At 43.0% G+C, this 72089-nt stretch overlaps 1 protein-coding gene and 2 gene segments (V, D, J or C); all 3 read right to left on the reverse strand.

The window, feature by feature from the left end:
- Positions 1-16485: 16485 nt before the first annotated feature.
- On the reverse strand, positions 16486-17115 carry LOC134372896 (Ig heavy chain V region 1B43-like). The segment is given in 2 exon segments: positions 16486-16985; positions 17070-17115. Coding segments are annotated over 2 exon segments (546 nt in total).
- Positions 17116-30742: 13627 nt separating this feature from the next.
- Positions 30743-31206, reverse strand: LOC134372897 (immunoglobulin heavy variable 4-4-like). The segment is given in 2 exon segments: positions 30743-31074; positions 31161-31206. Coding segments are annotated over 2 exon segments (378 nt in total).
- Positions 31207-50841: 19635 nt separating this feature from the next.
- Positions 50842-56043, reverse strand: LOC134372899 (disintegrin and metalloproteinase domain-containing protein 21-like). The gene is made up of 2 exons (XM_063090200.1): positions 53844-56043; positions 50842-50981 (listed from the first exon to the last, which is right to left on the reverse strand). The coding sequence occupies exons 1-2, from the start codon at positions 56041-56043 to the stop codon at positions 50842-50844; spliced, it is 2340 nt and encodes a 779-aa protein (XP_062946270.1).
- Positions 56044-72089: the final 16046 nt, after the last annotated feature.

A 72089-nucleotide genomic window follows, 5' to 3' on the forward strand; every position in this document is an offset into this window, starting at 1 on the left:
GTTCCAAGCCTTAAAATAAATAAATAATTCAAAAAAAGGGAGGGGGAAAGAAGACATAAAAATTAAAATTATTTGAAGTTGACACGATGAGCAAACAGAAAGGACATTGTTGGGAAGGAGGGGGGAGAGGGAGGGAGGTTTTGGTAACTGGCCACAATAATCACCACATTGTATATCGACAAAGCAAAATAAAATAAAATATTTTAAAAAATAATGAAAATCTAAGTGAGCTAGCAGACAAATTTATATACACAAACATCCAAATTATGTGTGTTCCTGAAAGGTAAGGGAAAAGGAAAATGTATTGAATACAAAATCAATGAAGTGTGTGTGCATATGTATGTTTATATGACCAGCCTAGTATATTATACCCAACAAGGCTATCCTTCAGAAATGAGGAAAAAATAGTGTATTCCTAAGTAAAACAAAACCTGGGAGATCACCACCACAAGACCAGCCATGCAAGAACATCTCAAGGGACTCCTGAATCTGGAATCTGAAAAATGATAATCATGACCGTGAATATACAAGAAAGAACAACAAAATCCAATTTTGAAATAAAATTGCAAACAAAAAAATATAAAACAGAACTGAATCTCACCACCCCATAAAAACAACAAACTTTGAAGTCGAATAATAAAAGGGAGAGAAATAGACAAAACCCAGTTCAAACATCTAAACAAAAATTAATGAAATTACAGGAATAAAAGAACACCTTTCAAAACAACCATAAATGTAAATGGATTAACTTTCCACTCAAAAGACACCCACCACCTGATTGGATTGAAAAGTTAGACCAAACTATATGCTGTCTCTAAGAGACCCACCTCACCTGTGATGACACACACAGACCAATAGTGAAGGGATGGGGAAACATATACTACACCAATGGAAATCAAAAGTGAGCAGAAATAGTTATTCATGTATTAGATATAGACTTGAAACCAAAAACTATGAAAAGAGGCAAAGAAGTCCAATACGGAATAATATGAAGGTATCTATCCATCAAGAAGAAAAAACATTATAAATATATATGCAACCAATACTGAAGAACCCAGATCTATGAAGCAAATACAATTAGACCTAAAGGTAGAGATGGACCCAATACAATAATACTGGGAAACCAGAACATGCCCAGCATTGAACAGAAAATCTAGGCAACAACTCAACATAGATACTCAGGATTTCAACTACACTTTAGAAAACTTGGACCTGGCACATATCTAGAGAACATTTTATCAGACAACTACACAATATGCATTATTCTCATCAGCACATGGAACAGTCTCCAGGATAGATCACACATTAGGTCACAAATCAAGTATCAACATTTTTTTTTTGAAATAGAAATTATTTCAACTATATTTTCAGACAGATGGATTAAACCATAAATCAATAATAAGCACGAAAACTATACAACTACATGGAAATTAAACAACATTCTCCAGATCAACTATGGTTCCAAGAAGAAGCTCAGCAGGAAATCAATAAATTTCTTGAAACTAATGAAAATACATGCACATCCTTAAAAACATTTGGGATACTACAAAAGCAGTACTAACGTCAAAGTTTATTTCACTAACCACTTACATCAAAAGTATAGGATTATTTCAAATAAGCAACCTAATGTTACATCTCAAAGAAATAGCAGAACAAGAATAGTTAAATACCAAAAATTTTAGATGGAAAGAAATAATTAAGATCTGAGCAGAACTAAATGAAGTAGAAATGATACAAAAGATCAATGAACAGAAAGTGGTTTTTGAGAAGATAAACAAAATAGACAAAGCATTATCTAGGTTAATAAACAAACAAACAAACAACAGTTAGAAAGTCCCAATAACAAAAATCAGAAATGAAAAAGGAGACATTAAAACTAATACCATATAAATACAAACTATCATTAGAGTGAATTATAAACAAATACATACCAACAAATTTGAAAACCTGGAGGAAGTGGATTAGTTTCTAGACATATACAAACTACCAAGACCGAACCAAGAAAAATGCAAAAGTTGAACAGACTGATAACAAGTAACGAGATTGAATCTGTAATAGTGATCTTCCAATAAATAAAAGCCCAGGACCAAATGGCTTTACTCCTGAATTGTATCAGACCTTAATAGAGAAATTAATTTCAATTCTCTTCAAAATGTTACAAAAAAGAAAATGAAACTGATTTCACTCTCAAACTAATTCTGTGAGGCCAGCATCACCCTTATACCAAAATGAGACAAAGTATCAACAAAAAATCTAAACTACCAGACGATCTCTCTGATGAACAAAGATGGAAAAATACTCAACAAAATACTAACAATCAGAATACAGCAACACATCAGAAAATTACACACCATGATCAAGTGGGATTTATCCTAATTAGGCGAGGATGGTTTAACATACACCAATCAGTAAACCTGAGAAATCACATCCAAAAAAATCATGGCCAAAAATCAAGTGATTATATCAATAGATTCAGAAAAAGTGTTTGACAAAATTCAACATCCTTTCCTGACAAAGACACTCAGCAAATTAGGTACAGAAGGAAGTATCTCAGCACAATAAAAACCATCTACTTCAAGCCCTCCACCAATATCATCCTAATGAGGAAAAGTTGAAAGCATTTCCTTTAAGAACAGAAACAAGACAAGAATGCTGACCCCACTGCTGGACTCCACCAGCAGGTTTTCCCTCCCTTTCCTAACCTCTCCCACGCCAAATCCAAGAGCCAGCTGCCCTAATGCTTCACCCCTCAGCCCTAGAGACAGCCAGAGGATCTCCCTGGGGGGACTGAGTGATCTGCCGGCCAACCCAGCACCATAAAAAGGACACTCAGACGCGGCAGGGGTTCCATCAAGCAGTTCCGTTTATTGTTTTTTAAGCAAGCGTATTTAAGCTTTGCCAGTGGGGAGTTCACTCAGCCCCGCCAATCAGGGTAAAGATCACGTGGTCATGCTTGGGGGTTCCTTAAGCTATAGTAAGCAATCATGCCTTGATCACAATCATGGAAAACCAGGGCTGCCAATGGAATTAAACAAAAACAAAATGCAGAACCCAGTTGTCCCCTTCCACCTTGCTTCCTCTCGGCGCCATCTTTAGGTGGCCGCATGAAGAGGGCCTTGCCTATATCGCCATTTTGGTGTTACTGAATCACACATGAGCCCAACATTTCCCCTTTTTGTTTTTTATGAGGGTAGCCGAAGTCGCCTAGCCACTTGGCCTCATCGTCTTCCATGCGGTTGTGTCTGTCTTAGGTTGTCCCCACTGATAGGGGATCTTACCCGTCATTGACTATCCAACTGAGTGCTGGGGGGTGGGGGGGAAGCAGTACTCTTATACCTGAGCATGAAGCTTTTGCATAGCCATGTTGACCCACGGGTTTCAGGGGTTGTGGTCTTGTGCGACTTGCTCAACCACCTGAGTGAGCATGGTGATGGATCCAATATTTCTTTTTATTAAGGCCACTATTTTTCCTAATATTCAATGCCCAAAGGAAACTAAAGGGAGTAAAATAACAAGAGGACCTGCCACAGCAAAAAGCAAGGTGGTAAACCAAGGGGAGGCGGTGAACCAATTTTCAAACCAACTAGAGGTGGCGCTTTTCTCCTGCTTGCGTTTTTCAATCCCCTCTTTAATTTTAGCTAGAGAATCTGTAACCACCCCTGAATGGTCAGTGTAAAATCAGCACTCTTTGCTGAGGGCCACACAGAGGCCCCCTTGCTGGAGGAACAGTAGGTCCAGTCCTCGGCGATTCGGTAAAACAACCTCAGACAAAGACGTTAGAGATGTTTGCAAGTACCCAACTGCCTTTTGCACCCTGTCCAGGTCTAGGTCAATCTCTTCTCTGACCCAGATGAGCACAGTTATGGTGGTCCTGTGAAGAGGGGGAAGAGACTGCACTCCTCCAAACTGTTGGAGACGTTATCTTTGTGGACGTGGGGGGAAAACTTGAGGTTTCAAGCTGGCATCCATATGGGGCTGGGTGCATTGATGGGGAAGAGACATCCAAACCCTCAGCTCATGGTTAATAATGGGTCAGGGCCTCCCCACTGGCCCGTGAGGGGATCTTTCCATCTTACTTGAGCCTCGAGCCGAGCTGGCTGAGTTACCCAGTGCCTTTGAAACACTGACAGGGGGTTTTGTTGGGAAAAATTTAAAATGTTTAAGGTAGATAAAGCTGTGCCTAGTTGCACGAGGGGGCTGGTGGTCCCCCCTTTTTGTTTGAAAAGTTGGGTTTTTAATACCTGATTTTGTCTTTCTATGATGGCTTGGCCTTGTGGTTTGTGGGTGATGCCAGTGGTATGCTGGATGCCCCACGTGTTTAAAAATGTTGTAAAGGTAGAGCTGATAAAGCAGGGGCCATTGGCAGTTTTTAGCTGACGGGGGAGGCCCAAAACAGCAAAGCACTGTAATAAATGGCTTTGTGCATGCTTACTTTTCCCCCCGAGTGGGCTGTTGCCCAACAGGCATGAGAATAAGTGTCAATGGACCTAAATATGTGTTTTAACTTTCTGAAGCTAGGAAAATGAATTACATCAGTTTGCCATAATACGTTGGGCTTCAATCTCCGGGGATTAACACCCGGGGCTTGCAGCAGTGGGACCTGCAAATAGAGTGAGCATAACTTACAGGTATGGACAATTTTCTTTGAGCTGGGAGATGGGGACCTGTGGATAACGGGTGTGAAGGCCCCTCCAATTGACATGCGTTAGCTCATGCAGTTGGATGGCCTGTTGAGCGGTGTTGACCTCGGGCCCGCTGGATGCTAGCCGGTCAGCAATATTGTTGCCTGATGAGAACATCCCAGGTAAGTTCTGGTGCCCTCTGAGATGTGTGAGGAAAATGAGGGACTCCCATTGCTGCAGCAACGTTCGGATTTGTATCATAAGGGGAGTAATGGGGTTGTTGTCTAAGCATATGTGGGAGCGGGGCAGTCCCAGCAACAGGTTAACCATGTACAGGCTATCTGAGAACAAATTCATGGGGTTGTGGCCTTTTTTAGGGCGAGTGCAACTGCCAGCAACTCTTTAAATTGTGCTGATCCCTCGGCTGGCCGGAAAAGGGTTTGCTTGGGGGCCCCAGGGGACTGGCCCATGGGTGCAAACACTACTACTGCTGCCCCAGCTTGTCCTCCATCTGTGAAGACATTGTACCCATTTAACAGGGGACTGAGAGAGAATAGCTGGGGGGCCACCCAGGGCAGGTGGCTGATTGCTGCTAGCCACTTGCAAGGGCCATAGTGACAGTCAATAACTTCCATGAACCCCTCTAAAGCTATGGCAATTCTGTTGTTATTTCTTGCTAACCAGGTAAAATCTGTTAATTTATACATGAGGACAATTTTTTTCAGATTCCTTAGCATAACAGCGCAGAGCAGTAGTCCTTCCTTTTTGAAGCAAATTGGCAGTTTGGTTGACTAAGGTATACACCCTGGGGCCCCTCCCAAAGGATACATGGACCCATTGGATGGCCATGTTGTCTTGGACCAGCACGGCCATCATAGATTGCTGGCTGTCAATAAGCCACAACTACAATGGTTTGGTAATACTGAACCTTCCGAGTTGAGCCTGATTTAGCCGGTCTTGGATGGTGCAGAAGCAGTCCTGATGTTTTCTCTGCAACACGATTTTTTGAGTGTCACTGTGGGTTCGCAGCAACTCAAACAGGGGACTGAGATCCCCTGTTGACAAGGGTAGCCAGGGCCGAAGCCAATTAATTTCTCCCAATACCTTCTGTAGCTCTATCGGGGTGTATTCAGTTTTAACAGATAATTGCGGTTTAAAGGGGCTGACCCCCTCCAGCGTTAACAGTGAACCCAATATTTTAAAAGGAGACACCATTTGGGTTTTATCAGCAGAAATACACAGATTTCCTTGTGTTAAGCATTTTAGCAACACTTGGTAAGCCGATGACAGCCCCTCCAAAGAGGGGCTGCCCAAAATATTGTCATCCATATAAACATATAGCGTGACATGTGGGGAGTTGCAAGACAGGTTGAAGCAGCTGGTACATATAATTTTGACAAAAGGCAGGACCCTTGGCCATGCCCTGGGGCAAAACTACCCACTTGTAATGCTGGTCTGGTCCATGGTAATTGACAGATGGGACGGAAAAGGCAAATTTCTCACAACCCCGGGGGTGTAAAGGGATAGAAAAGAAGGAGTCCTTGAGGTCGACCAATGCCAAGTAGAAGTGGCTGGGAATGGCAGGAACCCAGGGCATTCCCCGAAGGCATGTTCCCTGGATTACCATGCGCTTGTTAACTTCCCAAAGGTCTTGGAGCATTCTCCACTTGCCTGATGACTTGCGGATTACAAACACAGGGGTGTTCCAGGGACTAGAGGAAGGGCGTATGTGGCCCAACTGCAGCTGTTCGATAATGATATCTTTTAAAGCCATTAACTTGGAGGATGGGAGGGGCCACTGCTCCACCCATACTGGTGGGCCCTCCTTCCACCTGATGGGGGGGTCAGGGCAGTGGCACTTAGGACTGGGGGTTCACTATGATTCTGGAGCGGGGTTGATGGGATCTTGCTCTCTCGAATTCAAGATCCCTTCGATAATTGGGAATGCTACTGAATCGTGGGGCAGGATCGTGAAACTGCTGCTGGTATTCCTCCTCATCCAGAAGGTCGTCATAAAACCCCTTGTGGTAGGTGGTAATATATGCATCAGTCTGCCCTAGGAAATCCTGCCCTAGAAGATTGGCATTAAGCCCCGATGCAATAAGTGGCTTGAATTGACCCACCAAGCCATCAGCGTCCTTCCACTGGATGTATGTTTTGGTTTCATATGAAGGTGTTTGGCCCCCTACCCCAAGGATTTTAGGCCGGGGGACAAGCTCCCAGTTGGGCGGGTCTCCTCCCTTCGGAGGACGGTGCAGTCCACTCCTGTATCTATAAGGCAGCAGAACCACTTTCCCCCGATAGTGATGTCCATCTTAGGTCTAACCCCCTCAATGATGGGGACAGTCCTGTTGGTCCCAGGGGCCTTTCTTGTGTTTGGACACGATAGCTCCGCTTCTGGCGGACTTGAACTACTCCTTTGGGATAATGGGGCTGGGAGGTTCCCCCCACCTAGTTTAAAGGGTTGCTATGCTTGTCATACTTGGATCGGCACTCCCTCTTCCAGTGGAATCCCCACTGGCACCAGGGGCAGGGGGTAGAGGGCTGCCCGGCTTACCCCTCCTGGGGGGTGCCCCGGGGGTGAATCCTGTCCCTTGGGGCACTGTTTCTTAAAGTGCCCAATTTCCCCACAGCTGAAGCACTATCTTTCTTGGGGCCCAGTTTTACTGGGGAGGGCCAAAGAGGCCATAGCTTGGGGCATGGCCTCTGGTAAGGCTTCTGTTTGGGCCCTCAGGGTGGAAGAAAGGGATTGCGACTGGGACTGGTGATGTTGTGTCCCCACATCCGTGGCAGCTAGGACCCACCATTCCAGGGCTCTTTCTTTAAGACCAGTGCAGGCCAGTTTGTGGTTGGCGGTCATTCTTTCCCACACCAGCATTTTAATAAATTGATCCCTTAAGGGACCGGGGGGGGGAACTTCCTCTTGATACTTTCCTCAACCCAGGCAATAAAGGATGGGAGGTCGTCAGTAGGCCTTTGGGTAATACCCGATATCGGGGGTTCTGAAGGGCCCTCTGCGAGTTTCCTCCATGCAGATAGCGTGGCTGCCCTGACCTGATCCTGGTAAGGAGGGGGAATTGCTGCTTGCTGTATCCCTGTACTGTACTGGTCTGTTGTCCCTGAGAGCATCCCGAATGTGATGGGGATTGGGGGGTTGGCGGCTCAGTTTCTTTCAGCTTGCTGATGACATTCCTCCTCGTAGAAGGCACAAAACTTAATGTAAAGGTTGCTGGCAGCACTGCCCGGCACAGCATTTTCCAATTCTGGGTAGTACAGGGCTGGTGGGCCAGCCCTTGGAGAATGGTTTCAGACCATGGGGAGTTAGGGCCGTCCTCAGCTACTGCCTTCTTTAGCTCTTTTAGGTCTCCCACCTCCCATGGGTACCAAAGGGACGGTCTATTGCCCCCCGGGTTAACATTTATGGGGTAGGCTTGGGGCTGATTAGTACCTGCTGGCTGACACTCCCAGGGGTCCCTGAACACCTTAAGTGGTGCAGTAAAGGGTGGGGGAGGCCCCCAGGCAGCCATCAGGGCACCTGTTTGCCCCTTGAGCCATAGGGTCACTGGGGCTCCTCTGCATAGGGGCTAGGTACTTGCCCTCCAGAGGTGGGAGGGGAGGATAAAGACTGTGTTGAATCCCCTCTTGTGAGGCGGTCAGGAGGAAGTGAATTCGCATCTTCCACCTTTTTGGCTGAGCCCGCCATTTGGGCTCACTCTTGGGTGAATTGTGCCCAATGGCATTCCACTTCCACACTCTCTGACCCACCCATGGAGGGGGCTGGGAAGCAGAGCTTAAGGGCTGACAAGCTGGCGTAAAACCCCAAGGGTGGCTCGACCCCCTGGTGAACCTCCCTCTGCCAGACCAGAGTTTGCACTCGGTCCCAGGTTTCAAGTGAGAAGAAGTTCACTGAGGGGACCCAGGGGGCTGCCATTAAGATGGTCTCCCATGTTCTGTGGCCTGTGGTGTCAGAGAGGTTGATCCCGTGACTTTTAAGCAGATACCACAGGGCCTTAAGGGCCAGATCGTCTCCTTTACTAGACACACCACCCATCCTTATACTTAGATTACGAGGACAAAAAACACTCAAAAGTGAAATTAAACTGGCCACAGCAGACGTTGGCCCCCGACAGATTTGGACACCCAACAAACATACACTTACATGGAACAGAAATAAAGGGGGGACTGATGGCCCACGTCACTCACCCGATTCCTTTTTGTGCTTGATCCCACAGGGTGTTGACCCCTCTCACACTCAGAGGTTCCCAGACAAAGGCTTAGCTTCACCGTCAGTTGCCAACCATCCCGCGGCTGGCCAGGCTCCCCTGAGTGGGAGGAGACATGGAGAGTAAAGTAGTTTTCTTCACACAGGGCATCAACTGCTGGGTTCAACCAGCAGGTTTTTCCTCCCTTTCCTAACCTCTCCCATGCCGAACCCAAGAGTGAGGTGCCCTAATGCTTCACCCCTCAGCCCTAGAGACGGCCAGGGGATCTCCCTGGGGGGAGTGAGTGATCTGCCCACCAACCCAGCCCCGAAGAAAGGACACTCAGACGCAGCAGGGGTTCCATTAATCAGTTCCATTTATTGTTTGCTAAGCAAGCGTATTTATGCTTTGCCAGCGGGAGAGTTTCCTCCACCCAGCCAATCAGGGTGAAAATCACATGGTCATGCATGGGGGTTCCTTAAACAGTCATGCCTTGATAACGATCATGGAAAATCAGGGCTGCCAATGGAATTAAACAAAAACAAAATGCAGAACCCAGCTGTCCCCTCCCACCTTGCTTCCTCTCAGCGCCATCTTTAGGTGGCCGCATGGAGAGGGCCTTGCCTAAATCGCCATTTTGGCGTTACTGAATTGCATATGAGCCCAACACCCCACCACTTCTATTTAATATTTAGAATTACCAGCCAGAGCAATCAGGCAATATAAAGAAATAAAGAACCTACAGATTGGAAAAGAGAAGTGAAAATGTCAGTCTTTTCAGAAGACATGTAAACCTACTTGGTACTTTTAGGCATGGTGAAAGAACATAAAGAATGGCCAGGAAAGCATTCTTTGTAAGTGTGTGTACTAAGAGTTGCAGCCTTGTGTGTGTGATCCAGCTGTGTATCACTCTCTCAGCCCTTCTTCACATCTGCTCCACACCATTGGCAGTCACAGTCATTTGAGTGCATATATGGGGTGTGGCCATTGATGACATTGGCCATATACATTTTGGGTGTTCAATAATACATTTTGCTATATGTATACATTGTGAAATGATTAATGAAAGTGATGATTATACGTATCACTTCACATAGCTATCATATGTATGTGTGTGTTGAGAACACTTAAGATGTACCCTCAGAATTTATGAAGTACAAAATGCATCATTACTAGGCAGTGTCACAAGGGTGTACATCAGATCTCCAGAAATTACTCATCCTGTTTCATAGAAGCTTTGTAAGCTTTAAACAGTGTCCCTTGATTTGCACAACTCCAGTTCTCTGAAAACCACCATTTGGCTCTCTGTATTTGACTGCATATATGGGGTCTGGGTTCCATTAAGGGTTAACAGCCAGCACACCCCGTTCTCTGACCACTGTGTGACCCTAGCATCCCATGGTCTTGTTCACTAAGGTGTTCTGAGGCTGGCGGAGCCATCTGGACTCACTCTGACATAGGTGTGTGACTTACTATAGGTGAACTGGCATCAGCAGCAACTTGTGCCCCTCAAGAGATGCAGGACTGTCCTGCACTAGTGCCTGAGTTGCCTAGTTATACGTGCAAAAGACACATGGGCATAGGTAAGGAAGCTTCAGGGAGCCAACCTGTCACCTGTTGGTGGTTCCACAGATGGATGAATACATGAGATGGGCATTAACAGATTGAGCGAGGTCGATAGCATTGACGGACAAATCTTTATTCAAAATCACAATGGACAGGGGTGTGTCTATGTGAGAAAAGTGGTTCCTATACAAACAAAACGTGTTTGACACAGGACGTAGAGTACAAGGTTACGACACACAGAAAATAGGCTTTGTTTCTTTTTCAGTTAAATTATTTCCAGTCAATGATGTTCAGAATCTTCTGGAAGATCTGTTTATCGTGAATGAAATATGAGTCTCAGTGAAACAATGGCCCTAAAGACAGTTCACATCTCATCTGAAAAAAAAGACATGTCAGTTTCTCCCTCACTAACAGAGTGAGGATGAGAGAAATTAAAAACATAAAGAAAAAGGCATGAAGTGTCCCAGAGGACATCTGAGAAGTTGGAGAGGACAGGAAATCCCTAATTTCTACAGGAAACACTTCACTGTCCTCTGCACCTGCCACTGGCACGAGGCCCCTGAGTTCAGTGTGTCCTGCGCGCCCCCTGGTGGTCAGCGCTCCCTGCAGTAGGTTCGTGTCTGGGTTCCCACTGACGTCCCCTCACAGGATTTTTCACACAGTAATACACAGCCATGTCCTCAGCTCTCACATTTTTCATTTGCAGATGCAGCGTGCTCTTGGCATTTTCTCTGGAGATGGTGAATCGGCCCTTCACGGAGTCCGCATAGTTTGTGCTTCAACCATACCAATCAGTGGGTGAGACCCACTCCAGCCCCTTCCCTGGAGCCTGGCAGGCACAGTGCATGTCGTAGTCAACAAAGGTCAATCCAGAGGCTGCACTGGAGGGTCTCAGGGATGCACCCAGGCTCTACTCAGCCTTCCCCAGACTCCACCAGCTGAACCTCACACTGGAAATCTGCAAACACAGAGACATTCTCTTCAAGAAAAGTCTCACGCACATCTACTGTTTCACCTACATACACTCACATTTTCAATGTCTGTCTTTCTCCATTATATGACCTTTTAATACAGAAATAAGGGAAAGCCAGCTCAGTCCAAACTCCGTGATGAGTCATCTATGTTCAGTCCTGCTCACTGTACTGGAGCACCTGGGAATCTGAGGCTGGGGCTGCTCTCCTAGAGCTGCAGGGTCGGGTCTGAGCTGCTTTTCTTCAGCAGAGGGAGGCCCTATCTGCATGTCCTCCTGCTATACAGCAAGCTCTGTGGTGGGAGCCTAGGAAGAGGGCAGAGTCCAGAGCAGATGTGAGCGTCTTGGTGGAGATGGGGACAAAAATTACATTTGTGAAAATATGATTTTTATTATATGCTTGTAACTTGGTAAAAATTTTTAATTCATCTTATGTTATATTTGCTCATAAACACAAAATATTTGATGCAATTCAGAACGCTAATTCTTTATACAGGTGTACAGTTATAAACTGAATCATCAAAGGATTATGCAGTGTATCCAAGTGCTCATGTATGGTCAGAGGGAGCCTCAGTGTCTGGGTCTGTGCTCCACACCACGGATCCAACACCAGGACAGAGCTGGGCCTGCCTACTGACATTTGCCTGGTTAGATTCTCCTTCCTGTAATCACACTTTGTGAATTTGCTGTGTTCTGTCTTTTATTTCCATCGTATATAGAGAACCAGAGTTCATGCAAATGCACCTTAAAGAGTCTCTACCATTATATGTTTTAGGATCGTTCTATCTCTCCTCTACTGTAACATACTTTTATCTGTAACAACCTTATGGAATTATAATAGATATAATGCACAGCACATATTTAAAGTGTTTCCTGTGGTTCTTCTGTGATTTCCTCTTCCCATTCCTTCCTTCCTCACTGCCCACGCCCAGGCAACTCATGACCTTCTTTATGTTACTTCTTAGTAGTTTCTCTCTCCTAGAATTTAAGTAAATGGAACTTGGAGTAAGGACTTTCATTGTTTATCATATTTCTCTGAGATCATTATGGGAAATGCAGTCTTGTTCTTGTGTGAATCAGGCACTCATGAGTTTTAACACTGAGTGGGATCACAATGTGTGAAAGCCCCCCCTTTTTTCAGTTTACCAGTTGATGGGAATTTGGATTGTGTCATTTCTGGATATCATTACTTAAGCCGCTACAAATGCAAATGTAGAGATAAAGTACTTTTTCTTATTCTTTCAACAAACACAACAAAAACAGGAAGTCCATGATATAAGTGGCAAATTAGCACATTTTCTTAAACAAATCAAATAGTAAAGTTAACAAGACAAACAGCAAACCTGAAATCTGGAGAGAGTAGTTTTCAGGCAAAACAGGACCAAAACTTAGCTCACCTGGGTCAGAGATCACTAGACGGCAGACACACTGAAATTAGAAATATTTCATGAATTTCCAAATGTCCAGTGTGCTAAAGCATCAGAGTGTGAATCTGGCAGGATGCACATACCTGCAGGGTCCTAACTTCTTTCTGGCTTCTCCAGGGTTGGGGAGAATCACTCAGCTCCGGCCTCCTGGGCTGGTGCTCAAGGGAGAGAGGAGCAGCCCCCCTGCCTAGTGCTCCAGCAGCTCCCCCAGATCCTCCACACGACAAGTTATCAATGTGCACGGGAGGCAGCAAAGCCAATATTTATGCTTTATATTTTGAGAAACTGCTGAACCATTTTTTGAAATGGATATAAAATTGTACGTTCTCACCAGCATTTGATGAACAAACCAATTTGTCCACATCCTCATCAATATCTCTTATTACTCTTCACTTTTATCATGTTCATACAACGTGGCACAAAACAGAAACTTAAAACATAAAAGAACCTAAATACTGAACACTGCATGTTACTAATTCCACTTATGAAAATTATCCAGAATAGGCCTGCATGGAGACAGAAATTAGGTTAGTGGTCCTGGACCTGGATAAGGAGGAGGAAGGGAGGACTGGAAAGTGACACTGAAGAGACATGTTCCTTTTTGGTTATTCAAATAATCTAAACTTAAATTCTGTTGGTGGTTGCAGAAATTTTGTTAATTATTTTGTGAGTACCGTATACTGAAGTCTTCTAAACTGCACACTTTCATAGGTAGCTTTTATCATAAGTAAAATATATTTCAATAAGTTTAAAAATCTATCCATCATTTTCAAATATTAATACAGTTATACAATTTTATACAGTTTATAACCCCCATGAAATGTACTTTTCTGAAATAAACAGCAAACATATTGTGATGTCAGTAATTTAAAGGATATGAGAGCATGAGAAACTGTGTGGTATTTTGATATAGTCCAGTTTGTTTATTTTCTCTTTTGCTGTTTGCGTTTTCTGGCTCATGTTCATAGTCTGTGCACACACCTAGTTCCTGAATTGTTTCACCTACATTTTGTCTTAGTGTTATTTAAGTTTCAGGTCATATAATTGTCTTTAATTCACTTTGAGTTGATTTTAGTATACAGTGTGAGGTAAATACCTAGTGTCATCCTTCTGCTTATGGACATCCAGTTTTCCCTGCATCACTTGCTGAGAGGAAGTCTTGTCCGCAATGTAGATTTTTGTTGCCTTTGTCCAATATCAGATGGCTGTGAGCCTGAGGGGTGATTTCTGTGTTCTCAATTCTGCTCCACTGGTCTGACTGTCTATAGTCAGTACTAATAGTGTCTACAGTCAGTAACAATACATTTCAAAATAGCAAGGAGAGTAAGTTTCAACTGTCTTCCCTCAAAAATTATAATGTGATGTGATGGATATATTGACCTTCTTCCAGTTGTCGAGAAGACAAAACATCACTAAAGCCAAAATGTCTCATTAGATTAGTTCTACTATGTTTCCATTTGTATTGTCAGGGCTAGTGCTCAGACCCTTCAAACCCATTGTACAAACTGGGTGACAAACCCCTCACATGCCAGGCTGGGTCACCAGACACTTCACACACAGGTCCACGCTACATAATTGGAAAAGATCCTGGTACCATTGGCAGATGACATGAGCTCCATCTTCAGCGACAGCAGCAGCATCTTACATGTTTGGCAGATTTCAGGTCGAGGAGGTGGTGGTGGCAGTGGCCTTGCGGAGGGTCCCGGTGGCACTGGTAGCAACAGCTTGGTCAACACCCTCCAGAAGCAGGAGAGGCTTCCCATAGCCCCTGTGGACCTCCCAGGGGTGGGGAGAGCACCGTGGGTCAGAGCCACTCATCCTTTATACTTCAGTCCATAACCCAGGTCACCTGGGTGCACATGCGCAATTACATTAGACAGTAACCAAGGAACACCTGGGCGCACGTGCATATTTACATCAAATGCTCCGCAATATTTTGAACATCTGAGGGGTCGTGACCATTTTCCTGTATTTTCCCAACAGATCTAATTATTCCACATTATATACATTTATCAAAACATCATTATGTTCCTCATAAATGAATACAATTATGATTTATCACATAAGATGATATTAATAAATAGAGAAGGAGATATAGCCTCTCTCAGACCACACAGTGGTAAAGGATCAAGACGTCCCTCAGAAATCACGAATAAGCTGAGGACAGCCACCAGCACAGCTCCTATTCGACACCTTCAATGTGACAAGTGGAAGTAAACAAGCAGCAACCAGAAGGAAACATCAACACAGCCCTTTTCTCCAGGTGTGACACGAGGAGTTCTGGGTTCAGGTCTCACAATAAGAAGCTTGGGTGTCATCACTCCCATCCAGACAAAAGTAAAAACTCTGAACGAAATTAAAATTGGTGACAATTCTTGAATCTGTAAAAGAATGAAGTCACAGGGTGAACAGCTGTCCTCAAAATGGAAGATGCAGCCAGGAAGACACAGAGGGTCATAACCTGTCAGATTAGAAACTCATGAGCAGAAACCTCCGTGGGACCCAGGACTGGGGGAGAAAAACCAGAGCTGCAGCTGAAGAATTGCTGAAGACTCAGAGCTGGGAAGTCTGAGAGTTGGGTGCAGCCCAGTGCAATGGTCTCAGGGATCCCCAAACTTTAAACTCTACCTCAGGGGCCCAACCGTGTTCTCGTAGAAAATATCAGAGGAGAATCCTGATGTTCAGAGCAGAGAAAGGGAGGAAGGAGCCGTTCTGAAGTACCCCAGAGCATGACCTTCTCTATAAGAAGCCTTGACCTCAGGAGAAGCGAGTTTAGCTCATCCTAATGGATTGCAGATTCATCAGAGCATCATTGACCTGAGAGAAGAGAAAAAATGAATCCCCTCCCCCTCCCACAAGAGACTTGCAGTGTCCCCTAAAGGAGGGTAAAGGGAGAAGCACTTGGGAATGTCACACCCAGGACACGGCTCACTACAGGACAGAACTCATCCTAGGACTGTGCACTGCTTCCCCAGTCCCACAGTTTACCCACATCCACAGGGCTTCTGTATCATGACAGAGAAAAACTAAAACATAACATGCACCTTAGACACGATTTAAGAAGTGTCCATGAAAATGTAGTCCACAAAGGAGACAAAAACAAAGACATCAGGGGACATTTTATTGGGTCTGTTGCTCATCTTGTCATCTTATCCTGTCTTGTCTTTGAGAGACCCAGCCCAAAATTCAGCCCAGCGGGACTCTGTTGGTTTTTAGCTTTGTGCTTGTCACCATGAATCCTCCACATGGACATAGAAGAGCTGTGTGTGGCCCTCAGGCATCTGCTTCTCCATCCAGGACACTGAGGAATGGACAGAGAGTGGGACAAATCCTCAACATCAATGTCCATGGTGTGGATGAGGATCCAGAGGCTAAACTGCCCCATTGAGGATAGAGACGCCGTGGGCAGGGGTCCTGTAGGATGATAGTAACCACGTGGGTGTAGCTGCACTTTATTTAGGGAAAAATGCTGATTTAGGGACAGGGTGCTCCTGGACAGATGTAATGTTTGGGGAAAATTATAATAGATCATAATGATTTGTGTGTCAGGAAGAAGACAGGTCAAGAAAAACTCAAGGAGGAAAAGCCCTCAGTGAAAAGAACCTTCTCATCTGCACATGAGGAAAGTTCCTTCACTCTGTGTTGCCTGTAGTGAGAATGTGAGAAATTAGAGTCACAAAGAATAAAGGACATGATCCTCAGGGGCATCTGGGAGTCAGCAGAGCAGAGGAAACCTCAGATCCCAAGAGGAACCCCCATGCCCTCTCTGCACCTGCTCCATGGGGCACAGGAGCTGGGTGGGCCTTGAGTGCCCCCTGCAGCCCAGACCCCTCCTGTATCCTGCAGGGAGGTTTGTGTCTGGGCTCACGCTGACTTCCTGTCACTGTGTCTCTCGCACAGTAATACACGCCTGTGTCCTCGGTGGTCACAGAGCTCAGCTGCAGGAAGAACTGGTTCTTGGACGTGTCTCTGGTGATGGAGGTGCGGCTCTTGACGGACGGGTTATAAGCTGTACCACCACTATAACCAATGTATCCCATCCACTCAATGCCCTTCCCTGAGAGCTGGCAGATCCAGCTCCAGTAGGAATTACTGGTTGTGATGGAGTAACCAGAGACGGTGCAGGTGAGGGAGAGGGTCTGCGAGGGCTTCACCAGTCCTGGGCCCAACTCCTGCAGCTGCACCTCAGAAAAGACACCTGGGGACAAGGAGAATCAGATCCTGTCAGCCACATTCACTCACAAATATACCATAACCCATGTGTGACATCTGAGTCACTCACCGCTGGGAGCTGTCACAAGGCAAAGGAGAAGACCCCACAGTTTCATCTTCAATTTGATCTCAACTCTGCTTTCCCCAGAGACCTGAGCCCTGTTTGAGGAGAGACCTGTGAGCTTCCACCACCCATGAGTCTACATTTACCCTGGAGCATGAAGGAAAATTTGCATGTGGGGCAGCTCTGTCCTTATAAGTGCTGAGGAACTGAGGTGGGAACCATAGTATTTTTTGAAATGTCCATAAGTTTTTTTTTCTTGCAATTATTTGACATGTATTTATGGTATGGGAGGGAACTTGGTGAGCTACATGGCATAATGTGGCCCCAGCTTCTGAGCCCAGATCTGCCTTCCTTCAACCCCTGTGTTCTGTGCTGACTGGGACCCAGCCCAACTCTCCCACATAAACTCAGGCTCTGGGTCTTGCTTCTGCAGTTCTGATCCCAGCACAACCCTTTGTTTCTTTCCCTGGACCCTCTCCTGGGCTGTGGTTCTCATCACACCTGAGAGCTTGTTACTTGTTGTATTGTTGTTGTTCCATGAGTTCCAGGCCTGCCTTGTGTTTTCCATCCTGCCATACAAGACACAGCACATCAGAACCCACAGAGACTGTGCAGAAGGTGGTGCCCAGGAGATTACTGAGGAAACTGACCCTCAATGTCTGAGAAAGAGCAAAATCTCAAATGCCTCCATTCCATGCTCATTCCTGTCCATCTAAAGTGTAGGAATTTTCAACTTATATTCATTTCTCACCAATATTTTATGGATGTGAATCCTTCATTTAATCCACCCATTCTCATCAGATATCAAAAAATAAAATCGATTACAATGGTTAACATGAAAGCAGTAATAACATCCCTATTACTAAACTTTCAGAAGCACACTTTCCCTTGATGTCCCCCTGTCTGTGGGCATGAGAGCCAGTCCATGTCTGTGGCATCACTCTCTGGATGACTGCCCACCACAGAGAGGGAGGCCAGGGGCCGGGCTGGATGCTGTGATTTGTCTGCCCCTGTGAGCTCCAGTTCAGTCCCAAGGACAGCTCCATGTCAAGGAGGGACAGACCTTCAATAGTCCTGAATGAATGACAAGACAGGAGCTGCTGATGGGCCATTTGGGGATGAGACTTCAGGTCCTGTTGACTCATACATTGTGTTGGAGTTTTATCAAAATGTTAAAAGACCTGGGAAAACGTGATGCAAAACTAACACTCTGAAATGATAACGCAAGTATTAGAACCAGAATAAGATATGACACAGATTCTAGAATTATCAGAGTGGAGAGTTCAAATAACTCTGTGTATGTGCATCTATGTTTCATTTTTCTTTCAAACCTTCAGCTGACTCTCCAGAGTCCTTGTCGCCCAGCTCTATGTGTCCAGGAGAACTTGTCAGGAAGCTCCGCCTCATGGAGAAGAAGCGCAGCCTCTCAGTGGAGTAAGGGACAAGGACAAAGACCTGCATCTTGCTCGTTTCTGTTCTAACGTGCTCAGGAGGGAAGTTGCAGTGAGAAGAGGTGACTGATTCATAACGTCACTCAGGAACCCAGACTCCACTGGTGTAAGAGCCCAGATCTACAGCTTGTGGACAGACGTTTACAGAAATCAGAAGGTGAGGAAATGGTGAATTTCAGGTGGAATGTTTTTTAGCTGCTGTGAAGACACTAAACATGAGGTCTCCCTAGTAACACAATTCAAGTGCATGACACAGGATGTGAACCACGAATGCAGTGTTGTAGAGCAGATCTCTAGACCTTGTTCATCCTGCATAACTGGAACTTTCCTCCTGTAGAACAGTACGTTAATTAGCCAGGCTGTGAGGCTGTATGTTATAACTGTGTACACTTCCTTTTGCATAATTATTCATATGGCCCTGACTTACATCAAAAGATAAAAAGTGTGTGTTATCTGCTATTTCAGGATAAAGAACAATTAGTGTGTGTGTGGATTGGAGCCTGACACACTGAGCCTGTGTCACCTCTGTCTCTCTGTCTCTGTCTCTCTCTCTATCTCTCTCTCTACACACACACACACATAGCATTGGTCTTTTTTGAAAATCTACCTTGTACTCTCCATTTGATTGATGGTGAACAACTCATTATAATAGAAAAAAAAATGTGAAACTTCACAGTCCTGTTCTGGAATAAGTCACAGTGTGTAGGAAGAATCTCCCATAGTGCAAAGTGACAGGATGGCCCTGTGTGTTTGAGAGTCAGTGCATCACAGCCTATTTCTTTGTATCATAATTGTCCTGCAGGCCTCATGCACATGCTGGTTTCTAACTTGGAATGAGTGTTGTGTTTTATGGATAGACATACTGTAAAAAAATATTTTAAGATAATTATAGTATTGAAAATTCATTAAGTAAGAGCCTCACACCACTGAAAAGAGAAAATATGTTCATGAAAAAGTGGTCTTAAATGTAATGTCAGGAAACTGGGAAAAGTACTAGCTGAGAAAATTTTAAATGTCATTTAAATAAATTAAAAAATATAAAAAACAATTATGATGTCATTAATACTAATTAATATTAATGGTGTTTTTAGTGAATATCTTAACAAAAGAAATTTTTAAATGATAATAATAATAAATCACCAAACATTTCTATCATTGGAAAGAAGCAGAGAGATGAACTTAGCAGATAATCTACATATATATGAAATCCTCAATATGGAAGAAATAGAGAGATAAAGAGAAATATCCAGATGAAAAAGGAGAAAAGATTTAAGAACAGACCTATCAGGCAGAGAAGAAAGGGGGAGTATGAATCTGGAATAACCTTAGAGATAAACCAGGAACACACCACACCTTCTCAAAATGTGCCTGTAATTGGATTAATTTAAATGGACTGAAAGGTGAAAGAAAATGCACAATAGGGGCTTTCATTACCAAAAAAAATGCATGCCTTAGGAATATTTGCTGTGCAATGGTGTAAGTATGTGAATACAAGATGGTTGGGAATGCAGGACCAGAAATCAACAAGAAAAATACCTGCCAGAGCAATGCTAATATTAAAAATTAGATGTTATGACAAAGGCTTTATTGAAGTTCAATTATGCCTGAATATAACACTATACACGGGACATGTTTGATACTTGGTAACAAACCAGTCACCATGTCATACTTTGTTCAAGGTCTTCCTATCAGACTTTCTAACACAGGATAATGCAGTTCAACTTCAAATGTAACAGGGTCTAAAGGAAATTAGTAAATGTTAACTAAAATACTCTGAATCACTTTAAATTTCCCCTTTAAATGCAAAAGTGAGTGTGACACTGGTTGATTTGCTATTTGCATAATACGTTGTCAACCCTTTGAAGTTCACATCTGATCTGTGTGATAATTTTGAGACTGTCACTGTATGTAAAGGAAAGCCACATGTAATCATTTAAAAAGGTTTCCATTAACAATCATGCTCAGTTGAAATATAGAAACACACTCTGCTGTCCTGTGTCCAGGTTCCAAATTAGAAAACTCAGCTCATTTGCTAATGGGATTTAGTAAATTTCCCCTAAAAGTGTTTTCACAGGAACATGTCTATCTCCATCCTGCTTCAGGTCTGTTCCCAAATTTTGGGGCTCTGATGTTTGGCTGTATTTTGGCCTCTGATCATTGCAATCACCAGGGTTGATGATTAGGACCACACTGCTCAGCCCATTCCCTGACTGTTGTCTGACCCTAGCTTCCCATGGGCTTGTCCACCTCAGTGCTCTGCAGATGGTTGCGCTGTCTGCATGTCCTCTGACATAAGGTGTGTGAGTTGTGAGAGGTGTCCTGGGGTCAGCAGCTGTTGTGTCCTCACAGATAATCTGTGCTTTCAAGAAAACTGCTTGCATTCTGTAGTTTGTATTTCTGCTGTGTTGATTGTCTCCTATGATGTGCAGAAAATTTTAATTTTGATATAATCCCATTTGTATATTTTTTCTTTTGTTGCTTGTGCTTTTAGGTCTTATTCACAAAGTCTTTGCTTAGACATCTGACAATGGATTAATATACAGAATACATAAGTTTCTCAAACACCTAAACAGAAAAAAACCAAACAATCCAATTAAAATATATGCGATGGACATGAGTAGACATTTTTCAAAGGAAGATATGCAAATGGCTAACATATAAATAATAAAAAGTTCAGCATCAATAATCATCAGGAAAATGCAAATCAAAACCACATTGACATATCATCTCAACCCAGATAGACTGGCCATTATTGAAAGGACGGTGAATAACAAAGGCTGGTGAGTATGTGGAGAAATCAGAAAACTTCTATGGTGTTGGTAGGACTGTAAATTAGTAAAGCCATTATGGATGTTTCTCAACCAACCACAGACAGAAGTATCATAAGATCCAGCAGTCCTACTACTGGATTTATATCCAAAGGAATGGAAATCTTTATGTCAAAGGGACACCTGCACTTCCATGTTCATCACAGCTTTACTTATAATAGTCAAAATATGGAGCCAACCTAAATGTCCATCAACACACTACTGGATAAGGAAAATGTGGTATATATAAATAATGGAACACAACTCTGCCATAAAAAAGAAAGAAATTCTGCCATTTGAAGCAACAGGGACGAGACTGGAGAAAATTATATTAAGTGAAAAAAGGCAGACAAGGAAAGAGAAATGCTGCATATTCTCATTCATAACTGCATGCTGAAAGAAGGAAGGAAGGAAGGAAGGAAGGAAGGAAGGAAGGAAGGAAGGAAGGAAGGAAGGAAGGAAGGAAGGAAGGAAGGAAGGAAGGAAGGAAGGAAGGAAGGAAGGAAGGAAGGAAGGAAGGAAGGAAGGAAGGAAAGAAAGAAAGAAAGAAAGAAAGAAAGAAAGAAAGAAAGAAAGAAAGAAAGAAAGAAAGAAAGAAAGAAAGACCACAACAATACGTTGAGCATTCAGAAGGAAGGAACAAACCTAAGGACACTACAGACGGGGGAAGGGAGGGAGGGTGGAGGGAACGACAAGGCAGGTCAAGGGCATGAAGAATAATTGTGATTTGTAATAATGTTTCTGCTAATATTAAAAATTAAAAATAAATAAATATAGCTGCTTGATGGCTGCAGATGATTTCAAATTAATATTAGTTAGATATTTATATTAATCAGCTCTACACGATATAGATGAATTGGTTCCTATCTTAAATCAGCATTCGTGAGAAACTGCTAGGTTCTTTTTCACCATGTGTAACCAGTCAACAGGACAATCCTGGGGATTCTCTAAAGGTGGGACATGGTCATGAAACAAGCCTCAAAGACACTTTGGACATTTCCTGGTGGATTTTACTCAGCTTCCATTCACCAGAGGATTTTAATATGTTTTATTTTTTGTCTTCTTATTTTTTCAGTGTCTTGAAGTAATGCATTGAAAAATGTCACAGCTCTTTCAGTTGATAAAATGATGCTTTATTTCGTGTTTCTAACCTGTACTATGACAGCATTTACATCAAGTGAGCTTGTCAAAATTCTAAACACAAGAGCACACACACACAGATACACACAGAAATTATGCTTTTGGAATTGTACATGACAAATAGGTACTTTGCAAACAAAGGGTTTGTGACATTCTTCACGGAAATAGTAAAATCTATCCTAACAGTCACATCAACTAATAAAAGCCAAAGCAATGCAGAGAAAGAAAATAATAATGATCAAGCTGGAGATGTTACACTACCTGACTTTAAATCCCACTACAAATCTTTAGTAAGAGAAACAGCATGGTACTGGCATAAAAACAGACACTAAAACCAATGGACCAGAACAGAGAACCCAGAAAACAATCCTCATACTTACAACCAACTGGTCTTTGACAAAGGCACCAAGAGCACACATCGGAGAAAAGACTGTTCTCCAGCACCCCTCTTCCATATATGGTGCTGGAGAACCTTGAAAACCATCTATTAAAAAAATAAAACTAAACCTGTATCTTCCACCGTATTTGAAAATCAACTCAAAATGGATTAAAGAGTTAAATGTAAATCTTGATACCTTACAACTCCTAAAATAATACACAGGCAAAACACTTCAGTAAGTAGGACTGATAAAAAACTTTATAAAAATGAACCCAAAAGCACAGGCAACAAAAGAAAAAATAAATAAACCAATGGGATTATATCAAACTAAACACCTTCTACACAGCCAATGAAAAAATTAACCAAACAAAAATACAACCTATGGAGTGGGAGTAAATGTTGGTAAACTGTGCATCCAGTATGGGATTATTATCCCAAATATACAAGGAACTCAGAAAACATCACCATAGGAAAAAATAAAATGAAACAGATTTAAAAATCGGCAAAGGTGCCTAATAGACCTTTCTCAAAAGAAGATACACAACTGGCCAACAGACACATTAAATAATTGTCAACATCACTAAATATTAGGGAAATACAAATCAAACCACATTTATATATCATCTGATTCAGATAGACTGGCCATTATCCAGAAGACAGAGTAAGAGATGCTGGGCAGGATTCTGAGAAAGTGAAACCCTCCTACACTGTTGATGGGACTGTAAGTCAGGGCAGCTATTACGGAAAACATCATGGAAGCTCCTCAAACAATTATAGAAGGATCTACCATATGATCCAGGAATCCCACTGCCGGGTATATATCATAGGAATGGAAATCGTCATGTTGAAGGGAAACTTGCACTCCCATGATTAACGCAGCTCTATTTACAGTAGCCAAGATTAGGACCCAACTTACATGCCCATTGGTGGGTGTCTGGATAAGTAAAATTTGCTATATGTACACAACATAATATTACTTTGCCAATAAATAAATAACAAAACTCTGCCATTTGCAGCAACATGGATGAACTTGGGGAAAATTATGTTAAGTGAGATAAGCTGAGCACAGAAAGTAAAATGCCACATGTCTTCACTCATAAGTGGGAGCTAAAAAAAAGTAGAAAAAGAAAGAAAGACAAAATGATCACAATAATTTGTTGAACTTTCAAAAGGAGAGATCATACTTAGGCCACCAGAGTGTGAAATGGGGAGGGGGAGGGGTTGACAAAGAAGTGGTAAAGGGCCCCAAAATATATTACACTCATAATGTTGAATACATTATTTATTCTGATCTGGGCATCATTTATGGTACACAGAGATGGATATTCAGTGCCATAACCCTCAGATATATTTTTTTAAGTTTCTATACAAATAATAAAATAATAATATAGTAAATTTATTTTTAAGAAAAAATGTCAAAGAAAAAATTCAAGGCCTAGAATAATAAAATTATAAATATTAAACTAGAAAAACAGGGGATAAAAATATTATTTTCCATTTATGCTGATCAGTGCTCAAAAGTTCTCAATTAAATCATGTTCAGCGTTAGATCCTTAAATCACTGGAGAAATATAGTCTGGGAACTCAAGTTTAAAATGCACTAAAATAAATTTCTATGCTTTAAAATAGCAAATCAAGTTGAATGAATGGGCTTGATGTTATGGAGGTCACTACCAGTAGGAAATAGAGATCCTTCCCTTGGAACTTCTTGAGAAGCCACATGTTGACCTGGGGCACTAAGAGTGGGGCATTATCTTCCTGTTTCAACCTCCCCTGCTGGTGCATACCCCTGAGAGGTTTAACTTATCTACACATCAGGGAGGTATCTACCTGTGGGACTCAAAGTTCCCACTACAGTGAAGGAAGTTGCGCATCACCTGAGAGCTGTTTCAGGTAAAGGTGGATCATGTCCATACAGAAATATCCAACACAAGTTCTGCTAAAATATGTCTTGGCCTGGGGGACATGAAAAGGAACAACAAAAATCCAGTCCAGTGTGTCCTTACATTTCTCTTTTCTTAGTTGGTTCCACACAGGTCCACTCAGTCCACTCTGCCACAAAGGCCAGACTGACTCCTCTTTGTCTCGGTGCATAGGTGCCATCTTAGCCTGAAAGACATGGGGCAGTTACCATCCCTGGTAGAAAAACTCTCTTTATCAGCTGAGCCACAGTCATAAGTATCCCCATAAGAAGACAACAAACATAGACTCGGATTAAGTGGAACCACTTCTCTGCCCTAGTGGAAGGATTGTGAAGTTATAAATAAAATGTTGCATTTAGTCAACACAAATGTGGTGAAAGGAATTAATCCTGCTTCTACACCCTTATTCCCAGACCCCTGTGTTGTAGCTATTGGGCCCAAGGCTCCTGTACTGCCCACTGATTTGGACCATATGTTGGGAACTAGATTACACTGAAATGCCTTTGATGGAATTAATTTAGATCTCATAGTTTCTTCTGGAGATGATGTCATAAAACATTCTCGGTCACATCAATTTGGTTTTATTTTCAGAGACTTGAATTGGCCCTTCCATTGTTCTATTAGTCTTTTTGCTTCTGGAAAAATCTAAATGATGGATGACAACTTTAGCCCATGCGTGTGTTCCCATGGCCTCACATCCTATGACTCAACAACAACTAGTGTCCTTGGTCAGATTTTCTAAAAAAAACAAAACAAAACAAAACAAAACACTTGACTGCTCTTAATACAAAATTGTAAAAGTTTTTCTTTGTCTCTTAGATAACTGGTTTAAAAACTTATTTCATGATAAGTTCTTGTGCTCTCTGCCTTTAAAACCCTTTGTCACTTTGGTTTTATTTTTTGTAGTAATTTGTGATCTTATTCAACTAAATGTTTTAAGCCTTTTGTTATTTAATACAGCTTTCCAACACTAAATTCTGAAACTATAAAATAACTTTGAGGAATTCCAAGGGCCCTGGAGTTTCTCAAAGGATATATGAAAGGTATATCAGAACTAATTGGCTATTAAATAAGTTAGGCTATTTGGGAAAGCATTGTCAGTACTGAAGGTGTTATGGATATGTGTTCCAAAATCTTGTACAGTTCTTAGATATCTGTGTCTTGATATAAATGCTACCAGTCATAATCTTGGTTTAATTATAATTTTAAAATGTTATGTCTTCAAATATTTCATGAAAAACTCTGATACAGTTTCTGACAAACTTTGAATTCATAGCTTTAAACTAAAGTTCCAAAATTCTAATGAAGAAACTGATGGGTTTGTGAAATTGTTCACTAAAGTCAAAACAACAAAAGTTAATTGGTAAATTAATTTAAAAGAATTATGGGTTTTTACAATTTCCTTATTTTAAAACACTGCTGGTTCTCCTAATGTTTTTCCAAATGTAAGAAAACTCTCTCTCTCTCTCTTAAGCTATCTATAATTAACAATAGTTTGGTAAAATGTCATTTAAAACAGAGATAAAATAATTTGTTTTCTCCCTATTTGATCCCCCCCCCCAAATTTAATAACTTTAAGTATCCTTATGATTATTATGGCAAGGTGGCTATTTTTATAAGTTCAATGAAAATTAACTCTCTCTCTATAACAGAATATAATTTAAAACTTTGGATATAAGGTAGCATGTCTCATTTCCATGTTGCTGACCTCTTTTTTATGTTGCCATAAATTTGGGCTGGTGTTGCTTCATCCTGCTGTTTATCTTTCCCTCGTGGGACAGATCACTGAAAGAAAGTGAGCTGAGATGCTTCTTTCAATCACCATCTGGGAAAGAGCTTTCCCAACACCGAGAGATTTATGCAAAGAAAAGTAAAACCTTTTCAATCTAGATATTGATCATCAATGCTTTTATGAGGAATGCCTTGATCATAAAGGGGGAAATAATGTCTTCTCTATAAAAGCAGTTCTCTAAATTTTCCTGGCCTTAAAGAGAGTGTTTGTAACTTGAATGAGACATCCTGTTCTTAAGCAAAAGCCTTGTAATTGATCAAAAATTTTACAAAAGACTAGATGCTTTGGAAACAGTAATGTCCTGGACAGTTTTAACATTAACAAACTCCCTGAACTCAGAATCAACTAATACATGGAACAGAATCCCTTTCCCAGATTTTCAACAATTGCTAATTACACCCAATTCACAGAACCTGGAGTGAGCAGCTGCAGCCACCCTGAGACGATGACATCACCAGTCCTCACCTGAAGCAAATTAAAAGGACTTGCCATTCTAAATGATACTAACTTTGCTTTAACAAAATGCTTTTTGTCTTATCTATGCCAACCTGATCTATAGCTTTTGCTTTTCCTTTTAAATAAATAAAGCGGGGGAGATGTGGAATATACTAAAAAGCATATGTACTTCACAAGGCCTGGTTTTCCAAAGCCTTGCAGTTTCAAATATTGACCTTGCGGAAGACTGGAAATTTCCCTCAGGCTATTAGTCTCTGTTGCAAGATAAGGATTGTGGCACAGCAGGTTGCTGGCTCAAAGACAGAGGAGTTACTGATTGTTGTGTAAAGATACTGAGAAAGTGCTGTTAAGAAGGAATGTTTGCTAAGATCAAGCTTTTGTTGGTGGATCACTTAATTATCTACTGGAATGTCACCTGGCTTGTTTCACTGAGAGTTACCAGCCTATATTGTTAAACTATAACCCACATTTGTTCTCTTCCTGTAACTTCCTGGTCTGGAAAATAAATGCAGGAAGAGAACCCCAATTCAGTGTTAATTTCCCAAAGAAGGAATACCTCTCGCTTGAGGGTTCTGGTGGGAGATTAACCACTTCGGGGCCTCTCACTGCTCAGTAGAGATGGGCTTTGAGTAATCCTTTGCATCTCCATCACCCAGGGGAAGTGGGGTGACAAATCCGTGGGGGTGAAGCAATACAAAGAAACAAAATGGTGCCTCGTGTGAGGCTCCTGGCTGGCTTGTAATTAATTATAAGCCAATTTGGTACTTTGCACATAAAACAATTACACAAACAGACATGAACATAGAGACATAATATACATCTTACACACGCATGTATGCAGACATAAACAACAAGGACAAAAAAAGGATCTTATAGGTTTTGTTCAAGATGTAATAAAAAGCTCACTGGTAAAAAGGACAGTCAGGTTTAGGTTGTTCTTTTTCCAAAAAGACTTATTGGTGAGCTTACCTTGCCTTAAAGAAAGCAAGATAACAAGTTTACATTGTAAAGCAAAGTATACAAACCTTTTCAAGAAGATGCAGAGAAGATTTTCTTCCTTTAAGAAGATAGCATGGAATTCTACCATAGGATTTTGTGAAGAAATACATAGATGACACTAGAAGAGAATTTAGAAGTCTGTCTAAGATAACCAAGTGGATGCCGGAAAATTTGAGACCATCTATTTAAACAGGTAGATTTTAGTCTAGTTTTTTTCTCAAATGAGTTACTGAACTCAAGGCTTGAGCCACCAATCAGAGATGAAACCATTTGACTCCTGAGGTTTTTAGGAGAAGAGCAGTAGACCCAAAAGGGGTCTGGTTGGTGCCATGGCTGCTTTTCTTCATAAAATCCATGAGTCTTCAGCGAATGAGAGTAGCACATGCAGTTAAGAAAAGAACCACTGCTTTTAAGAGAGGAGAAAGCATCATGCAGATAAGAAAGAAAAACATGCTCAAACAATACCAACACTGTAAAGAAATATTAACTTCCTTTACTTTAGCTTGTCCAATTTAAAGTTCTCTCAGTCACTAGCAAAGATTAAGTTTTATCCTTTTTTGGTGACATAAACATGTCTTAGATTTTTGTTAAGGTCTTGGATAGGTCTCAGAGCGACTTGATAGAACATGGTTGTTTAATATCCACTAACAGTTTTACAGGCTGCCATTCAGTTACTCACAGCCTGCTGCTTTAAGGAGACATTGGAGTTGTAATGTATGTTCAGTCTCCCCTTTCGTTAACGAATATCCATATTGTAAAAGTAAAGAAAATGAAAAAATATCTCCAGGGTTGAAAAAGCCTATTTGACCTGCTGCAGGCGTGCAGTCACAAATCGAAAGCCACCTGTGACTCCCTTACCAGGATGCGTCTCCCTTATTAGGGACTCCTTGGCTGGGATGAACGGACGTCCTATTCCTCTCTAATGTTCGGCAGGTCAGTCTCCGATCCGTGGAGAATGTCCTCACACAGGGCACCATTTTGTTGCTTTGTGTTGCCCAAGAAAAAATTAAACAAATAAAAAAAAAATAACCCTTAAAGCTAATGAAAATAATGACATATACCAAAACATGTGGGACATCACAAAAGCAGTACAAAGAGGGAACTTGATCACAATAAATACATACATCAGAAGAATAAAAAGATGACAAATAAACAGTGTTACGCTAAAACCTCAAAAAACTAGAAAAACAAGAACAATCCAAACCCAAAGTTAGTGGATGGAAAGAAGGAATTAAGATCAAAGCAGAACTAAATAGAAGGCCCCCCAAAATACAAAAAATCAACCAAACAAAAAGTTGTGGTTTTTGAGAAAACAAAATAGACAAGCCATTAACTAGGCTAACTAGAAAAAGAAGAGAAAAGATCCAAATAGCAAAAATTAGAAATAAAAAAGGAAACATTATAACCAATACCGCAAAAATACAAAGAATCATTAGAGGCTGTCATAGCCAACACATTTGGAAACCTGGAGGAAATGGATAAATTTCTTGACACATGCAAACTACCTGGACTGAACCAAGAACACACAGAAAACCTGAACAGACCAATAACAAGCAAAGAAATTGAAGATGAAATCAGTATTCTCCCAATAAAGAAAAGCCCAGGACCAGATGCTTTACTGCCAAATTCTACCAAACCTTCAAAGAGGAATTAACACCAATACTCTTCAATCTATTCCATAAATTGAAATGAAGGTCATTCTCCCAAATTCATTATTTTTCTTTTTGATAATAGTCATTCTAACAGATGTGAGGTAATAGTTCATTGTGATTTCAAAAGACACTTTTCTGACAGTTAGTGATTTTGAGAAATTTTTCACATATCTCTTGGCCATTTATTTGTACATCTTCTTTTAAGAAATGTATGTAAAAGAATTTTACCTATTCTTTGATCGGGTTGGTTTTTGTTATTGAATATTTTGTGTTCCTTGTATATTTTTAATATTAGCACATTATCAGATGTATGAGTTTTCAAATCTTCTCTCCTAATCTGTAGGTCGTCTCTTTACAATGAGAAGGTTTTCTTTGCAGTTCAGAAGCTTTTGAGTTTTATGCAATACTATTTGTCCACTTTTGCTTTTGTTGTATGTGCTTTTGGGGTCATATTCAAAAAAATCATGGCCTAGATAAATGTCATGGAGCATTTCTCACATGTTTTCTACGAGCAGTTTTCAAGTGTTAGGTCTTAGGTTTAGGTGTTTAATTCATTTTGAGTTGATTCTTGCAAGTGGTGTGAGATAAGGGTTCAATTTGATTCTTCCTCATGTGGCTATCCAGGTTTCCCAGCACAATTTACTAAAGAGGCTGTCCTTTCCCCATGGTCTGTTCTTGTCACCTTTATCACATGTCAATTAACTGCAATTACGTACATTTACTTCTGGGCTCTGTATTCGATTCCATCGATTGATACGTCTGTTTTTATATCAGCACTACACTGTTTTGGTCATGTACTGCTCATTTTTTATGGTCTATGCTTTCTTTGTCATGTGGCTGATCAGAGTTCACACATTTTCTTTTCCATTGTCCTAAGTCTCTACTCTTCCACCAACACCACACAGTCTTGATTGTTGTGTATCCTAAAATAACTATATCCATTTTTTCTAAACATTAGCCAGGAGGAGAAACTCAGACTTTCAGAAAACTGCAACCCATTTCTCCTGCCCCCCTCTTTGTGAGGCTTAAGCGCCCCCTGGTTGTCCCATGTGCCCCTGCAGGGGGGTTTGTGTCTGGGCTCTCAATGACTTCCTGTCACTGTGTCTCTTGCACAATAATACACGGCCGTGTCCTCGGCAGTCACAGAGCTCAGCTGCAGGAAAAACTGGTTCTTGGACGTGTCTCTGGAAATGAAGATGCGGCTCCGCAAAAAAGGGTTGTATTTTGTGACTCCAGAATGATCTATTTCCCCAATCCACTGCAGTCCCTTCCCCAGGGGCTGGCGAATCCAGTGCCACCAACTAATGCTGGTTGTGATGAATGATCCAGAGACTGTGCAGGTGAGGGACAGGGTCTGTGAGGGCTTCACCAGTCCTGGGCCCGACTCCTGCAGCTGCACCTGGGACAGGACACCTGGAGACAAGGAGAATCCGTCACTGTCAGTCACATGCAGTCACAGTCATCCCTACAGATCCATGTTTAACATTCGAGACACTCACCTTGGAAAGCTGCCACCAGGCGAAGGAGAAGGCCCAGCAGTTCCATCTTTTTCCAGACCTTATTCTGTCTTCCCACAGACCTCAGCCCTGCCTGAGGCAAGAACTGTGAGCTCCCACAGGGTGAGAGCAGAATTTTACTTCAGGGCTTGGAGAGATATTTGCATATTGGGAGGCCTGTCCTTACAGCTGGGGAGCGACTGAGTTCAGTCTCCCCTGAAAATTCCAAGGCCCCTGTGGGGCATCTCTTCTTTTGAACTCACGTGGTATATGTGAAAATTGATTATACATATTGGCTCATTTTTGTCATACCCCAAGGAATATTGGAGTGGAGGGTCCAATAGCAAAAAAAAAACACATGAGGCACACTAGCACCTGTGAGGAGCTGCCCGAAATCGCCATTACAAGATGGCGCTGATTTCCGGTGGAGGGCAGGGCTGCTCGGTAACACGCCTGGGCCGATTAGGCAGCCACCAATAAGGTAGGAGCACGTCCTAGGCGAGGAGCAGTCTCTATATAAAGGGCGCGGGTTCCCTCGCTCGGGGTCTCCATTTTTGGCAAGCTTATGCTCTCCCTCTCAAGATGCATTAAAGCTGATCTGCAGAAGGATCCTTTGTGTGCCGCGTCGTTCTTGCTGGCGAGACGGTAGCGCGGGACAAGCACCTGCTGAAGAAACAGCCTGCTGCAAGCCTAAGACCAGCTTTGCCAGGCACCTGATGGAATCTCCTGTGCTAAGACTAACTTTTACTTACTGCTCTCACTCGGCAGCTGAAGCCTGCCAGTTACCCCGAACTCCACTAGTGCCAATGGTCTTTCTTTCCAGGATTACATTACATCATCACATTCCTCCTCTTTATAAAACTTTCAGACTTTTATTTGTTTCTCAGACATACAGAAAACCAGCCAGGTTTGTGTGTGTCCCAGATTGCAACCCTACTTTTCCACATAAAACATTCTCTTAGAGATGCGTCTATATATGTTTATTTGACTTTACCATATGTAACGCATATGTAATGTGTTTAAGAACATTTTGTCTAAGAGACACTACCCATATCATTTAATAGATCATAATTTCTCTATACACTCTTTTTTCCTCAGAGAAGAAGAAATTATTAAGGAAAAAAGTGGTTTTGTTTTAAAATGAATATTATCGTTTCTTTAGTAGTTAACAAAAACAAAATACAAACAAACAAACACACTTTGTCCCCTTTGTCTGAAATTACATTTAACATTTCATTCATTTTCAGGAAATGTTGTGGTTGGCAGCCCAGCTCTTGGTGGGAGACTGCACAGGGCCCTGACTCCGCAGAAAAATGAGCTCTCTTTACAGCTGTGTCTGAGACAAGAAATACATCATTTTGCCTCTACTGGAAGGAGGGAAGGGAAAGTCTGTCTACTTGGAAGAGAATTTTTCAGCATCGCAACACACTATTGGTGAGTCCATGCTAATGAATGTCAAAGACATGAAAACTTCTGTTGCGTTCTTCCTTACATATGACACAAGCTTTCGGGGCACTTCTAGTTGACATCTTCAGTGATTATTTTTTTAAAAATCATTGAATGGAGATCTTGTAACCACATTTAAAGGAGACTTCACTGTGACTTGGAGAGGCCCTTCCAATGGCAGGGACCTTAGGTTCAAGATTCACAAGCGTCTCCATCAATTTCCACTTTCCAGGAGAGGAGGAGGAAGGGCCTGTTTTCTTGACCCATTGACAATTCAAAGTTATCAGTTAATTCAACATAATATTGCACAGTCTATCTAACATAAAATTTGACATATGGAATGTAAAGTTTGTCATAGTATGTTATACATATTAATTAGATAATTAACATTAAGATTTGTCATGGGAGAGGAGATTGTTCTAGAGCAACATGGAAACTCAGTTTCTGTCCAGAACTGAAGACATTTCTGTAAGGCACTAGGCAGCAAGGTGACAAGGTCCTTGCTGTCTGGGAACTGTGCCAGCAAGAGCTGGCTGCCCATCTGCTTGTCTCCCACCTCTGCTTATTCTTGAGATCTGAACTTTGAATGAACCTGGGACCCTGAGAACTTTGTAAAGGAGGAATTTATATTTTTACTTTGCTGATAAGTAGTTATCCCTGAACCTTCAAAGTGCCAGGGCAACAGAAAGTCTTCTATAAACAGTTTTGTACCACACATAACTGGCTTAATCAGTGTAATATGTTATTTTACTGGCTTATAAAAAGAACCTGAAATAAACTAAGTGTTTTTTTCTCAGGCCAGCAGCTTGGAAAAACCCTCCTGATCCCATAAACATGTTTACTCATTAATTCTCTACCGTCTCCCCTCGGGTACCGGTCTCCGGCACATTTCTAAGTGACACTAAACTTATGAGATTCTCCAGAACAACTGGTCTTCATATATGGCACTGGTCAATCAGATTCACTCCAGTTTTTAATCATTGAGTGAGGATCTTGTAACCACACTGACAGGAGCCTATGCTGTGGGGTTTGTCGTGTGATTGCTATACAAGGAATGAGTATCTGGGACTCTTACTTCACCAATTGCATGCTTCTGTGGAGGTGACAAATGCCACTCCTCAATACCATGTTGTGGGAATCAACCCATCAGTACTGCCTGAACATGAGAAAATGGGGATGGGTGGTCTCCATCTCCAGGAAGCAAAGGTGATGTGGATAAGTTCGGGCACACACATTTGCATGCATTGTGAAGCATCCCGAGAGCTTGCAGAGTTTTATATGCCTGAGAAACTTTTGGGGAGATGGTCAACAATGCTGATCACTTAATCTTTGTCATGCAGAGGAATGTTGTTTGTGCAAGGCCGCAGAGGCACAGACTCCCTTTCTTAGAAGCTTAGACTCTGTGGCCAAACCTGCTGCTGTCAACCCTGGGCTTATTTCCTTCTTCCACCAACTTCCAGTCACTCAACTATCACCACACTTGCCTCTCACCAAAGAACTTAAGTAAAAATTGACATTACCCATTTAGAAATAATATAAAATCAACATAAATAAAACAGAAAACCAGCTCTCACCAATGACATATGCACATGAATATTTATTAATTTTTTCCCGAATAGCATCTCCTATCTGATTAATAAGGGTGGCAAGGTAGGTGAATGTACAAAGTACAGTCTCCCTGAGATTATACAGATTAAGCCAATCGTGCTTCATTGGTGCAGGTTAGGAAGGGGAGACTTGCCAAAGGAGCTTCCTCCCGATTCTGTGTTCTAAGAAGTCTCGGGAGAGTAAGATGTGAGCAGTGCAGATCCTCTCTCTTTCCTCCAGGGAGGTTGGGGAATTCACATCATGCGGTTGAGAGAAGAAAGCAGGTGGGCCCAGGAGGGAAAGTTCCTGGAGCAAGAGAATTTGCAGAGAAATATGTGGAGATATTAGATCCAGAAGATAACTTCCATTGCACTCAAATTGGAGGGGATAAGTTCACTTTGAAATAATCATATCCATTTCAGACCTGTTTTGAGATCCGGAGTTCAGGCAATCTTCACCTCAGGATCATCACAGGGAGATTCCAATAACAAGTGACGATCTGCTCAGGTGTTGTCCCCACAATTACGTGTTTGACATCAGATCTGCAGTGACAATCATGAAAAAAGATTTAATGGAGGATCCCTAGTGGAGCTTGTTACCACCAGGGACTCTCCTCTGCGACATCCCTATATATATTCCTGAGGCTGAGCCTCTATGCTTGTTGTCGCTAGGCACCCCCTGGTGGACTCAGCATCAGCTGGTGGCTCTGGGTGCCTCTGGTGAAACTCAGTGTCCCCTGGTGGAACTCAGCGCCACCTGGTGGGTCCAGTGCGCCCCCTGGAGGCCCCGCGTGCCCCTGCACGGAGGTCTGGGTCTGGACCCCAGTGGATTTAGATCCAAGTGCCTTGGGCACCTGCGTCCTTGGCCTTGTATTACCCAGCTACAAGTGCACATGGATCACTTTAAATATGAGAATAGAACAAAAATTTAGAGAAACAGTATTAATTGTAAAAATAAATAAATACAGCTGTTAAAAATGCCACAAACAAGAACCAAAAGCCTATTAAATAGTCTCTAAGACTATAAAAGTGTTAATGAACTGGAAGGTAAATCAGAAATAAAGAACAGAAGAAAACTTAGGTTTGGGAGGATTAGAGTTAGAAGAGAACAGAAGAGTTGATGGGGACACAGGAAGTCTACCAGTTATTTAACTGAAATCTCATGAGTTTAGAATGAAAGAAGTGGTGGAGAAGGAATATTTGCAAAGATAAAGTTTAATTTATTAGAATTAAATAAAAATATAGTAACAGTTTCAAAAATAGCACTTAGTAGTAGAAAACAATTTTTAAAATAAGCACACACATGGAATTCACACATACGCACAGACTATAAACATAAAACATAATATTACATTAATTTGAGACAAAGGAAGATTGAAATCTTAATTCTCTCATGAATGATAAAAGATAGAATCAAGGTGTGGGTATCCTACAGCCTGAGGGACTGAAGTGTCAGACTTGAATTCTGCATCCTGCGAAAATATAAGAGAAAATGTTTAATCAGGACAAAAATTACCTGAACATATATTAAGGAAAAAAAGAGTGAGCAGATTAAGCAGAGTAGCCAGATATATTAACAGCAAATCCATAGGAAAAGAGAGCTAAATATATTCTTGAATAAAATAATAATGCTTCAGTGAAAAGTGAGACATGAAGAAGAATCCATTACTAGCAAAGAAAAATGATAAACGTGTTTGAGACAATAAATGATCTTTGAATGAATGAAGTAATAATAACTACCATTTTATTATTAAAATGCTTTTGAGTCACTGAACAAATATATAAGTATGCAAAAAATAATGATGACATAAAAGCCTGAAGAGAGGTGAATTATAGAAAGAATTCTACGTGCTTATTTCTGAAGAAAGAAAGACCAAGCCCTGAGCATTCACTGTCTTGGACTTGAAAAAATAAAAATAGCTAAATGGAAGAAAATAAACTAAAAAATAGATCAAACTGTTTTGAAGCAGAAAACAAATTAGCAGTGTAAAGATTAACACAGTAAAGAGCCAGTTGCTGAAACATTAACAAACTTTAAGAATTATGTAATTCTGACATTAAAAAAGGAGAAGGCAAAAATAATGAAAATGAACCTTAATAATGAAAGTTATAAAAACAGCACTGTCGTGCAGAGTCTTCCCATAACATTCAGGTGACCAGGTTAGTAGGTAATTTTGTTTACATTACCTGACGCTGGAACTGGCCGTGTGAGCGGTATTCACCATCTGTAGCGTGTGGTTAGTGTTGTGGAAGCAAATACGTGACCGTGTCTCCCCCTCACTCGGGTTCTTCTCAGCAGCCTGTGAATTACTGTTGATACAAACTTCAGATATCACACGATCACCTGAAACTTACAGAATTTTTTTACACATTCTAAGGAACCTTTATTATATTTTCACGTATTACAAGGATGTGAGTATCTTTGTTTGACTTGAAATTTACATATTTCTTGTGGTGAGTTCATTAAAGTACTTATCAGCCGGATTGAACATTCTACCGTGGGAATTGTTATAAAGAAAAAGAAGAATAAAACTATTTTTAAACTCTTGATCTGAGAATGATATTGAATTCAAGTGAATAAACACACTCAGCTAAACTTTGTTCAACTTGTCCAGTTAAATATTCAGCTCATATTTTCTATTTGATAATTTCCCCCTAAACATATGTCCAGCTTTGGATTCCTTTCCCAGTCCTGCTTCAGACTGCTTCATGACTCTGCCAATCAGATATTTGACTACATATATGGGCTCTGATCGCTGGGGTCATCAAAGAATCGGGGGTGACCTGCATACCCAGGCCTTTCCCTGAAGACTGTCTTACCCCAGCTACCCATGGGCTTGTCTAGGACAGTCATCTGCAGCTGGTGGGTGTTTAGATGTCTTACCCCAGCTACCCATGGGCTTGTCTAGGACAGTCATCTGCAGCTGGTGGGTGTCTAGATGTCTTCTGACATAAGGTGTATGGGTTGTTAGACGTGTCCTGGGGTCAGCAGCCACTGTGCACCAACATGGTGCACGTTTGTCCTGCAGTAGTGCCTGTGTGACCTGGAATCACGTATGTGCATGGCAATTGGTATCAGCATTGCAACTGAGGCAGCTTCAGGTCACTCCGCACAGGCAGAGGGTGGAGAGCTTGGAGGAAGTGGGGAGGACTAGGACCTCCTGGAGCTCATGGACCAGTCACAGATTTAGTGAGAACCTCAACAGTAGAAAACATAGGGTGATATTTGTGTAGGTTGCTGTGGAATATTCTTGTCAGTATAATATAGTAAGCAGGAATCAGGGCTCCATCCAGCTGGTTCTCTTTTTCCACATGAATCCTCCTTGTGGGAGCTGAGAGAGATGTCTTTGGACACAGCCCCTGGGCTGCTTTCAGAGACCCCACCCCGGGCATGGGCCAGCAGGTCTCTGAAGTTCCGTATTGTGCTTATTTTTCTGCTTGCTTCACACAGTGATCTGAGACCTGTGTCCATCACTCAAGCTGACCACTTCTCCATCCTGGAGAGTAGGGGATGGTTACAGAGGAGGGAAAATCATGAACAATGGCCACACTTGTGCATGAAGGAGAGTTTAAGCTTTTACAGAGGGCAGAAATGTTCATGAGGCAGAAGTCTGGGGAGAGAGGGGCTGGTCACAGCCTTGCAGGAACTGTGTGTGTCTGAGGACAGAGAGCATGAGCTCAGGACACAGGATGAATTGACTCTACACATTTTTCTCTGTGTGGGAAATTCTTCCTAATCACAGATAAAAGGAGACTCCTCAAGTTGTCCCATTGTCAAAAAAAAAAAAAAAAAGAAACTGGACAAATAGAGAAGACCAAAATAACAAAAACCAGAAATGAAAAAGGAGACATTACAACTGATATCACAGAAATACAAAGAATCATAAGAGATTATTACAAACAAAAATATGCCAACAAATATGAAAACATGGAGGAAATGGATAAATTTCTGGACACATGCAAAATACCAACACTGAACCCAGAAGAAATAGAAAACCAATAACAAGCAAAAAGATGGAAGCAGCAATCAGCAGTCTCCTAATAAAGAAAATCCCGGGACTGTATGGCTTTACTGCTGAATTCTACCAAACCTTCAAAGAGGAATTAATACCAATTCTCTTGAAACTATTCCAAAAAAACTGAAACAGAGGCCATTCTCCCAAACTCATTCTATGAATCCAGCATCATCTTGATACCAAAACCAGACAAAGATACAAGAAAAAAGAAAATTAGAGGCCGATAACTCTTATGAACATAGACACAAAAATTCTCAACAAAGTGCTAGCAATCAGAATACAGCAATGCATCGAACAACTATATAACATGATCAAGTGGGATTTATCTCAGGATGTAAAGATGGTTCAACATACACAAGTCAATAAATATTATACACCACATCAACAAAATCAAGGACAAAACCACAAGATATTCTCAACAGATGCAGAAAAAGCAATTGACATAATATATACATACATACAGTGATAGGACATTTGTAGAAACATACAGTGATATATATATGCACCTCCATGCTGGCCATTTTGAGCTCCATGATTTGTGGGAATTAATCATGTTTCACTGCTTCCAAAAAGTATGAGGGTTTCTTTTCTCATAATGTTGTGAAACAAAGGTTCTTCAATAATCAAATGCTGTGGGTTACACTGGGCTCCATTGCTGAAATTTTCGATTGCCAGCAACAGAAAGCATGACTACAAGGCAGAAATATTAATTTATTGAATGTGTACAGTGCTCTCAGATCTGAAGATGCCTTGGGCAGGCTTGTGCAAGGGCCAAATTGGTATTCATCCCCTGGGAAACAGTCCCACCTGCCACCCACCTCCACCTGATGGCACCTGTGTTCTGGCTACCTTGCCAGGATCAGCACTCCTTACCACTGCCACAGACATCAGTGCTGAGTGAGTGGTCTGTGACAGCCACTGTCACTGCAAGGGTGACTCAAGGCCACACCAGAGCCTTATGCAGCCCACTGACCACTTGGAGTAGACAAGAGAGTCACCAGTGGAGCGTAGGGAAGGAGGTGAGTGAGCACAGAGCCATGACCCAGTGGCCCAACCCACTGAAGGAACTGCACTGCCATATGTGATAGCACACCTGGGGTTTGCAGGTACATACACAGCCCATGGGACTGCCTTCACCTGGAGAGAGACTCATGTGGGACCCCACGAGAGTACAGAAACCCAGGATACCCACATAGAATGGAGAAGACTATTCCCAATCGTAACCCACCCATCCCTCAACTGGGAGAAGCAGGGTCCCAGAAAGATCTTCTGCCTGTTGGAAAGAGGAAATAGGAAACTTGCCCAGGGTAACCCACTCACACCCAGGAGCACAGCATACCACGGTGCACCCATCGTGGTTATGGGGAGCCAGCCAGGGTGCACACAGGCCTTCTCATGGTCACCCAACACAGTGAAAGTGTGACAGATCGCTGAGGTGCTTTCCCCAAGAAGTCAAGAGCTCTCCCACATCCTGGATGAACCAACATAGTGTCCCCAGCCTCAGCAAGGAATCACTAAATATCCGAGGGACTAGGCCATGGAGGTACTAACCTGCATTTCAACACTGAATTCAGCCCAAGTACCCACACTGAGACTACACTACTACATCTACCTGGACCCAATACTAAGTCACCTCACTCAGTGGCCATAAAACACATCTGCAGAGGAAACCCCTGTCCTCAAAGCCCACTCCAGAGTACTGGAAAAGCAACTGCTCTACCAGATGTCTGACACCAAGGCAGAGGTAGTGACACCACAGACAGAATACGATCATTGACAAGGACCAGACACATAGGGCCAAGGCCATGTCACCCTCTCCAGCGACAACTCCTCCAGCACCGCCCACCTGCAGTGGAGCAGCCTGAAGGCCTTGGACACAGCCGTGTGTGACTGTGCCAGGAACAGAAGCCACAGCCCGAGAGCCTCAGAAAGCCTCCTCCAGCACAGCTGCAAAGTCGAGCTCCCAGACGCCCTCCCGGGGACACCTTAGATCCACCCGCAGAGCACACTGTCTGTGTCCCGAAGGGAGGACAGAGCAGCACAGCATCCCAGGACTCGCTCGTCTGAACGTGGCTCCTCTGCAGGGACCCCGTGGAGCTTGTCCCGTGATCAGCGTCCACAGGCCGCAGGTCCGTGCACATTAATACGGCAATGCTTCAGTTGGGGGCGTCCACGGGACCATCGTCGTCTCCCGGCCACCCTTTCTCTCTTCTTCCTTCCTCCTCCTGCTCCTTTATTTTCTTATTTCACAATCCATAGCTCCCTTTATTGTTGTTTCATCGATGTGTATACAAACGGGTTGCTTTCCATCAAGATGTGTGTTTGAAATATAATAATTGGCCTGGTGTCTGGGCTTCTGTTGGGACAGTCACTTCCAATTCGCTGCAGTAGCTTTTGAAAGGAGAGACTCTCTCCTGTAGCTGTGTTCTCCAGCATCAGTCCTTAGGTTTGGTTCTGGGTGAGCACATTAGTGTGTCTTTGTGAGATTTTTCTGACTGTATTCAATGTTGGAGTTGGCTGTGGGTGCTTCTGTGACCGAAGTACTGGGCAGCTCGGCAGCTCCTTGCTGGCATAGGCAACGCTGGCCTGTGTCACTGGTGTCATGGACAAGATCTTGAGCTCTTGAGAGAAGCCCTGGGGCACTCTGAGCCTCCTCAGCTAGACTGCATGGCCCTGAATGGACTTGCCTGAGTTCTGGCTACAATTCCATACCCTTGATAGAGGTGCTAGGGTGCTCTGCAGCTCCTCAGTTTAAATGGGCATCACTGAGCATGATAGCTGGAGCTACAGCCGGGATTATGGACCTTGAGGGGGATAATGAGGTTCTCAGCAGCTTCTAACCTTACCTGGGCAACTCTGTGTAGGGTTACTGGAATTTGGGCTGAGCTCTGCATGCCCAGCAGAGGTGCTGGGTGCTTTGCAGATCCCCAGCTGGAGATGGGGATGCTAGGTGGGGTCACTGAGACTGCCACCAGGATCTTGAACTCCCAAGAGATATGTGAGATGCTGTGCAGCTTCTCGGGTAAAGTTGAGAACACTGGGCAAATTTTCTGTGCCCCCAAGAGAGATGTGGGGGTTCTCTGTAGCTACTCAGTTAAAGCTGGCCAATGTGGGCAAGGCCCCTAGGGTCATGAGCAGGATATGGTCCCCTCAAGAGAGATGCTGAAATGCTCTGCTGCTTCTCAGCTAGAATGGGCCAATCTAGGGAAGGTCACTAGGGTCGTGAGCAACACATTGCACACCCTAGAGAGATGCTAGGGTACTCTTAAGTTTCTCAGCTGGAGCAGGTCACTCTGAATCAGTTTGCTGGAGTCATGGCCAGGACCCTGCAACCCCAGGAAAGATGCTGGGTTGCTATGCAGCTCCTCGGCTGATGTGGGCCACTCTCGATAAAGTTGTGTGGGTTGTGGATGAGACTCTGAACCCAAAGAGAGACTCAAGGTATGATATGCATCTCCACCGTTGGAGTGGGCCACTCTGGATGAGGCCATTGTCTTCATGGGTGGGCCCCTGCACTCCCAAGAGAAGTGCTGGTTTGCTCTCTACCTCCTCAGTGTAATGGGCCACACCACACAAGGTTGTTGGAGTGTGGATAGGCACTTGTGCCCCCAAGAAAAATGCTGGGTTTCCCTGCAGCTCCCCAGGTAGGGCAGGTGGCCCTGGGCAGGCTTCCCAGAGGCACCAGTGGGACTCTGTGTCCCTGGGGGAGGCATGCAAGCACTCCACGTTCTTCGAGATGGAGCAGGTAGCTGCGGGGTTATTGCTAGAGCCATAGCAGGACTCTGTCCCTGGGAGAGGTGCACAGGTGCTGCACTGAGGACAGCGGGGCCACCGGCAGTTGTAGAAGGCCCAAATTGGCTGGTTCTCTGGCTGAGGAAAGTGCACACACTGGCTCCCTCTGTCTTGGGGGCGGCCTTTGCCCTGCGCTGGACCATCTGTTCCCAGGAGTGCAGGGGGCTGTGTGGGCTTGAGTGCCAGAGTCACAGGATAATGAGGACACCTTCAGGCTGTGAAAATGCTGGGGCTGTTAAGCCCCAGAGCAAAATGCACTCAGGGGTTGGCTCTGATCCCAAAATGATGACATCCAGTGGCAGCCCAGAGCCCTGGGAATTTGGATTGCTCAGAGAGTGTTCTCTCTCTAGATTGACGTAGTTGTGCAGGCTGCCAACATCTCCACATTCTGAGCTCATGGCCTGCAATGGGTCATGCAGCGTCCTTGAAACTTGAGTTGCTGGTGTCCATGGTACAGCACAAGTAGAGACCTTGCAGGACTGCTCTTGTCTGTCTTTTCCCCACAGTAAAACGTCTCTCATGGCTCCAAGCTTATCTTGGTCAGGCCTTTCTTTTTTGTACTTATTTTGGACCTAATTTGTTGTTTTCTTCTAGTTTCATAATGTGAAAGTTGAGATAATTGATTTTAAATTTTTTCTAATATATGAATTCATTGTTGTAGTTTTTGTAAGCACTGCTTTTGCCAAATTTACAAAATTTGATCAGCTGTGTTTTTGTCTTCACTAAGAATAAACTATTTTTTATAGGTTATTTTTTGAGATTACTTCCTTGACCCATGAGTTACTTAGAAGAGTTTTAATTTTTAAGCATTCTGGCTTTTCCTGCTCTCTTTCTGTTATTGATATTAGGCTTAATTATAATGTGCACTGAGAGAAGACGTTGTACAGCTTTAATACTTTCAGATTTGTTAGGACGTGTCCCATTGACATGATGATTTCCATTCCTTTGGACATATACCCAGCAGTGGAATTGCTGGATCATATGGTAATTCTAACTGTACTTGTTTGAGGAACTTTTATACTGTTTTCCATAAGTGGCTGTGCTAATTTATAGTCCTACCAACAGTATAGAAGAATTCCCCTTTTCCCACATCCTTGCCAGCATTTGTTATTCTCCATCTTTTTAATAATGGCCAGTCTAACGGGTGGGATGATATCTCCATGTGTTTTCCATTTCCATTTCCCTGATGACCAGTGACGCTGAGCATTTTTTCATGTACCTGTTGGACATTGCATGTTTTCCTTTGAAAAATGTCTATTCATCTCTTTTGCCCAATTTTTAATGGGATTATTTAGTTTTTTACTGTTTAGTTGTTTGAATTCTTTGTATGCTCTGGATATCAATCTCTTGTTGGATGTATAGTTTACAAATATTTTCTCTCATTCCATAAGTTGTCTTTCTGCTCTGTTGATTGTTTTCTTTGCTGTACAGAAGCTTTTTATTTTGACATAATCCCATTTGTTTACTTTTCCTTTTGTTGCTTTTGCTTTTGGGGTTTTGTTCATAAATTCTTTGTCCAGTCCTGCTTCCTGGAGTGTTTCCCCTATGTTTTTCTTTAGTAATTTTATGGCTTCTGATCTTACATTTAAGCCTTTAATCCATTTTCAGTTGGTTTTGGTATGTGGTGAGAGGCACAGCTTCAGATGCGTTCTTCTGCATATGGATGTCCAATTTTCCCAGCACCATGAGGCAGTCTTTTCCCCAATGTATGTTCTTGTTGCCTTTGTCAAAGATCTGCTTGGCTGTAAGTATGTGAGTTAATTCCCGGGTTTTCTATTCTGTTCCACTGATCCGAGTGTCTGTTTTACACGCCAGAAGGTCTTCGTTCTTATTGCATATATTTGCCCATCTTTACATTTTCACCTTTTTATATATTTACATTTAAAGTGGTTTTATTTTAAATATCATATAGATGGGTCCTTCTTTCTTATCCAATATGACACTCTCTGTTTTTTCATTGCTGATTTCAGAACATTTCTGACACTGTTGATGTCTATGAGGTTGAAGACAGCCTTAAAAGGGGGCGCAGATGCTAGCCATGAAGAAGGTGGCCACCCGAGCTGCTGACTGTTAGGTGGGGAGCCCACCACCATTGGGGCCACTGCTCCATGGGGAAGACAAGGATGAGGTTGACACCCAGGAGGAAAGTGACCCCTGAGCAGACCGTGAGCTGGAGAGGAGAAAGCCCAGATTCAGATGTGCCATCATATAATGATCCAATCAGAATAGTTAGCATACCTATCACCTAATTATTAATCATTTATTTGTGGTTATACCATTCTAGATCCTTTTTTTTAGCTATCTTGAAATATAGAGTATTAACAGCAATTGTCACCTGAGGACACCAGAACATATTGGAGTACAATATGATATTTGGGTGCATTCATGCTGTGTGCAAGGGTCATATCAGGGTACTTAGTATATCCGTCACCTCAAACATTTGTCGCTTTGTGTTGGGAACATACAACATCATCTCGACCAGCTGCCCAAAGTTGCCCAGTATTTTATTGTTGACTACAGTCCCCCCATATTAGCATAGAGCACTAGATCCCATGCTTCCTACCTCTCTAACATTTTGTATCCCCTGAACAACCTCTCCCCTTTCCCCTCCCCCCCACCGGTGTCTAGTACCCACTATTCTCTCTACTACTATGAGATCAACTTTTTTAGCTTCCACATATGAGTGAGGACATGCAGTTTTTCTCTGTATGTGCCTGGCTTATTTTATGTAACATAATTTTCTCCAAGTTCATTCATGTTGCTGCAAATGCAGAATTTCATCATTTTTTTATGGCTGAGTACTATTCCATTGTGTGTATATATACATATGCACACCACATTTTCTTTATCCAATCATCCATTGATGTAAATTGGTTCCAACTCTTGTCTATTGTGAATAAAGCCAAAATAAACACGGAAGCGTAGGTGTCCATTCAACCTGTTGATTTCTATTGTTTGTGTATATACCTAGTCATGGGATTGCTGGGTCATATGGCAGCGTATCTGATTTGTTTTTTTAGAAAAATCTCCATGCTGCTTTCTATAGTGACTGCAGTATTTATATTTCCACCAACAATGTATAAGGGCTCTCCTTTCTACGCATACTTACCAGAATTTTTATTTTATTTTATTTTATTTTATAATAGCCATTCTAACTGGGATGAGATGATATCCCCTTGTGGTTTTTATTTGCATTTGTCTGATGATTAGTGATGTTGAGCATTTTGTTTTATACCTGTTGGCCATTTTTATGTTTTTTTTTTAAATGTCTATTCATCTCACTTACCCAATTTTTAGTAAGATTTTTTTTTAACTGTTGAGTTGTTTGAGTTCTTTGCATGTTATGGATATTAATCCTTGTCAGATTCATAGTTTACAAATATTTTTGTCCATTCAATAGGTTGTCTTTTTGCTTTGTGATTGTTTCCTTCACTGTGCAGAAGCTTTTTAGTGTGATATAGTCCCATTTTTTAATTGTTGCTTTGGGTGCCTATTCAAATGTACTACTCCTGAAATCTTTGCCCAGTCCTATGTCCTGAAGTGTTTCCCCTATGCTTCCTTCTAGAAGTTCTATATTTTGGGGTCTTACATTTAAGTCTTTAATTCATGTTGAGTTGATTTTGGTACGAGATGAGATATAGGGGTCTAGTTTTATTCTTCTGCATATGGATCTCCAGTTTTCCTAGCACAATTTTTTGAAGTGACTTTTGGCTTTTTTGTTGAGTCTTTAGGTTTCTCTTAATTCAGAATCATGTAATATGCAAACAGGGACAACTTGACTTCCTGCTTTCCAATTGGAATGCCCTTCATTTCTTTCTCTTGCCAAATTGCTCTGGCTAGAGCTCCCAGAACTCTGTTGAATAGAAGTGGTGAGATTGGACATTCCTGTCAGTTTTCCCCAGATCAATATAATGTTAGCTGTGTGTTTGTCATGTGTAGTCATTACTGTATTAAGATAGTTTCCTTCTATGCCTAATTGGTTGAGGGCTTTTATTATGAAGTGATGTTGAATTTTACCAAATGCTTTTTTCTGCATCTATCAAGATGATTTTTTGTTAATAATTCTGTAGAGGTGATGTATTATGCTTATTGATTTGTGTATGTTGAACCATCTTTATGTCCCTGGGATGAATCCCACTTGATCATGTTGTATAATCTTTTTGATGTGCTGCTATATTTACTTTGCTAGTATTTTATTGAGGATTTTTGCATTTAGATTAATTAGGGATATTGGCCTGTAGTTTTCTATTTTTGCTTGTGTGTCCTTTCTCATCTTGGTATCAGGGTTCTGTTCACTTCAATTTTTTAAAATAGATTAAGAAGTATTGATATTAGTTCTTTAAATGCTTGGTAGAATTCAGCAGTAAAGCCTTCTAGTGCTGGGTTTTCCTTAGTTGGGACACAATTTATTACTGATTCAACTTTGTTACTTGCTATTGATCTATTTGGGTTTTCTAGTTGTTTTTGGTTTAGTTTTGGTAGGTAATTTGTGCCCAGGAATTAATCCATTTCCTGTAGGTTTTCAAATTTATTGGCATATAGATGTTCATAACAGTCTCTGATGATCCTTTGTATTTTGGTGGTATCAGTTGTAATGTCTCCTTTTACATTTCTGATTTTATTTATTTGGGTCTTTTTTCTCTCTTTTTTGTTATTCTGGCTAATGGTTGGTTGCTATTATTTCATTATATAGGTTTTCAATATCTTTTTTTGTTTCCTCTCCTTCTGAAATGCCCATAATTCAAATTTTTGTTCACTTAATAATATCCCATAGAATATGTGGCTCAATGGCCACAGCTCCTTTTCTGAGTAGCACAGGCTGGTGGGAGACTTTGGTTTGGGTCCCTTATCCCACAATCCTGGCCAAGGCAGCCCCAGGGGACAAGCACAGCCCCCTTGGCACTGGGTCTGCCACTGGACATGTCCTGGCATTAAAGAGTCAGTCAAGCTGGGACTTCCTCTAGCTACTGAGCCCTAAGAGAAGTGGGGGAAGAGTTGGGCTGAGGGTGTGTGATACCTGCCCCAGCACAGCCCCCACCTGGGGATAATAGATATTGATCCTTGTCATGTCTGTGCTCCTGGGCACTAAGAGGAGTGTTATCTTTGAAAAATAAACTGACTGAATGCATGCACACACATGAACACACACTAACATAAATGCATCCATACACACAAATACACATTCATGTCATATGCACATGTGGGTATATGTGCACAGGTGCAAACACATATGCATACATGCACACAGACACCTGTACATGCCTATATGCATGCAAACATAAATGAATATATATACATATGCACCCGTACTTGCACACATACATGTGTACATGCACGCACACACGTGTATTTCCTCTAACATTGCCTTCAGATTTTGGCATGACCTTTCTTTATTCTTCATCCAGGAATCGAGGAAGATCAGAAACACAGTAAGAAGGAAAGTGGGCTGAATTGGGAGAGTTTTGCTTGGTGAAGACAGGTGGGCTGGCTCGTTTGGAAGAGCTGCTCGGCCTGACTCTGAGGAGCCAGCAACAGGAATAAGGCTGCTCCTCACGGGCATGCTCAGGAGGGTTGTCAGCTGCCCAGGCCTTCCTGCAGGGACTGGGTTCTCTCTGGGTTCTCACTGTGCCTCTCAGCACAGTAATGCAGAGTGAGGGGCCAACACAGTCAGGAGTTCAAAAGCAGAGATCACTGGCCACTGACCTGGGGATCAATTCCATGCCACCCAATTGGACTGTGCAGTGGCTACTGTCCTCTGAACTCCATCCCTCTCTCTGGATGCCAGCAGGTGCAAGCTGGGCCTCCAGAAATAGAGCAGGTGAGGGTCTGTGAGGGCACAGCCTCATTTGCCCAACCCAGGCTAGTCTCTCCAGCTTCAGAGAGGACAGGACACTGGGGACAAGGACAGTCACCTGAGATATGTGCATTACAACCAGCTCAGGGTTGGGCCGGCCTGTGGCTCACTCGGGAGAGTGTGGTGCTGACAACCAGCTCAGGGTCACAGTTTCTGCTATTAACAAAAGATTATTCATGACACTTGGCAAAGCCAGGAAGAAATATTTTGTTCAATGAAGGGACTTTCACCGCAGGTATTGGAACGACTACCATGGGGTCTTGCAGCGGGTGAGAGAAATTGGGCTGAACTCCAAATACACCAATGGCAAGTGGGGATTAATTGCAAGGAGCAGGGTGGAAGTCAGAGCATGGAATGTTACTAGAAGTAAACATCAAGGGTCAGGGGATTCTGGCCAAACCAACCTGATGGGATAATTACTGAGGACACACTAGGGTGATCAGATTTTATGCAGGGTGGAGGGACATGAGGAACCTGATCAGACACTAAGAGCGATGAGATGCAGAGGGCGGAGGCTTCTAGATAAACTGACTGACCAGGATTCTTGCTAAACTTGGACAATGTGCAGATGAGCACAGAAGATCAAAAGGAAGGGCCTACTATAATGAGAGCTCAGGGAACCTCAGCGGAGTTGGTCAAGGAGAGAATCTTCTCTCTGCAGTCTGGGCACAGGCCCCATGCAGCTGCCCCTCACAGAGGGACACATTTCCCTTTGCCCTCCTCAGAGCCCCCAGCCCACCAAGCTGTGACTGGGGCTGAGATTGTCCAGAAGCATCAATTAGGAGTCCCTGGAGAAGTGCCGCCTCTGGCGTGCACTTGGTGTGTGCAGAAGTGGCGGGTGTTGTCCCTGAGCGTCTCCAGGCCCTTCCTCTCCCATGGCCTGTGCATCTGTGTGAGACCACTCCTCTTCCCTCAAGTGTCTAAGCAGAGGTTGTTCATTAAAGGGAGGGACCATGACCTGAAGCTGGAGGGAGCAGGCACAGGTACAGTGAGTTCATCGGGACCTCTGATCCAGAGCAAAGGGGCCCTCTCCCCAGAAGTTCCCCTCAGCCCTGCACCCCAGCCCTGCACCCATGAGAGGAAAGGAGGGAGGTCATGGGCACCTGTGAGCAGAGCAGGGAGTGGGCCACCAGGGAAAGGGGGCACCTTTCCAGCCTGAGGGAGGCAAGATGAGTGGATTTGCAGGTGATGCCCCCGTTTCCTGTGGCCCTCTGGAGTGCAGCTCCTGGAAATGGCAAACTCTGGCAGCAGAGGAAGGCTAAGTTTTCTGGTTACTTTTCTGTCAACTTGTGGAGAAATATGGTCAATGTTTACCTGAAGTTGGGCATGAAAAGAACCAGCTTAATTCCACCTGATACTTAGTCCCTGGGTGCCCCTATGGAGCAGCTGTGAAGACCCCAAGACCCATCGCAGAGAGCTGAATCAGCTTCTGTTCTGAAAAGGACACTAGGGACTCCCTTTGCTGCTGTGAGAGCCGACATCCCGAGAGCCATTTGGGGGGATCCTGCTTCGCAGGCGTCCCCAGACCTCCACTTCCTGCTAATAGAGGCAGGAGGGGAGAGTGGGCCTCGACAAGGCCTGTTCTTTCAAAAGATGCAAATACAAAGTAAAAAGACAAAACAAATAAACATTCATTGGTCTGTGTTCCACCCATGAGAAAAAGGAGATTTTAGCCACAACAAATTGATTTTTTTCTAGGTCACGGGAAAGATGTTTGCATGTTGTTAACATGTTCTGATGGAGTGAGGGTGATCTGCACCTTCCTGCGGGATTTCTTCTGGGAAGGTAGTGCTCAACCTCCTGGGCACAGGGCACAGGCAGGGGACGGGACTAGCTGTGCCAAGGCCGGAAGCCAGGGCCCTTGTGCTGGCCCAGTGAGCAGGGAAGGGTGGAGAACGCGCAAGTCCACGTGGACTGGGTGGGCTTTGCAGGGAGTGTGGAGGGATAAACACTGCAGGAAAGGAGGAGCTAAGACAGAGTCGGTGTTTGAAAATGCAATTTTGGCAGCCACTGTCCTGGGAAAGCCTGGGTGTGAGGTGTTCACTAGTGCTGAGCTGGAGTGAAGGGCAGGTCCTGGCAGAGAGATGACCTCAGGAAACTGAAACGGCGTGGAAAGGACCACGCAGGCGCCCATCGACGTCGTGAGGAGCCACAGGGCCAGTGTCCTGGAGGCCCACAACGGCAGACGCGAAGTCCTCCCCAAGGCAGGGAGCACCCCCAAGGCTGGAGCATCATCCGTGGGGTGGTGCCTGTGACAAGGCTGGGAGCATCTGGGAAGGGACCGAGCAAGACTCTCCGGAGCTGACAATGAGCAGCTGTGGGAGCGACAGCAGAGAGGAGAAGCCACTCTGGGGGAGGTGCGGATCCCTGTCCGCAGCAGGGTTTGGGTGATGGTTAGAACTGGGACAGAGGGACTTGAGGCCATGTGGGACTCGGCCTCCTGGTGGCTGAGGACTGTGGCAGACACATTGGAAGGGACGGAGGAGGGGGTGCCAGGGGAGACAGATGAGGCACTCAGGGGTCCTGAGCTTCTGAGGACGGCGGATGCCCGGCGAGCACATCGTGGAAGTCCCAGCACAGCAGGGGCTGTGAGGCCGAGGCTTTGGGGAGAGGACAGGAGGGCGTGCCGGGACTCAGAGGCCCTGGTCCCCGGGAGGTGCCTGGGCACAGGGGAGGCAGCCCCGTCACCTGTCCAGGCTGCCGGCCTCCTGGCTGTGCTCCTGTTGGTGGCCGGTAGGGGACACCCTGACAATAGGACCAGCCAGCACTGGACGCCCAGGCCAGTCGTAGGTTTGTCATCCCAGAGACGGAGGAGTCGTCGTCCCGAGGTGACAGCACACGCAGAGGAGGAAACGCTCAGCTTCCTGGCGGGCGGGCGGGGACCTGACCGGGCTCTGCCGTTTCGAGGCTGATGTCCGCCCCTCAGTGTAGGACACATGCACTGACTGGAGAGAAGCTGGACAGGTGCACACGTAACTGCGTGCGCCAGCTTAGCTAGAAACCACGCTGCACAAGCAGACTCGGAACGGCCTGCACTTTGTCGCGGACGGACTCGCACCTCGGCTCTGTGTCTTCCTCAGTTCCAGTGGCAGGTGCCGCCGAGGGGGCCCGGAACGTTCAGTTGACCGACCTGCACTGGAGGGTCAGAGCTCGGGAAGCGATGGACCCAGGGCCACCACCACACCGTGCCTGGGTGACCAGGGAGTGTCACTGCGTCCTGTGAAAAGAGACTGCTTTTAAAACAACAATCACAAAACTTCCTTGAACTTTTTAAGTCAAGTAAACAGATATGATGGGGGTGGTGGAGAGGAACAGGTAAAGGGGCATGAAAATCAACTACAATGTATATTGAGAAGTAAAATAAAATTTTAAAAAAGTAGATGCTCTAGTTCCCCCACCATGCAATGCCCTGTGCCACCACAGGACTCTGCAGTCCCCACCAGGAGGATGGCCCTTATGAGATGCACCACCTCAACCTTGGACTTTCTAGCCTCCAAAATGTCAAGAAATAAATTTTGTTTCTTTATAAGTTAAAAGAATAAAAACAAAAAACCACTAACAAAAGGGGCGTGTCAGAGCATGTGTGCTGACATTAGCCAGCACAACAGCGTGTGTGGCTGCGAGTTGCAGACAGAGCACCTGGTGGTCCCCTGGGAGGGGAAGGGCACCCACCGAGCAGAAGGAAGGCAGGAGGACAGAGACTGCTGGCCACACAGCTCAGCACTTGGTGCAGGTGATTCCTTCTGAGAATGACTCAGTCAATGAGATGTAAATGTTGAATCAGTGAGAAAGTAAAAATTAAAAAGTAAGTTTTTTTATTATTATTTGTGCCCTTTTAATAGTAAAAATTATTTTATAAGAGACATACGAAGTTTGGTGGCAAGGGTTTTGTAACCCACTAACAGGGTCTTGCTGAAGGCAGCCCTGTGTGACCACATATCGGGATGGGGACGAGGAATTAAATCAGAAATGCAGGAGTCAAGTGTCAAGGTGGCACATTCTCTGCAATCTGACTTAGCAGGATCCTTGCTGAAATGTGTGTCCTCTGTAGAAACAGATATGAACTCCAATGTTGAGGTCGAGAAGAGGGCTCAGAGGAGCCTGAATATAATTTGTCCAAGAAGAGAGACTTTGTCACCATCAATAGAAAACTAGTACAAGGCCAATCTCTATCTAACGTGGTGTCTGACATCATGTTGCTTATTCGACACGTGATTATGTTCACAAACATTAAGCAGGGAAGGGACATTGGAAGCCAAGTTCACTGGACTGAAGAAAGAAATAAGTCATAAATATTCCAAACGTTTTGCGTTCGAACAGTCAACCTGAGAAACTCCTGTTATTTTGATTGCCCTACCATGACCCGAAACCTTTAGTAACACTTTGAAGTGATTTTTATACTCGGCTCAAGTCTTGTAATAAAATGACCAGAGTCTCTTAGTAGTTTCAGCTCAATTTGGACCAAAAGTTCCCAGCCTAGTCACTCATTTCATTTACTAAATCCTAGATCCACCTGAGTTTAAGGACATTTCAAACATGAGAAATACATGCCTCTTAAAGCAATTAACACTTTCTGTGGAAAAAAAAACCTGGTTGGATGGGCGCGTCTTTCACAAGGTGATTTTAGCAACAGCCTCTTCCTTTTTCAACCACCAGTCATTGTTTTTAACCACACAAATGCAAACTAAAGCTAAACTCTCATGCTAATGTAGCTATTTTCTTTCTGTGACTTTACTCTTGTGTTCATGGGGTGATTATTATTTCAGTCTGAAGGTTGAAAGTAAAAAATAAACAAATAAAAGTAGGAAATCTCTTTCCAATAAAGAGTATCAACACTAGAGATATATTTTTGCACATTATGGAAAATACACTTGAGCTTACATTTAACCTGCTCTTTTAATCTCTCCACTTGGTCTCCTAGTACCTGCATATGTGTGTGGAGGTTTGGGGGGAAATGGTGAGATGCTTTTGATCTCATTTGCGGGTGGTGGAACCACAGGCATTCTTCCTGTGCGGTGCGTGTGCATGTGTGTGCCTTGATTGGCGTTGTCCTCGGCTAAAGTTCCTACATCAGCTCTTTGCCTCCTGTTAGGACTGGATTGGAAAGGGGAGACGACTTCTAACTTTCATCATCTGGAAGGAGACGGGCTGCAGGTTTTCTTCTCTTTTGAACAGTTGGGTGGTAAATACAGATGCTCCTAGCAGACCAAGAAAGATTAGTTTGTGGAATCCACTGTGTTCAAGGCTTGTTCTTGGTCGTGTTTGCATTACATCACCCTGAAAAGCTGAATAGATGACTATATTTATAATTAAAGGAACATTGAATGTTTGAAAATGGGGCAATCTGGTCTACATGGCCTAAAAGGTATACTTTATAAACCTGTCATCTTTATGCAAAAATGTATTTTGCTTTTGTACAACTGTGAATAATTGTGCAAAATATAAAACAGTGTTTTCTGTGGGCAAAATACTGAAGGTGAGGTGATATGATATATCTAGGTGGATTTAGAGAAGCACAGGTTACCTAGGGAACGAGGACACCTCGGTGCTCAAGAGCACACGCTTGAAGAAATGTCTTGAATGTGCCCTTAAAGGAGTTGGTGATGACTTCCCTTAATTGTGGGACCAGCGACCTCACGTCAAGACCCAGCTGCTGACTCAGGTCTCCTCCCCTGACCAGAGGCCCAGGCTCAGTGTGGGCTCCTAAAGACTTATACAAAGATGCAGAAGACACCAGTGCATGGTTTTTAGAGATTTATTTCAGACTGAGCTTCAGCCCCGTCAAGGAGGACGGTGTCAGAAGGCCAGCGCCTCCCTTTCCCCCATGACATGAGGGAGACCTGTGTCTCCTGCAGACTTCAACAAGTGTGTTCTTGAGCTTTGCCATCAGTTCTCCTGGTTCTTATTCACGAATGATCTTTCTATAATCTTCACATTTTCACAGGGTCAGGGCTTATCCTTTATTCAGGCTCAGTATTTCTTATTTTTTTACCTTCAGGCTCAGAATATGTCCCTTCCTTAACCGTTGTGGTACTTATAGATCGCACGTTTGTGGCCACCCCAATAAGCAATACAGCTATTAAGGCATAAATACGACCAAGGACCAGTCTCAAATATACCAATGCTTGCTTGCTCTGTGTTACCGAGCGCACTCGTCTTGGAGGGGGTCCGCTGTCCTGACTCCCACCAGCACCCTTTCTTTGGCACAGTGGAGGGTCCCAGCCCACATGGCAGTGGCAGTTCTTCCTATTGTTGCAAACTCCTCTAAAACTGCACTTCTCAGGGACACAGTCGTAATTCAGTGAACTCATCGTCTCATTGCAATGGTTATCTTTACAGAACATATCAGGAGCACAGGGCGTACCCACTCTCACGTGTCCAACATCTAATGACCCTGTCGAACGGTGTGCATCCACCCCCAAACAGGGGACCCCGTCTATTAAAGAGTGATGGAACGAGACGTGTTCCTGTAATCGGGGAATGTGGGTGACGTTCGTACATTGCAGCCTCCCACACATCCTGTCTCTTTCGTCACAACGAGCATAAGCGAAGGACTCTTCATATCTATAACAGTGGCCAAATCTGTTGGCTACTGTATTTATACTATAGCACGTCTCATCAGCGTTGTGAGCGTGTGCACCAAAGATTTCCTTGCAATGCATAGAGCGGTCTGTGCAATTTCCTTTATAGCAGTAGCCCTCTTCAGTGCACGGGGTGCCATCTTGCATGTAAAAGTCATCAGGGCATGTAAAGGTGTCACCCTGGCAGTACTCTGGGAGATCGCATATATTTCGGATAGGTCTGCACAGAGTCCCAATAGGAGAGTAGGTGCAGTTCGTGCAGCAAGCTCCTACATGACAGGCGCTTCCAGGTGTTAACTGACAGTCACTAGTACAGCACAGAGTGTCATAACACTGCTTGAAGGAGCCACAGTCACACTGCTCAGTCCTGTCCACTTTATAGTTTCCACAACGAACGTCTGTTTCATTTATAACATGCCGGGATTGATGGAAAGCGCACCAGCGTCGATGGTTTACTATGTTTTGAATATGCTGATAAGAACAATTACTGAACGCGTCCGTCAGTCCAGGGAATCGGAACATGATACAGGACGTCCTTCTCTGGCATACGCAGTCCTCAGGGGAATCGTAACTAAGGCCAATAGTTCTCCCAATTTGATTGGTTACTATGATAGATAACAATAAATAATGTCTGCCTAGTTCACCAGTAAAGATGAGGCCAGTGGCAGAGCACAGGCCATAATCATCCGGCTCAAAGTCAGCTTCATGTGGTCTATCTTTAATGATTATTACTGATGAATGAGGCTGATAATTATCGAAAAAGACTTGCTTATAATAATTATACATTGGACTTCCTGGCACTCTAAAATCATTGTAGGAGGAGACTGGGTCCCTTTGATCATAAATGGTCATCAAATAAAAATAGTACCCAAAATGCAAATTATGTAAAAAGCTGTCAAGTAGCCTGGAGATACGTATCAAATACGTTACACATGATGTAACGTTGTTGAATATACGATAGATTGAATTGGCAGCTTGTATGTGGCCTTTCACAATGGCTTCATGGGATGAATACAATGTGCTAGAGAGCCTGGGTGCCCCACTGGTGTTTGCCACAGAGAAGAGGGGGTCTATGACCTCCCGGTGTCCTAGTCTATACATAGGACCCGTTGCATTGGTGTCGGCCACTATCTGAGAAACAACATGTTCAAACCTGCTGGAATCCTTGAGAGGTTTGATTTCATAGGCGAGGTCATCCAACTTCATGATCCCTTCAAGGCCTCCATAGCATGTGTCCACGGTGACCATGGATAGAGGAATGTCCTCCAGGTAGCCCAGGTAGTAACAGTCTGGAGGGATGTAGGGGAAATCCATCTGCAGGGCTCCTTGGTCATCCTGAGTCATCACCAGCAGATGTCTGGGCCATAGAAGCTTCCTGCGCCTCATGTGGATGACATGTCTCTGGCCCCCAAAACGCAGGCTGTAGGAGAGCCAGCCTGGCACCTGAACGCCTTTGCCATGGTGCATCTCTTTCCTAGGAATCACCACCTCTGAGGAGACATAGCGCCATGAGGGGCGGCCTTGAGAAGACTGGACTGGAGCCAGGAGCGCCCAGAGCCCGAGCAGCCAGACGGCGGCCTTGAGGACGACCTGTCCCTCTGCCAGCCTCATACTCCAGCTCAGGGGTGTTTGTCTGGAGGGAATGGTTAAAGGGAGTGTCCTCAGTGGAGCCAGGGCCGAGCTGTCTGCAGTGGCCCCTTCCCTGCCAAGGAGAGAGTGACAGAGAACAAAGGCCCCTCAGGCCCCAGCATCCCAGCCCATGTTGGTTACCTGGACAACCAGAGGGAATTAGGCAACAGTCCCAGGGTGTGGCAGTGGGGGGCCCTGGGCCATCTGCCAACTGGGCTGGAGGTGGGATAAGAGCAAGGGTCACGTCTGTGCATGCTCACCTGGAAGGGAAAAGGGAGAGGGGGCACGGGTGAGTCCTTTTACCAGGATCCGTCTTTTCTTATGATTCTTGAATATATACCATGCAGTTACTACATTTTCTAGAGCTTGTCTACAAATTCTGCTACCCATGTCACACTGGGGCTGTTTCTATGGGTTCATATTTCTCTCTGCTGTGGGTCACAGTTCCTCATTCTTTGGCATGTGAAGGTATCCACTGTAAATATTACCCAGTTGGGTGTTGATTTTTTTTCCTGTCCCTGTAAATGTACATGTATTTTTCTGATTTTTAGTTCATGTGTTTGGAAACAACTTGATGTTTTCGTATTTTGCTTTGACGCTTTGTTTGGGGTCACCAGATCAGCAGTTACTGCAGGGTCAGTTTTTCTCCAAGACTATGTAGAAGCCTTCCGAGAACTCTACCTGGATCTCCCTGAATTAGGAGAATTTTTCACACCATCTCTTGGGAACAGAGACTTCTCCTCACCCTGTGGGAGCTCCAGGTGCTCTCTCTCTCCCTTCCCTGTGGGTCTTTCCTGGCTTTGGGGTTTCCTCATGGTTACTGGTTATAAAAACTGAACTGATTAAAGGCAAAGACAGGAGTGGAGTTAGACTGGCTTGTGCACAACTCACAATATGCCTCACAGCTTTGGAGGGTTTCTTTGTTATGAAACCTGAGTTAGGAATGTGTAAACAAATGCAGGGTGTTCATACTGAGTGGCTGGGTCTGAGGGACACCCCAGCAAGGCATGCAGAGCTGTTCATGGGGCATTCATATCAGTTTCATGGATCTTGGTCTGACATTCTGGTCATTCTAGGTTTTGTAAGTTCCCATATTGCGTTTGCAAATCCCTCTTTTCATGGGTGAGTCTCTTTATCTTCTCCCCTGCCCCTACCCTGTGGACCAGGGCTCCTCCGGCCTTCACTGGGCACTCAGGTTGCTCTTCACTTTGTTGTGATCCTGTTTTCCAATCCATAAAGACAAGACGGTGGCCAACTGTGATTACAGGGTGGACTGAGTTCACGGGAGACCTGTAGGGCTAGAGCTCCATTCCCTAGCACACCCTGTATGTGGCCCCCAGTGGCCCTTCAGAGTGGGCTGGGGCTATGATGGCACCAGGTCCTTGTGGTCACAAGAGCAGCCACAGACCCTGGGACCCGCATCCGCCATCCTCCAACTCCAGGAGCAGGGCTACAGCTCAGTGGGAAAGGCAGGCTTTCTTCCTGCTGCATTGTTTTCATGCTGTCCATGAGTTCTCTGACCCAGGGCTCTCTGCAGCAGCAGGACCATTAGTCCCCACAGCCTCATGGCCACCCACCCCAAGTGCTCAACGAGCTTTTCCTCATTGGCTTATCCTCGATGGATGTTTCCTGAGAGCCTAGAGCATTCAGAGCTCTGCCATGCAGTAGATGGGATCCCCTGAAGACATGGCAGATGCAGGGCCTTCATGAGCTGGGATTACATGAGGGAATCACAGATCCACTTTCTTCCTATGAACAGCTGATGGAAAAAGAGACTCTGCAGGGGCTGAGGCCACAGGCAGGAGGTAGAGGCCTCAGGACCCCAGCCTCCCCCACACCTGCTCCCTCACCTTGCGCCATTTTGGCACCCGGAAGCCCCTGCAGGTGCTGCTGAGCCACAGACCCTGCTGGAAGTGGATGACCCACAGGAGGTCCACAGGCCAGGGGCTGGGGCCATGCCACCCAGGCCCTGCCCTGCTGCTGCCCCCGTCTCCAGCACCAACATTCCTCACTACACAGCAAGCAGGCCCTGGAACCCTGCCTGACACTCTACACACACCAGCAAAGGCTTCCTCCATCTCTAGGTGAGCCCGCAGCCCCCCTGAGGTAAAGAAAGACTCCTCCCGGGATAGGACAGGACTGGACAGTGGCTTTATTGCTCTCTCATTCTCCGTTCCATGGATGTTGTCTCAAATTCACCCATCATCAGCCTGTGCCAGATCCACGGGCTGGGTCCTCTGGTGGTGGAGGAGGTGCTGGTGGTGACATGGCCATGGAGGCCATGGTGCTGACACAGCAGATGCCACTGAGAGCTCCAGAGCCCATCTGGGCCTGCTGGACAGGTCTGAGAAGGAAGGAGGCCAACCAAGTCGGCTAGTGGACAGAGGCCTGCAGATATGGGTGGGCTGGGGGCGGCAGGTGGGCGCAGTCGGCACCCCAGGTTAGGGAACATCCTGCTGTGCTGTGTCTTCAGTTTCTTTGTCAGAGGACAGATGATGGACAGAGGAATTAATAAAGTCCTTTCATTCACACAGACACCTACTGATCTCTCGGTTCCTTGCTGATACTGTGTGTAAAGTTGTCATGCCAAATGAACACATATACCCCTCAGTATGTTTTAGATCTTCCTAGTACTTACAAGATACCAAAAAAAGAGTGTATCCTGTACATGAGTGTGCATGCAACTGCACACGTGTGCATGTACAATCGTGTGTGCACATGTGCATGCAGATGTGCATGGCGTGTGCAATCATGAGCATGTACATGTGCGTGAGGGTGTGCATGTGTGGTTGTGTAATCATGTGTGCATGCAGGTGTGCATTGTATGGTGTGTGCAATCATGTGTGTATGCACGTGTGCATGTTCATGCAGGTGTGCATGTGTACATGCAGATGTGCATGTGTGGCATGTGAATCATGCATGTGCACGAGTGCATGCAGGTTACGTGTGTGTGGGCATGCATGCGTGATGTGCATTTGTGCATGTGTGTTTTGTGCTCCACTCCATACCCCTAGGAAATGGGCTTGAACACATGGAGGGAACTTTATAAAAGTTCGTATTTACATTTGAGGAAATCAATACTTGGGGGGCCTGACTTTTCTGAAAACTTTCATCAGCCTTATTGATTAGGGGTTTCTTGAATCACAGCATTATTTCTCGTGTTCGCTCTAACTCACTAGTTTCGTATGTCTTTAAAACAGCAGCACGTGTGTGGAGAGTGAAGTCCGGGTCTCTGGACGGGGCAGGTGGGACGTGGAGGGACAGCGGGCTCCGTGGGCCCTTCCGTGTCCTGTGCTCAAGGAGGAAGTGAGTGCAGTTCCCCGGGACGCAAACGGGAAAAAGAGAAGCAGGAACAAGATAAGGACGGGCGTGAGGAGTGGACAGAGGCTGCCGGGCTCTCACGCCGCCCGAGTCCCCAACGCGTCTTTTCATCGTGAGTTTTGAGCAGAATCTGCTCCTGCCGTTGACACGCATGTCACAGACGCTAGGACTGAGCTCCCTGTGAGCCGACGGCACGTGCCTGACCGCGAGGACGGAGGCCACGGCGATGGTCCGGGGACAAGCTCATGTCACTCTCAGGAGTCTGTGACGGAGGCACAATAACCACGTGCCACAAACCACACCCAGCCTGGCCCCGCCCACTCCGGCGTCGGCTCCTCCCTCAGCCCCGCCCACTCCGGCGTCCGCGCTTCTCTCTCAGCCCCTCCCCTCTGCGGGAGGCGAGAGCCCGGATGTTGCTGGTGTCCGCCGTTGTCGGCTCGTTAGCGGGCGCTCCAGACGTTCTTCAGCCAACGGAGTGCGGAAGAGAGCGTGGAGCGGCGCAGCAGCGGCGGACTGAGGAGGCTGCTGGGGCAGGAGCCAGGGCCGAGGGCGGGAGCGGGGCCGAGGGCGGGAACCGGGGCCGAGAGCAGGAGGCGCGGGGCGGACCAGGCAGGCCCGGGTGAGGGGCTGTGACTCCCGACCGAGGCCGGGGAGGTAGCGTCGGGCTGAGAGGGCGGCGCGGGGCCGTGGGGAGGGTCCCCGAGCCCCGAATGTGGAGGGAGGGGATGGAGACGGCTGTGCCCGGCGCTGACGGGGACAGGAGAGCCACCGCCGTCCCTCCCCGCGCCGCGCTCGCCTTCTCCGCGGCTGCTGCGGAGGTGGCGGGGAGCGGTCCCCTCATCGTCCCCACAGTTCGAGTGTCTCCTGAGTCTGTTGTGACACTTGCATCACCGGTGGCTTTTGTGCCGTCAGGGGTGGTGGCGGTCCCTGTCACACCCACCGTCTGTCAGACGGAAGAGCTCTGTCCAGTGCTCTGTGAGCGCGTCTGTGTGACGAGTCCCCTCCGCCCGCCTTTGTCTGGCACAGGATTGTATCTCCCCGTGTGTGAAGGACACTTTTCTCGGGTATAGGACTCTCGTTTGAAAGACATTTTGGTTTTTGTTTTTAAGTGCGCTGGCAGTCTGAGATTTTATCCTAGTAGAAAAACTAATCTACTTTAGAGTCACTTTTAAATGAGCAGCCAGCCTATGAGCAAATGCAAAGCCAAAATTTCAGGTAAGTTGACTCAGTTCCCAATATTTATAAGTGATTACTTAGGACAATGCCCGGTATGGAATGAGTGTGGGGTAAGACAGAGCTGTTAGTAGTAGTAACAGTTCAGTATAATTTCGTGTTTCTCCTAAACTGATCAAAGCTGAACCCTTCTCAGTCTTGATGTGTTTATACTAGTGATCACTACTCAGAGAAACTGATTATTTCCTTTGAGGAAAGCAGCCTGGCTTCTCACGTTCATCTTGGTTTAGTGTAATACCTCTCTTCTTTAAAACAAAGAAAAAGATCGGTTGAGTGTCTTTTCACTTTGAAATATTTATTTGCTAGTTGATAACTTACTTTTAAAACTGTTTAGTTACTGAAGGAAAATATTTGTGTTTCAGGAAAGTCTTTCAGTTGTTTATACAACTTACTGTCCTGCTCAGTATACCGTGTATGAGCCAGTGATTCGACTTAAAAGTCAGATGAAAACTCAGCTCTCAAAGACCCTTCAGCTCAAAAGAAGTTCAGAGCATCTTATTAGAACCTCATCATCTAAAGAATTTCCAGCCTACCGAATGTTAAACATTTCAAGGCATTCTGCATGAGATTGGTGGAACTGGTATGTTTGTTTTTCTCTTCGCTAGGATAGGATCACTGATTATAGTTTTGTCTAAAGAGAATCTACTTTATTATTGATAAAGAGGTTTTTTTTTTTTTTTTTTTTTTTTGGGACTACCAAAAAGCTGCAGTCAACTATATCAAATTTTTAGCATTTAAAAAAAGCATATTAAAGATGTCAAGCTTTCTGCCAGAGATGATTATGGTTTCTTCTAATTGATACAGATTTTTAGAAGTTTTCTATTAAACAGAAATGTTATTAGGACAATTAAAATGTTAAATGTATGAAATTTTAAATTGCCTTTGGAAAGAAAAATGTATGCTGTAGTAATGAGATGAAAGAAATGTATTTTTAAAAATAAGGTATATATGAAAAAGAAACATCTCTTAAAGCTTTCTAATGCATGGGAAAAAACTGAAGGTAAAAAGAAATTTTTAAGAAATTTTTATTTATTTGGATCTCGAGTTTGTTTAAATAGGAGAAATATAAAAAGTTTGACTCAGGCCATAAGTACTGTTTTAGAGTAAATCATTTAATATCTGTTCTATTTACTTATTGGAGGGCAAGGACAATGACTTACCTAATGCAGAGTAGGCAGTCTGTAATTATATATTGACTTTTTCAGATATTTCTGAAATCCACAATGGGGGCAGAAATGGTTTCACTTTGGCACAAATCATTTCTCCTTCTTTGGGGTCCATATCCTTGTTTAATTAAAGCAGCCTCAATCTTCCTTTATCCTCAGAACACCATCTTCCTTTTACCCCTAAGTATAGCTTCTGCAAACTTATCAAATTTTCACACCGCCCCCCTAACTGGCTTTCTTTCTTTAACAGGTCCACCTTGGTTAATTTTGCAATAAGGGGCATATCAATGTTTGTTGTTAGTGTTCTTATAAATATCTTGTTAGCACTTGACCTACCATACTCTGTAAGCTGTTGCTTTTCCTCCTCTTCCTTTTGCATACTTCTTTTTGCATGTATTGTTTAGAAGAATAGATTTTCCGCTAGTGTTTTAAAATTTAAAGCTCTTTAACTCCTCATTAACATTTTGTAATCTCCTTTTATATCATTGTACAATTTCAAAATGTATATCCTTGGTTTTTCCTCTTTCATCAAGGTTTTTGATGTGATTTTGTTATGATTACTGATACAGTAATTGGATCCTAAGAAAATGGTTAAATTTTTATCTTACATGTATTAGGATCTTGCCAATACCTAAAGTATGTTTTCACATTTAAAACTTAGAAACTTTGTACCTTTCCCTCCCCTACAAAAATAAACTTCAGTCTCCTTGAAATCCTTACATTCATAGCCTGCCATTTGAATCTAATGTCCATCATCAGCCAAACAGGCAGTCTGCAGCCTCCTTGGTGTACCATGGACTTTCAGTGCAGGCCTTTATCCCTTTCCAGGCTGCATCCCAGCCACCCCTTTATCTCTGCTCTTCCAGGATTGGGCTCTCCTTCCAGACCATCTCTTCTTCTCCGTAGCCTTCCTAACCAAGCAGGTAGGGTCAGAAGTGATTTCTGTGCTCTCATGGCATTTCTTTTGTCTCATTCTTCTTTGCCTTTTGTCATGATAATGGGTGTATGTTTCTTACATACAGTAGTTGTCAGAAAATGTTGGCTGAATTGAAGTATGAGGCACAGTACATGGTTTTTACATGTAGGTCTTATCTCTGACTAGACAGTAGGCCCCACGGGGGTCAAGCATCATGTCTTTTTATGTAGAGTCTATTTGTCGATTGACTATTGATAGAGTTTGGTTGTGTTGTTCCCTCCAAAACTCATGTGGAAATTTGATCTCCAATGTGGCAGTGTTGGAAACTGATTGAGTCATGGGGTGGATCCCTCATGAATAGATGAATGCTCTCCTTGGGGGACGGGGGATTAATGAGTGAGTTCTTGCTCTATTAGTTCCCGCGAGAGCTCGTTGCTTAAAAAGACCCTGGCACCTTCTCTCTCTCTCTTGCTTCCTCTCACCATGTGATCTGCTTTTGCCTGCCAGCTGCCTGCCACTTTCTGCCATGAGTAGAAGCAGTTTGAGGAAAGTCTTTCTCTTTATTTCTGATAAACATCATTGCTGGGTATAGAATTTTTGGTAGGCAGTTTTTTCTATAATAATTTTTAATATATAATCTCACTATCTTCTAGTCTCAAAATTTCTACTGAAAAGTTTGCTGATAGTCTTATCAGGGTTCCCTTGTACATAACGGGTTGCCTTTCCCTCGATTGTTTCAAAATTTTCTCTTTGTCTTTAAATTTTGTTATTGTTTTTTTATATAGTTTTTGTACTTTAACTTTTGACAAGTTGATTATGACGTGTCTTGGTGGTGAGTGGGTGTCTTTACATTTATCTTATTTGGTGTCCATTAAGCTTCTTGTGTGTGGATTTCCACATTCTTTTTCACCCCACTCAGACTTGGGAAAATTTTTTATTTCTTTAAGTATGTTTTCTACTTATATCTCTCCCTCTTTTTTTCTTTTGGTGCTCTGATCATGCATAAGTTGTTTCTCTTGATCTCTTGATGGTGTGCCATGACACTCTGTAGCTATATTTACTTTATAAATTTTTATCTCCTCAGATTGGTTGACTTACAGTAACTGGTATTTTGGTTTACTAATCCTGAACATTTCTATTGAATTTTTTGTTTATTTATAGTATTCTTCACATCTGTGCTTTCTGTTTTCTACCTTTTTTGTACTTTTATGTCTTTGTTGAAATAATTTGTTCTTGCATTCATTTTCTGATTTCAATGAGCATCTTTATTAAAAATTATAGATGCTCCCTGGCTTATGAAGGGGCTATGTCCAGAAAAACCTTTTGTAAATTGAAAATATTGTAAGTTAAAAATGTATGATATACACTTCTCATACTAAGCATCACAGGTTAGCCTAACCTACCTCAAACATGCTCAGAAATTTTACATTAGCCTACAGTTGGGCAAAATCATATAATATCATGTCTATTTTAAATAAAGTGTTAAATAATTTATGTAACTTATTGAATACTGTATTTAAAATAAAATAAAGAATGTTTATATGGCTACTTCAGGTATAGTTTCTATTCAATTTGTGTCACTTTCTCAGCACCATAAAGTAAAAAAGAAAAAATTCAGTGTGCATAAGTACAGCTCAATGTCACAATTTCCTCCTCAAGTTTTTCTGCCCCTTTGAGGCTCCAGCAACTGTTGTCAGTCCATGCATCTGGGTGTTTTGTGAAATCCTCTTGGAAGGTGACAGACAAAGGAAAATATCATGTTAAATGTTAAGCCTCCTGCCAGGTGTGTGACTGTAAAGCCTTTACCCACTGGTTTTCATTTCTGCTCAGTATATTATGAGTCCCTAGAGTGGCACTGTCACTATACAGGGCCACCGCCCCCACTATAAAACAGTCTGATGAGCTGAAAATGGAATCTCATGCTGCTGGTGATGTTGATTAATATTTTATATCAATATAGTAGCTAATTTGGGGATCTTAAAACTGAAAAGCTTTCTAAGCACACTGGTGGTGGCAGTAGGTGCTTAAGAATAGGGAAATTTATGCATATATCACTTTTTACTTTGTCTTTATTTTTGACTGAGAACTGCCATTGAGTGCAGCAGCCTGCTCCAAGCAAGCTTTCTATGCTAAGCTTATTTCAATATTTGAATGCTCATTTTGTAAAACCATTATAGAGCACCACTGTATACCAAATGCATTATGTAGGAAGGTCTGCAGGAAGCAGCCAAAACATGTGTTGACTGTCGAATTCTAATGAAGGAGATAGATGAGCCAACAAGGATGGGTATGTGTAAATTCTTTGTACAATTCTCTACTTTTGCTTTATTCTTGTAAAGTGCCACAAGACACCCAGGAACATACCTTCTTAGAGGTGGATATGGCTAGGAAAGAATTTTTTACTTTTCTTGTATCTGATGTCTGCAATTTCCTGAAGTTTTATGCAATAAAACAGCTGCCTTGTTCCTCTTTTTCTGGTGTGAGGTGGAGCCACCACCCCTCCACAGGTCAGGGTCCAGAAGAGAGGATGGAGATCATGGGGAGGGGTCTCCACTAGGACAGACAGGTCCTCCTTGAAGCCTCTAGACCCCATTTTTAGGTTTCCAATGAAATCCAAAGAAGAGGCAGAGACTTTTTGTGGTCACAGGTGTCATAGGACCTGCCTTCTCTGTCTCTCTTTCTCCTTCTGTCCTCACTCAGACTACATGGGCCCCTCACCTCTCCACCCTCCTCACTATCTTCCCACCCCAAATACCTGACTGTCTTGGACCTTTCCTGGTGCCTCTGCATGGATGAATCTTTCTGCAGATGTCCACCTACCCCTGTATCCTCTCCTTTCAGTCTGTGTTACATGACTCCTCCTCATGAGAACCTCCCTGGCTGCCTAATCCAGAGCAGCAGACCACATGCTCAGTCTTCCACCATCACTTTAGGTTTTTAAACATCACTTTAGGTTACTGATGAGCATGGTTACTGCTCTCTAGCATGTTTTATACTTTATTATTATTTTATGTTGGTTGGGGTGGTCTGTATTTCATGCTAGAATGTATATTCAAAGATGACAAAATTCTTGCTTTTCCCTGTCTGGTCCCCATCTCTAAAGTTCTATGAAGCACTTAATAGACATTCAAAAACTTGGCTGATGGCTTAATAAATAGTTTTAGAAACTTCAAATATAGAACTTAAAAGTAAATCAGATGAGAACTGTGACACAAACATAAAATGAGCTTTATATACTATGCCATCTTCTCCAAGTCACCCATGCAAGCCCCAGGAATTTGCAGTTCTACATCTTGCCTCTTTTCTTTGCAGCACAGTGTCCACCAAGGTGGGGACACAGGGGAAGATAATGACCAGACATGTAGGACTGGCCCTTTTATTTAATTTCATCATTACACTATGTGAACATTTTTCTTGCCCTTCACCAATTTCTCCCTAATCCCCCTTCCCCTCTCCCTTTCCCACCTCTGGTGGCCTCAGTTCTGTTCTCTCCTTTTGAATGTCAAACAGGTTCTTACATCAATTTTGTGTAGGATTTATACCTCATCTCAGGAGAAAGTACTGATCTGAATCACATAGTTTATCGTTGCCAAAAACATGAGGTGCAATCACTTTTTAATTCTTACAAATATTTTGTTCTCATTGCATCTTTTTATAGCTGCTATCATTTTGCTTATAGTCCTAAAATTCTGTCAAATTTATCTCAAGATATTTATTTGAAATCTTTATATTTTCTGAATGGCCTCTTTTTCCTCTATTGATTAACATGAGTTACTAATATGAGATTTGTCTTCAGTTGTCCAGTTCTGTTTTTCAAATATTCTCCAGTGAGGGTGCAGACCTGGCTTCTGATGTGTTTAGTTGCATGCGGGGTCTCTCCTCATAAGTGTCACTCTGTAGGACACATGTGTGGAATAGGAATTCCTGCCTGAGAGGCCCTCAGGAACAAACTGGGCTGTGTCTGAGGGTGGAGTCCTTCAGTCCAACTCTCTCCAGGGCAGAACCGCAATTCGATGCATCTCCCTTGAAAACTAACATGGAAATTTCAGTTTCCTTCAGCTGCTTCTCTCCAGCTGCAATACGTTCAATGAGGCCTCTCTGCCAATGACAGTGTAAGCTTTTAAATTGAACTTTTCTACTTTCCTCTGTGGGAAATGCTGTTTTTACCATAGAAGAGAAAACTATTATAGTTTTGAAAACAGTTCTTCAGGCAGATTGCTTGATACAAAATAAGCATGTTAAAAGCATACTTTTTCTTCCACTTGTAATAAATGTTCAGAATAATGGCTGATAACATGTTAAATAGTCCTTTGAAGAGATAATTTTATAAATTATTATTTTTCAAAAACCTGTGAGAAGGTGAACAGACATTATCCCTGTCCCAATAGTTCTCATTAAACATCATGGGGAAAATTCAGGCATTAGCAGAGTCACCTCATAGTGAAAACAAAAATGATTTAAAATAAAGCCCTCAAAAGTAATCTTTAAAAAAGCTATGTAAGTCATATAGAAAGAAAATTAACTATTAAAAGACATTTTAAAAACTAAATAAATGGAAAGATTGAATATGATAGTAGAAGAAAAGACTAAACACAGAGATAAAGAAAATTTCATATTAATGTATAAATTCACGTTTGTCTTTGAAAGTTTTGTTCACCGAAATCAGTGTGTGGTTACAATCAAAGAATCCTGGGTTATAATCCTGGCTCCACAATTGAATAGCCTCCATCAGGTTGACAATGTCTCTAACTTGCAGTTTTATCTTCTAAAAAATAAGAAGGTTATTGCCTACCCTGTAGGGTTGTTCAGAGAATTTATATGACTTATCATATACAGAACAGTGTGTTTAATGAAATTGACAAGGGGATTCTTAAATTTATATAGAAGAGAAAAGGCAAATAATTTTTTTAAAAAATCACAGTGATAATAAGTAAATCTCTTTGTCACATATCATGATTGACTGGAAAATAACGTTATTAAAATAGCAGTGCTTCACATGTGGAACAGAACAGAGAGACTAGAAGTAGCCTCACAGATATGAATATGATTGAAAAACCTTAAAGTTAGTAGGAAAAAAAATTGTCTAGTGAATTATTCTTTAAAAGATGTAAAATTAAATTATTATCTCACATAAAATAATATAGATTTCTTTAGTAGGTAAATGTAGAAAGCAAATTTTAATTTTTTAGTAGATTTTATATATTTGTGGAGTACAGAATCAAATACGACACTTTACTCCTCTGACTCTATGCAACTTTGGGATGGGGAGAAGGGCTTGTAGTAACAAAAAATTCCTTGACAGTCATGGAGGCGCAGTAGGACAGGCTTTATTCAGGACCATTATGAATGGATTTCTGCCATGGCATAGAGAGATTGGGCTCAACTCCACTGCAATATGAACAAGTGAGAATTTGTAGCCAGAAAGCAGGGTGGGAGTCAGTGGATGAAAAGTTACTAAGGGGGAACTTCAGGGGAGGGGGGAATCTCACTAAACTGACCTAAGGATAGTCTTTCTAAAGACAGGCCAGGACAATCAGACATCACCTGGGGAATAATGGAGGATTAGGAACCTGAACAGATTGTGAGGGTGATCAGATATTATTGGTGGGGGCTTCTTGCTAAACTGAGTAAACATGGTTCTTGCTGAAACTATATATTACAAGAAAGTGCACAGATGGGCCAAGTATAAGCTTCAGAAGCTCAGCTAATGTGTGGTCAAGCAAAGAATCTTTGTCAGTGCTAAGTAACAGAACGTGAAAGCTGAGGGCCCATCTGCAAAGCTGCTGTGGATCTCTCTCTCTCTCCTCTCACTTATGAATGAGGACATATGGTATTTGTCTTTCTGTGCCTAGTTTACTTCACTTAAATTTTCTCTAAATTTATCCAAGTTGCTGCAGTTGGCAAAATTTCATTCTTTGTTATGGCAGAGTAGTATTCCATTAAGTATATATGCCAAATGTTCCTTATCCAGTCATCTGTCAATGGACATTTAGGTTGACTCCAACTCTTGGCTATTGGAAATAGAGCTGCAATAAACATGGAAGTGTGGGTATTCCTTTGACAATGATTTTTATTCCTTTGGGTATATACCCAGCAATGGGATTGCTGGGTCATATGGCAGTTCTATTTGTAGTTGTCTGAGGAACCTCCGTACTATTTTTACACTATGGCTTCACTAATTTACAGTCCCACCAACAGTGTATGTTATGATATGGAGCATATCCTCCCCAGCATTTGTTATTCTGTCTTTTTTATAATAGCCAGTCTAACTCGGGTAAGATGACATCTCAGTGTGGTTTTGATTTGCATTTCTCTGATGTTGAGTGATGTTGAGCATTTTTTCATGTGTCTGTTGGCCATTTGTATATCTTCATATGAGAAATGTCTACTAAGCTCCTTTGTCCAATATGAATTGTGTTATTTGTATTCCTACTGTTCAAATGTTTGAATTCTTTGTATAGTCTGGATATTAATCCCTTGCCAAATGTATAGTTTGCAAACGTTTTCTCCCACTCTGTAGGTTGTCTTTTCTCAGCGTTTATCATTTCTTTTGCTGTGCAAAAGCTTTGTGGTTTGATATAATCTCTTTTGTTTATTTTTTCTTTTGTGGCCTGTGCTTTTCGTGTCTTATTCATAAAATCTTTCCCAGTCCTATATCCTGAAGTGTTTCCCCTATGTTTTCTTTTAGGAGTTGTACAGCTTCAGGTCTTATATTTAAGCCTTTAATCCATTTTAGGTTGATTTTGGTATATAGTGAGAGGTATGGGTCTAGTTTCTCTTTTCCACATGTGGATTTCCAGTTTTCCCAGCACCATCTTTGAAGAGGCAGTCTTTTCCCAATGTATGTTCTCGATGTCATCATCAAAGATCAGTTGGCTGTAAGTAGGTGGGTTGATCTCTGGGTTATCTATTGTGTTCCTTGGTGTGAGTGTCTGTTTTTATGCCAGTCCAATACTGTTATGGTTACTGCAGCTTTGTTGTATAGTTTGAAGTCAGGTAGTGTTATGCCTCTGGATTTGGGGGGGGGGGGGTTGCTCAGAATTGCTTCAGCTATTTGGGGTATTTTGTTGTTTCATATAAATGTTGGCATTATTTTTTTATTTATGTGAAGAATGTCATTGGTATTTTGATGGGGATTGCATTGAACCTGTAGGCCACTTTGGGTAGTATGGACATGTTCACAATGTTAATTCTCTCAATTCAAGAGCATGGAATGTCTTTCCATATTTTAGTGTCCTCTTTAATTTTTTTCTGCAGTGATTTGTAGTTCTAATTGTAGAGATCTTTCATTACCTTGGTGAAGTTGATTCTTACGTATTTCATTTTTTTGAGACTTTTTACATTGGCTTGCTTTCTTGATTTCTTTTGTGCTAGTTCATTGTTACAGTATAAAAATCCAACTGATTTTTGCATATTGATTTTATATCCTGCAAGTATACTGAAATCATTTATCAGCTCTAAGAGTTTTGGGGTAGAATCTTTAGGGTTTTTTTATATATAGGATCATGTCAGCTATAAACAGGAACAATTTGACATCATCTTTTCCAATCTGGATGCCCTTTATTTCTTTCTCTTGCCTGATTGCTCTGGTTAGTACTTCCAATACTATGTCAAATAGGAGTGGTGGGAATGGGCATCCTTGTCTTGTTCCAGTCCATAAGGGAAAAGTTTTCATTCTATGACCTTTTTTTCCATTCAGTAAGATATTGGCAGTGGGTTTGTCATATATGGCTTTTATTGTGTTGAAATGCTTTCCTTCTATATCTAATTTGCTAACAGTATTTATCATGAAGATAGGCTGAGTTGTGTCAAATGCTTTCTCTGTGTCTGCTGAGTTTTGGTCCTTGATTTGGCTGATGTGGTGTACCATGTTTATTGACTTGCATATGTTGAACCATCCTTGCATCCCTGGGATGAATCCCACTTGATCATGGTGTATAGTTCTTTTTGATGTGTTGCTGCATTCTGATTGCTAATATTTTGTGGAGGATTTTGGCATCTATGTTCATCAAAGATATTGACCTGTAGTTTTGTTTTTCTATTGTATCTTTGTCTGATTTTTATATTGGGGTGATAATGACCACATAGCTTGGGAGAATGGCTTCTGCTTCCATTTTTTGGAATAGTTTGAAGAGAATTTGCATTTGTTCCTCTTTAAAAGTTTGGTAGAATTCAGCAGTAAATCCATGTGGTCCTGGACTTTTCTTTGTTGGCAGACTGCTGATTACTGCTTCAATCTCATTGCTTGTTATTCGTCTGTTCAGGTTTTCTATGTCTTCATGGTTCAGTCTTGGTAATTTGTATGTGTCAAGAAATCTATCCATTTCCTTCAGGTTTTCAAATTTGTTGGCAAATAGTTGTTTGAAATACTCTCTAATGATTCTGTCTATTTCTGTGGTATCAGTTGTAATGTCTCCTCTTTCAGTTCTGACTTGTTATTTGGTCTTCTCTCTTCTTTTTTATTTAACTTTGTGAATGGTTTGTCTATTATTTTATCATCTGAAAAGGAAAAACTTTTCCTTTCATTGATCTTGTGTATTGTTTTTTGGGTCTCTATTTCATTTCGTTCTGTGATGATTTTATTATTTCCTTCCATCTACTGATTCTGGGGTTAGAGTATTCTTGTTTTTCTAGTTTGTTGACATTTAGTACTTGGTTCTTCATTTGAAAACTTTCTATTCTCTTTTTGTAAGCATTTATTGAAATAAACTTCTCTCTTATTACTGCTTTTTCTGTGTCCCACAGGTTTTGGTATGATGTGTCTTTATATTCATTAGTGTCAAGAAATTTTTTGATGTCTTGTTTAATTTCTTCTTGGACCCATGTGTCATTCAGGGGCATGCTGTTTAATTTCCATGTGTACATATTGTTTCCAGAGTTTCCCTTGTTATTGATTTCTAGTTTTAGTTCATTGTGGTCTGAAAAGATACTTGGAAAGATTTCAAGTTTAAAAAATTTGATGAGAATGGATTTGTGAACTAACATGTGGTCTATCCTGGAGAATGTTCCATGTGCAGGTAAGAATAATGTATATTCTGTAGTTGTATGAAATGTTCTGTAGATATCTGCCAAGTTAATTTGGTCTAAAGTGCAGTTTAATTCCTGTGACTTTGTGTTGATTTGTTGCCTAGATGATCTGTCTAATGCTGAGAGAGGTGTGTTCAAATCCCTAACTATTATTTTATTGGGGTCTGTCTCATTCTTTAGGTTTAATAGTGTTTGCTTTATATTTCTGGGTGTTCCAGTGTTGGGTGCATATATATTTATGATTATTATGTCTTCTTGCTGAATAGATCCCTTTATCATTATATAATGGCCTTCTTTGTCTCTTTTTATGGTTTTTGTTTTAAAGTCTATTTTATCTGATATAAGAATCACTACTCCTGCTCAGT

The sequence above is a fragment of the Cynocephalus volans genome, chromosome 3 (genome assembly GCF_027409185.1).
Source record: "Cynocephalus volans isolate mCynVol1 chromosome 3, mCynVol1.pri, whole genome shotgun sequence".
NCBI lineage: Eukaryota > Metazoa > Chordata > Mammalia > Dermoptera > Cynocephalidae > Cynocephalus > Cynocephalus volans.

Excerpts from the sequence above, each read along its gene's own strand:
- LOC134372899 (XM_063090200.1), bottom strand. The coding sequence starts at position 56,043 with ATGAGGCTGGCAGAGGGACAGGTCGTCCTCAAGGCCGCCGTCTGGCTG. Across the intron at positions 50,982-53,843 it reads GACATATTCTGAGCCTGAAG|GTCGGTCAACTGAACGTTCC; the intron begins GTAAAAAAATAA and ends CCTCCAGTGCAG.